Here is a 60,941-nt window from a genome sequence, read left to right on the forward strand (position 1 = left end):
AAATTGTCATAAATTACATCAAACAGACTGCGCGAGTTGAGATAGAAACCGAAACCGAAACCAAAACCAAAAATGAAACCCCAGCCCAATCCAAATCTGAAACCCCAATCCCAAGTCCCAGGACCGAAACTCCACGCATTGTGTGGGTATGATCGTAACAGAGATATGCGCTCTGCTGTTTTGTAATGCGATAAAACCCGAAAAAGTCAGCATTTAAACCAAAAATAGGTTTTTTTCGCCACTCCGACTGATGGAACACCCCAAAGACAGATCCAACACATCGGGCACATCCCAGAGCGCTAACCAGATACGCATCATCGTTTGGCTAAATGCTTACCCAGTTTGGGCTTATCCTTACCCCGCTCTAAGTCCCCCTCTCCCCAACACTTCGCTGCACAAAGAAACGTAGATCGATATGTTAAAAATCGCGATTAAATGCGTCGAGCCGGGACATTGTGAAAAAAGTTTGATTGACACGGCCCTTGTGTTGCAATTGGATTGTAGAAGAAACACGCAGAGTGACGAAGGTACTGGTGGGAGTTCTCAAATGGCTATTGTAAGGAGAACGATCCTTAAGGATGATGGCAGGATACGACGGAATGTTACTGGGGTTAATAAACTCCAATCGTAGGCCAAAAGATTCCGATCTCATTGGGGTTCTTTTGTTTAAAGAAAATATTTAAACATATAGTTAAAATTTTGAAATTTTTACTTTAATATTCTTGAAATATTACTATATTAAACAAGCTTAAATGGAAATATACTGCACCCATGTGCTAATGTATAGGCGTGCCGTATCGAAACAACCCAATGTTTGCCTGGACCATTGAATTGGTTTTTATAACCAAATCTAAGCATAGCCCGAAATGGAATAATCGCATCATAAACGCTTCATAAACATGTGCAGATATTTGAATTGTAATGCAAATGACACAAGGCACAGCTCGCAGCGCGGAGAATCAAAATCAAAATCAAGTCGAGAAACAAAAGCGGACTTGGCAGGCAACAGGCATAAAAGTCGTGATACTAACAAATTTCATTAATGTACAACAGCGGCAACAAGTTGCAGGCAGGCAAACTCGCTCGATGATCCGATCCTCATCCGAATTGGAAGCCCCATCTTCATCCGCATCCACATCCACATCCACATCCACAAGCACATCCATATACCCGAACTGCGAAATCTGCAGGCGATTCCATTCATAAAACGAAGCGCACTCAGCTCCGCAGACAGACAACAAACACTAAGCGCATTGCATGATTTTGCATAATTTTATGCAAATTTACGCTGCAAGACGATCGGCGGTGCGCAGGCGCAGATTCGAGGCAGTTTCTTCGTTTTTATTTTTCAGTTTTTTCAACATTTTGAGCGGGCGTTGGGGCGTGGCAATCGCCATGTCTACGACAACATGATATATGCCACATGATGTGGCCCACGATGCGGCGAACAGTAGCAATTGCTTTTGTTGTACAAGGACACGATTATGGAACGTCCAGGATACAAATTCAGTGGGCTTTTATATTCTCGAAAAAGCTACGATCTTCACACAATTTATGCAAAGTGCAAAACGTGGCAGCCAAACGTAGATTTCTGCATTTTTCTTTTGTCTTCAGTGTTTTGTTTTCTTTATAAATAATTTTTTGGCCAAAAAGCATGGAAAAAATCACTGACCGTTTCAAGGCAAGTCGAATCTTAGAGTTGACAATGAAATTCAATTTATGGCTTCAAAAATATATTTTTAAGCATAACCACTAACGGAAGTGTACTTTTGGTGGGGTAACAGAAGGTTTTAAGTTCTCGGTAAAAGAAGCCCCCACAACCCCCACACAAAAGTTAAGCCAAGAGCACAGTGGAGCTACAATAGGAATAATTAATGAAACACTTTATGAAAGTAAAAAAATAGCAAAAATCATTTCGAATAGTGGTTTAGTTTCTTGAAGACACAGCAAATCAATATGGCAGGTGGTGCGGGAACAAAAAAAAGGAATGAATTTGTTCCACAATGGAAAGAGGAACATTTTCTTAAAATTTTGGATGTCGAACCACTGTACATAATGGAGGATCCCTCATTGTCTGTTCCTGCGAATTGGGCCTGCAGCGCTGCCTTCGGTGGCTCAGTGGTGCCATGGTGGTGCAGTGGTGCTGTGGTGCAGTGGTTGTGTGGAGGCCGCCCGTCATCCAACGTCAAGCTGGAGCGATGGACGGACGAGGACGAGGATGAGTACGAGGACGAAGACGGAGGACGAGCTGCCTTCTGGCTCTAATCAGATTCAGATGTCGTCGAAAAATGCGCGACGCGCTGGCCATTTTAGCCAGCATCGCGTAACACGGTAGTTGGGCCAACTTAGGGCTCCTCGGCTGCCCTCAGTTGCTGTTTCAGTTTCTGATTCTGATTCCAGTGGCATGCAGCTGAACCTCAAGCTGAAGCTGAAGCTGAAGCTGAAACTGAAGCTGAAGCTGCAGCTGAAGAAGAATGACGAAGTCATAGCCGAGATGCGTCAATTTTAGATTCAACAAAAATGATTGCAATGCATGTTGGGCCCGGATTCCGTACTGGATGGATTCAGGATTGAGGAGACGCGCCGAGACGAGACGAGCAACCAGTTTGGTGGCACAGACCGGCCGTCTGTCAGGGGCAACTTGTGAAATGCCAATTTATTCGTTAGCAAATATTGCATCTGATAGAACGGAGCCCGAATGAAGGCTGGCTGTGGGTCTTACTGGGTCTTTTCGGGCCTGAACCCGAACTCCAGGCCTCTGATTTCGATTTCGAGTGGCAGTGCAACATATGCAGACATGACTGCCAGGATCTCGGGACTCTCGGGTCTTCTTGGCTACTGAATCATGTGTAAAAATCTTAAGTGCAAACAATTGTACGCGTTTATCGTGTCTCTGGGGCGACGACCACCATTGAAGCTCCATTCGAATCGGAGGGAGACCCATCGGAAAACACAGGAGTCGAACAGAAAGGGCAGTGGAGATGGAACGGAACGGAAGGGAGCTGGGAGCTGGGAGCTGGGGCCCAGGAAGAGATTCCGTTTAATTAAGCTGGCTGATTCTTTAGGCGTTTTTTTGCTCGCTCTTTGTTCAAGTAAAAATTGGTTTAAGCATTTTTTGGAAAGCCCTTAAGGTGGTACATCGATCCGATCGATCGGCTCAGTTTTGCCAAAAATATCCATCAAATTGATCAATGCTCATAAATCAAATGCGGATGCGATGCCATGGAGAGCATTATAAAAGTTTGACTCGCTTTTACTGGAAATTGGCCGCAAGAGGGCCTGGCTGTCTGAAATTAGTTTTGCCCTTGCCTTTTTCGTTTGCCTGATGCGTCCGTTATGACGACGCACGCTGACCCAATAATTACGACCCCCTCCTCAATCCACACCTAACCATCCGTCCATCCAACGATCCATTTCGGCATCCATCCATCCATCCTCCCGAGAAATTGAGAGTGAAACTCAAGCGCAGACATTCTATCCGATACATTTATGTTGGTATTTACGGAAAGCCCGCGGCGAGCTGAATATTTTTGCTTATCAGTTAGAAACAGCCTCAGGTTTTTCCATGTTACCAAATACTCTACACACACCTGGGGGGGATTTGCATTTAAGCGAGAAGTTTAACATACTAACATATATCAAAAATGCAATAAAACAATTCTATAAATCAGTTCAAACGTTATAGGAAAATATCTATAAAAAAGAATAAAATATAAAATATTTAATTAATAGAAAAAATACAAATATGTACTTGTTAATAAACGCATTCTGATAGAATATTTATTATTTATCAAATACCGCCTATTCCCTTTTTAAGAGTATCAAACATGTCACTTTGAAACTGTGGGTCCCATCTAATACTTCTCTCTTAACTAATGCACCAAATGCCTGGCTAAAATATAATTTTGTGATTGCTGGCTATATAGCACGCGTCACACACGCAGATAAAATTAAAAAGCCGCTTAAAGTGGTTGCGTTATATGGCAAGATTTGGGAGAAGATCGCACCGCGGGCGAATGTCACACCACGCGATAAGCAGGGGGCTTCGGATTCGGATTGTCTAGACGTCTTCTAGAGGCTGGGATTAGAGATTGGTATTAGGAAATTGGGTGTTTTGGATTTTTCGATTTCTGATTTCGGTTTCAGCCTGGCCGGGCTAATCAATTTTAAATGTGTTTTTGCGTGTCAATCGCTTGTTTGCGTGTGCGACTTTTATTGATATGCTTTTTGGTCTTTTGATTGTTGCCAAGGCATTTTGGTTAATAATTATTGCCTGACTTGACTTGGCTTGCCTTGAAGTCACTCCTCCAGCTCCTCGCCGATAGTTTCTCGGTTTCTCGATTGTTTTTCTGAGTGAAATTCATTTGATTTATTGCACAAATTATGGAGACATCTAGCTGGCTGGCTGGCTGGCTGGATGTCGTTTCGGCCAGGTCTATTGGCCATTATGCAAGACAACAACCTGAAGCCGTGGCAAGCGACAACTATAACTATGTATAACCACAATGATAGGAGCTGGCTTGGCTTTACACTTGTCTCTGTCTCTTTGGCGCATTTTTACAAATTTGGCACGCCTGCCCATAAAAATTGGTTCGAATAAAAAAGTGTGAAGCTGCAAATGGCGTCGCCTTGGTTAGACGAGTTCTTGACTCCATTTGGCATACCAACGATTAGCATAGTTTGCTGTCCAGCCAGTCATATACATATATACCTCTATACAGCTACATTGTATCTTACGATAGATATATCAACTGCGATTCGGGGCGGCCAAGGGGGCGTGGCACAGCCGCACGCGTTGCAACGGAAGTCCAGCTCATTTGGCCAGCGCAAGAAATCGAGAAAGCGGCGCGAGCGGAAGGGATTTCTTTTTTAAACGCATCCTGGACACACGTTCGAGGACAACTTCATTGATATATGGTTTGTTTTTCCTCCTTTTTTTTAGACCCATCCAAACTTCCTGTGTGCAGCCTTTTGTTTGCCAGCAAACGGCCACCGAAAAAGTGTAATAAATATTCTCGAATTTTATTCCGGCGCATGGGGTTTCGTTTTATGAACTTGTCTAACCATTTTCGTGTACGCCCAGCTACCAGCCATTAAAAATATATAAGAAGTATTTTCAATAATTAAAAACGAGTTGCTTTTTATCGATTTGTAACCCCCCAACAAATGATAAATAAGTCCAATAAAACCCAACAAGGAACTACGAAAAGCTGTTAAATATTATGAATCAGGTCTGATTCGTTGAGTGCCCCACGCAGCGCCACCCAAGAAAAACAAAGAACAAAGTCTGTAAAATTCCATTGATTGGTTAATTTCTTTCATAGATTTTCTCGATTTTTATGGGCCCACAAAATGTCTTTTGTGGAATATGCTCCTTCAATGGCGGGGCGAATATGTTGACAATAAACAATGGATTGCCAGTGAAGTGGATGACTGTTGAAAGTTTGATGAAGTGAGATCGTATCGCTGGATATTGGAATAGTAATGCTCATAAGACGAGGGGGGTGTGCCATTAAACACCCATTTGTAGGCAATCGTTAAGTCATAAGGGGATAATTTGGAGGAGCCTGAAATTGTTCTTTGAATATGAGATTTGATGATGATTGGCTTAGAAACTTCCGCTTGCTGTAAGATTTTTGGCTATGAAAGTTGAATAACATTTTTAATAAGTCACAAAACTATTTATTGTGATTAGCCCTATCAATCTATCTTAATCTAAAATAAAAATTAACCGTAAAAGTACTTCTTCAGGCTTAAAGTGTTGGAACCCTTTTGAGTTTTGTTTAACCCGCTACGTGACCAAATTTCCGGGTCCCGGTCACGCGCATCCTTAACACTTGTTCCCGATAAAGTCGCAACAGGAAGAGCGATTTCCACACCTTTCGGATCGCTTCCAGGGAAAACGGAAGTCATCTCCCAATTGCCTTGTAGTGTGGCCACAACAGATAATCCTCGGCTAATAAAGATCTTCGGATTTTTAACACCACACGTAGTCCTTGGAAAATTTTCTGGCTAATTGAGTTATGAGGCAAAACAAGCCAGCACCCAAAAGATCGATTACGATCGACGCCCAAAAACAATGTTGCTTACAATTTTTCTAGGTAAACTCGGACTGTTTTGCACGTGTGTAACAGGTAAATTCAGGTGAAATCTGTCTGGAAAGTGGGGAGAGAGTGAAAGTGTGCCCAGCTGGAAGATCTTTATCCTGGAGATTCTGTTGTTATCCTTGAAACGGGAGAAGGCTGACACAGGTGGCGCCTAACGGTGCTTCGAGTCATAACATCCCTTCTTTATTTGTGTGAGTGTGTGGGAAGGTGAAACCGTTCTTAAAACCTTCACAATCAGCAGATATCAACTATAGATATAACTATATAAACTGTACACATATTTCATTTCACTTTAACACCTTTTTGTATCTGCTTTGTATATTCAGTTCTTGATTCTAACGCCCATCAACAGACTCTAATCATCTGCATATTTATTGGCCAAAGTGGGAATCACAACCCTGTCGGAGCAACTTTACAGCATGTAATTGAAAAATTGCGGCTTTTCCAACTGCATTTCATTTTCCAACTGACAGACAAAAAATCTCAGCTGCAGCCAACGAAGTTTGCTATTTTTTCTTCCTTCCTTCTTTTTGTAAGGTAAGGGGTAAAGAAACTAAGGGGTGAGAAACTATTCCTCGCTCGTGAGGGCGACTCAATTATGAGGAATGGTTTTTGGTTTTGGGCTCCTAAGCCCGAGCACTGCCGCAAACATTCACATCAATTATGCATACGCCAACGCACACAAAGGACTCGGACTCGGACTCGGGCAGCTCCCGAAATCCTTGCTGCCCCCAGGATTTGTAACTTGCCTCAGTTCAGTACGGTTCAGTTCAGTTTACCGCATGGCAAATTCGACGAATTTCCTGCGGTTTTCAAGCATTTCACTTGCCCTGAAAACGGAGGGCAAGCCGCCTCTTCAACCGCAAACAGCATTGGTCGAATCCAATTTATTGTAAATGTGCAAAAGGATTTGTTGCGGGTCGAGTAGCCCGAGAATGCGAACCCAAAATGCAGCTGTACTCGAGCCGAAATATGGGGGAACAGTTGAACAGTTGCACAGTTGCACAGTTGTCTTCTCGTTAACATGGCACATCCGCATGTCAAAAATGTCGCACAAAATCAATCGGCCTGCTATTCTGGGGTCCACTGGGGGTCCAAAAGGGAGGGTCAAGCGTACCAGGAACTCTGGTGGAAAAAATACAGAAAAAAAATCAAAATCAACAAAAAGCAAAAGGCAAACCCAAGACAACTGAAAAGCAAATTAGCAATTCCGATGCGACCATTTATATTGTTCATTCTCATTGTTGTTGACGATCGTCTGATCGCGTTTTTATTTTTATTTCATTTTCTATTTCCCTTAAATGTGTGTATCAGTGTGTAAGGTAACAAAAAGCTCGCTCGGTTTTTTTAAAATTATTCCGCCGTGTAGTTGGAAACGATCGGTTTGGAAGCAAGCGGATTTCGCTGTTATCAAGTCGCCAACGAAAATGCAAATTAGACGCACAAAAGTCAACCGAATGGCGAAATGTTAGGGGCGGCAAATGTCTAATGTCTGACTAAAGCCAACTAAAACGACATTTTCACTTACCTCGCACATTTGTCAGGCGAAGAACGACGAGGAAGTTAAAGAGCCATTTATGCTCCAAATGTCAGCAATCAATAATACTCGGAAATATTTCAGTCATGCAAGCTTGTACCCCCGAAAAAGCAACAAAAATGTTTGCGTGTTTTGCATTTCTTATATATGGGGCTTGTCATTAGGAGAAAAATGGTTATATTTATTTTAATTTGGGTGAGTTTGTTTATCGGTTAATGTTTGGAGAGGGCCATAATGTAGTTTATCCACAGATATATTAGCTGCCAATTTAATACAGTCTTAAACCAATATTTAGCTTACATATGGCAAGCAGTAAATCAAGAATAATTTTAGCTTATCCCTAAGTATACTCGTAAGTCCTCTGTATTTGATTTATTTATAAATGTAATTACCGCAATCCATTTTAATTTCCATTTGTTTAAGTCACCATAAATCACGATAAATAAAAGCATTTATAAGAATGGAATTTTGAATTAAGCGGTTATCAATTCAGTTTTTAACATTTCAAAAAAAAATTTTAGTTTTCCTTAATTTGATTTAAATTACTAATGCGGTGATTTTAGGCCACTCCATATTTATTTATAACATTTATTTTCACTGATTTACCCATAACAATTTTATGATCCTGTTGGCGCCACAGCCGCACATAAATAACTCATAAAAAAATGCCCACAACAATTGTGTCCACCGAGAGTTTTTTACGATCCGCAACCGTTAGGAACCCGAAGATCACTTTCCCTTCGACCAGCGGTAATAAATTAATCAAAACTCGAAGTGGACGTACTTTTTCCTGGGAAAATTGCAGCTCACACCTACACAGTGATATCAGTAATATCTGGAGGAATATCGAGGATCCGCAGTAAATGATTTGTTTGACAACAAGCCAACAAACTCAGTGGGATACCTTTACCGGTGAGTTCGCAGAATCCGTATCGTATCTGAGCAAATGATCGAGAAATTGCTGGACAAGATCTCAGTCGCCAGTTGTCGCCTGTGTGGCCATCATTAACCTTTGACCTGACTAAATGGCCAGAGGACCACAGCAAATGTCAAACGTCATGGCCACTTATCGAATGTGGACTGTTGCCCCTGTGATCTTATTAGGCATTTTCGGGATAGGTTTTCAAGGGGTTCGGACACAATTATCACCCCCGCATAAAGCGAAACGTCATCGTTGACAGCCACGTCATTGTTTTTCAGTCCGAAGAACAAAGTCCTTCGAATTATTTGTTAATGAATAGCCAAAATGATACAAAAGATTCTTGGTAACTCGACCAAAAAGGGGGTTAATTCAAATGACAACCGTTCGATAGTACGAGATATGATATGCCTTGAAAACCTAATTAAATGACACGTTCCAGTGAAATTCGATTCAGGCGTGGCTACATCGAAACGTTTTAACTGATGGCAAGCGATTTAACTTCTGCGGTGATAAATTGTTTGGGAAATCCAAAGTCATTTTAATTTCAAGGAATTAATGCAATTTTTTTGAAGTTACCACCAATTTTGGTAATTGTGCCACCAAATAGACCAAAAATGTAATTATACTACTACTAACCACTACCAACTACTACCATGAAGATTTTTAGGGAATTGCGCCAGAAACTTTTAGAGATATGCCACTTTAAAATCCGATTAAGATAAGCTGAGTTATGGAGTTTAGAACTTCAGATTTGGGTCATTTTTTAATTTCTTTGATTTCTACAACATCATACATCAGAAAAATTACAAAAAAATGGAAAAAAAAATAAATTTCTAAATTTGAATGCAGTTTTTTAGAGAATTGCGCCAGAAACTTTTAGAGATATGCCACTTTAAATTCCGATTAAGATAAGCTGAGTTATGGAGTTTAGAACTTCAGATTTGGGTCATTTTTTAATTTCTTTGATTTCTACAACATCATACATCAGAAAAATTACAAAAAAAATGGAAAAAAAATAAATTTCTAAATTTGAATGCAGTTTTTTAGAGAATCGCGCCAGAAACATTTAGAGGTATGCCACTTCAAAATCCGATTAAGATAAGTTGAGTTATGGAGTTTAGAACTTCAGATTTGGGTCATTTTTTAATTTCTTTGATTTCTACAACATCATACATCAGAAAAATTACAAAAAAATGGAAAAAAAATAAATTTCTAAATTTGAATGCAGTTTTTTAGAGAATCGCGCCAGAAACATTTAGAGGTATGCCACTTCAAAATCCGATTAAGATAAGTTGAGTTATGGAGTTTAGAACTTCAGATTTGGGTCATTTTTTAATTTCTTTGATTTCTACAACATCATACATCAGAAAAATTACAAAAAAATGGAAAAAACCTAAATTTATAAATTTGAATGCAGTTTTTTAGAGAATCGCGCCAGAAACATTTAGAGGTATGCCACTTCAAAATCCGATTAAGATAAGTTGAGTTATGGAGTTTAGAACTTCAGATTTGGGTAATTTTTTAATTTCTTTGATTTCTACAACATCATACATCAGAAAAATTACAAAAAAATGGAAAAAAAAATTTTTTCTAAATTTGAATGCAGTTTTTTAGAGAATCGCGCCAGAAACATTTAGAGGTATGCCACTTAAAAATCCGATTAAGATAAGTTGAGTTATGGAGTTTAGAACTTCAGATTTGGGTCATTTTTTAATTTCTTTGATTTCTGTTGTAGAAATACATCAGAAAAATTACAAAAAAATGGAAAAAAAAATTTTTTCTAAATTTGAATGCAGTTTTTTAGAGAATCGCGCCAGAAACATTTAGAGGTATGCCACTTCAAAATCCGATTAAGATAAGTTGAGTTATGGAGTTTAGAACTTCAGATTTGGGTAATTTTTTAATTTCTTTGATTTCTACAACATCATACATCAGAAAAATTACAAAAAAATGGAAAAAAAAATAAATTTCTAAATTTGAATGCAGTTTTTTAGAGAATCGCGCCAGAAACATTTAGAGGTATGCCACTTAAAAATCCGATTAAGATAAGTTGAGTTATGGAGTTTAGAACTTCAGATTTGGGTCATTTTTTAATTTCTTTGATTTCTGTTGTAGAAATACATCAGAAAAATTACAAAAAAATGGAAAAAAAAATTTTTTCTAAATTTGAATGCAGTTTTTTAGAGAATCGCGCCAGAAACATTTAGAGGTATGCCACTTCAAAATCCGATTAAGATAAGTTGAGTTATGGAGTTTAGAACTTCAGATTTGGGTCATTTTATAATTTCTTTGATTTCTACAACATCATACATCAGAAAAATTACAAAAAAATGGAAAAAAAAATTTTTTCTAAATTTGAATGCAGTTTTTTAGAGAATCGCGCCAGAAACATTTAGAGGTATGCCACTTCAAAATCCGATTAAGATAAGTTGAGTTATGGAGTTTAGAACTTCAGATTTGGGTCATTTTTTAATTTCTTTGATTTCTGTTGTAGAAATACATCAGAAAAATTACAAAAAAATGGAAAAAAAAATTTTTTCTAAATTTGAATGCAGTTTTTTAGAGAATCGCGCCAGAAACATTTAGAGGTATGCCACTTCAAAATCCGATTAAGATAAGTTGAGTTATGGAGTTTAGAACTTCAGATTTGGGTCATTTTATAATTTCTTTGATTTCTACAACATCATACATCAGAAAAATTACAAAAAAATGGAAAAAAAAATTTTTTCTAAATTTGAATGCAGTTTTTTAGAGAATCGCGCCAGAAACATTTAGAGGTATGCCACTTCAAAATCCGATTAAGATAAGTTGAGTTATGGAGTTTAGAACTTCAGATTTGGGTCATTTTTTAATTTCTTTGATTTCTGTTGTAGAAATACATCAGAAAAATTACAAAAAAATGGAAAAAAAAATTTTTTCTAAATTTGAATGCAGTTTTTTAGAGAATCGCGCCAGAAACATTTAGAGGTATGCCACTTCAAAATCCGATTAAGATAAGTTGAGTTATGGAGTTTAGAACTTCAGATTTGGGTCATTTTATAATTTCTTTGATTTCTACAACATCATACATCAGAAAAATTACAAAAAAATGGAAAAAAAAATTTTTTCTAAATTTGAATGCAGTTTTTTAGAGAATCGCGCCAGAAACATTTAGAGGTATGCCACTTCAAAATCCGATTAAGATAAGTTGAGTTATGGAGTTTAGAACTTCAGATTTGGGTCATTTTTTAATTTCTTTGATTTCTGTTGTAGAAATACATCAGAAAAATTACAAAAAAATGGAAAAAAAAATTTTTTCTAAATTTGAATGCAGTTTTTTAGAGAATCGCGCCAGAAACATTTAGAGGTATGCCACTTCAAAATCCGATTAAGATAAGTTGAGTTATGGAGTTTAGAACTTCAGATTTGGGTCATTTTTTAATTTCTTTGATTTCTGTTGTAGAAATACATCAGAAAAATTACAAAAAAATGGAAAAAAAAATAAATTTCTAAATTTGAATGCAGTTTTTTAGAGAATCGCGCCAGAAACATTTAGAGGTATGCCACTTAAAAATCCGATTAAGATAAGTTGAGTTATGGAGTTTAGAACTTCAGATTTGGGTCATTTTTTAATTTCTTTGATTTCTGTTGTAGAAATACATCAGAAAAATTACAAAAAAATGGAAAAAAAAATTTTTTCTAAATTTGAATGCAGTTTTTTAGAGAATCGCGCCAGAAACATTTAGAGGTATGCCACTTCAAAATCCGATTAAGATAAGTTGAGTTATGGAGTTTAGAACTTCAGATTTGGGTCATTTTATAATTTCTTTGATTTCTACAACATCATACATCAGAAAAATTACAAAAAAATGGAAAAAAAAATTTTTTCTAAATTTGAATGCAGTTTTTTAGAGAATCGCGCCAGAAACATTTAGAGGTATGCCACTTCAAAATCCGATTAAGATAAGTTGAGTTATGGAGTTTAGAACTTCAGATTTGGGTCATTTTTTAATTTCTTTGATTTCTGTTGTAGAAATACATCAGAAAAATTACAAAAAAATGGAAAAAAAAATTTTTTCTAAATTTGAATGCAGTTTTTTAGAGAATCGCGCCAGAAACATTTAGAGGTATGCCACTTCAAAATCCGATTAAGATAAGTTGAGTTATGGAGTTTAGAACTTCAGATTTGGGTCATTTTATAATTTCTTTGATTTCTACAACATCATACATCAGAAAAATTACAAAAAAATGGAAAAAAAAATTTTTTCTAAATTTGAATGCAGTTTTTTAGAGAATCGCGCCAGAAACATTTAGAGGTATGCCACTTAAAAATCCGATTAAGATAAGTTGAGTTATGGAGTTTAGAACTTCAGATTTGGGTCATTTTTTAATTTCTTTGATTTCTGTTGTAGAAATACATCAGAAAAATTACAAAAAAATGGAAAAAAAAATTTTTTCTAAATTTGAATGCAGTTTTTTAGAGAATCGCGCCAGAAACATTTAGAGGTATGCCACTTCAAAATCCGATTAAGATAAGTTGAGTTATGGAGTTTAGAACTTCAGATTTGGGTCATTTTATAATTTCTTTGATTTCTACAACATCATACATCAGAAAAATTACAAAAAAATGGAAAAAAAAATTTTTTCTAAATTTGAATGCAGTTTTTTAGAGAATCGCGCCAGAAACATTTAGAGGTATGCCACTTCAAAATCCGATTAAGATAAGTTGAGTTATGGAGTTTAGAACTTCAGATTTGGGTCATTTTTTAATTTCTTTGATTTCTACAACATCATACATCAGAAAAATTACAAAAAAATGGAAAAAAAAATTTTTTCTAAATTTGAATGCAGTTTTTTAGAGAATCGCGCCAGAAACATTTAGAGGTATGCCACTTCAAAATCCGATTAAGATAAGTTGAGTTATGGAGTTTAGAACTTCAGATTTGGGTCATTTTATAATTTCTTTGATTTCTACAACATCATACATCAGAAAAATTACAAAAAAATGGAAAAAAAAATTTTTTCTAAATTTGAATGCAGTTTTTTAGAGAATCGCGCCAGAAACATTTAGAGGTATGCCACTTCAAAATCCGATTAAGATAAGTTGAGTTATGGAGTTTAGAACTTCAGATTTGGGTCATTTTTTAATTTCTTTGATTTCTACAACATCATACATCAGAAAAATTACAAAAAAATGGAAAAAAAAATTTTTTCTAAATTTGAATGCAGTTTTTTAGAGAATCGCGCCAGAAACATTTAGAGGTATGCCACTTCAAAATCCGATTAAGATAAGTTGAGTTATGGAGTTTAGAACTTCAGATTTGGGTCATTTTATAATTTCTTTGATTTCTACAACATCATACATCAGAAAAATTACAAAAAAATGGAAAAAAAAATTTTTTCTAAATTTGAATGCAGTTTTTTAGAGAATCGCGCCAGAAACATTTAGAGGTATGCCACTTCAAAATCCGATTAAGATAAGTTGAGTTATGGAGTTTAGAACTTCAGATTTGGGTCATTTTTTAATTTCTTTGATTTCTGTTGTAGAAATACATCAGAAAAATTACAAAAAAATGGAAAAAAAAATTTTTTCTAAATTTGAATGCAGTTTTTTAGAGAATCGCGCCAGAAACATTTAGAGGTATGCCACTTCAAAATCCGATTAAGATAAGTTGAGTTATTGAGTTTAGAACTTCAGATTTGGGTCATTTTATAATTTCTTTGATTTCTACAACATCATACATCAGAAAAATTACAAAAAAATGGAAAAAAAAATTTTTTCTAAATTTGAATGCAGTTTTTTAGAGAATCGCGCCAGAAACATTTAGAGGTATGCCACTTCAAAATCCGATTAAGAGAAGTTGAGTTATGGAGTTTAGAACTTCAGATTTGGGTCATTTTTTAATTTCTTTGATTTCTGTTGTAGAAATACATCAGAAAAATTACAAAAAAATGGAAAAAAAAATTTTTTCTAAATTTGAATGCAGTTTTTTAGAGAATCGCGCCAGAAACATTTAGAGGTATGCCACTTCAAAATCCGATTAAGATAAGTTGAGTTATGGAGTTTAGAACTTCAGATTTGGGTCATTTTTTAATTTCTTTGATTTCTGTTGTAGAAATACATCAGAAAAATTACAAAAAAATGGAAAAAAAAATAAATTTCTAAATTTGAATGCAGTTTTTTAGAGAATCGCGCCAGAAACATTTAGAGGTATGCCACTTAAAAATCCGATTAAGATAAGTTGAGTTATGGAGTTTAGAACTTCAGATTTGGGTCATTTTTTAATTTCTTTGATTTCTGTTGTAGAAATACATCAGAAAAATTACAAAAAAATGGAAAAAAAAATTTTTTCTAAATTTGAATGCAGTTTTTTAGAGAATCGCGCCAGAAACATTTAGAGGTATGCCACTTCAAAATCCGATTAAGATAAGTTGAGTTATGGAGTTTAGAACTTCAGATTTGGGTCATTTTATAATTTCTTTGATTTCTACAACATCATACATCAGAAAAATTACAAAAAAATGGAAAAAAAAATTTTTTCTAAATTTGAATGCAGTTTTTTAGAGAATCGCGCCAGAAACATTTAGAGGTATGCCACTTCAAAATCCGATTAAGATAAGTTGAGTTATGGAGTTTAGAACTTCAGATTTGGGTCATTTTTTAATTTCTTTGATTTCTGTTGTAGAAATACATCAGAAAAATTACAAAAAAATGGAAAAAAAAATTTTTTCTAAATTTGAATGCAGTTTTTTAGAGAATCGCGCCAGAAACATTTAGAGGTATGCCACTTCAAAATCCGATTAAGATAAGTTGAGTTATGGAGTTTAGAACTTCAGATTTGGGTCATTTTATAATTTCTTTGATTTCTACAACATCATACATCAGAAAAATTACAAAAAAATGGAAAAAAAAATTTTTTCTAAATTTGAATGCAGTTTTTTAGAGAATCGCGCCAGAAACATTTAGAGGTATGCCACTTAAAAATCCGATTAAGATAAGTTGAGTTATGGAGTTTAGAACTTCAGATTTGGGTCATTTTTTAATTTCTTTGATTTCTGTTGTAGAAATACATCAGAAAAATTACAAAAAAATGGAAAAAAAAATTTTTTCTAAATTTGAATGCAGTTTTTTAGAGAATCGCGCCAGAAACATTTAGAGGTATGCCACTTCAAAATCCGATTAAGATAAGTTGAGTTATGGAGTTTAGAACTTCAGATTTGGGTCATTTTATAATTTCTTTGATTTCTACAACATCATACATCAGAAAAATTACAAAAAAATGGAAAAAAAAATTTTTTCTAAATTTGAATGCAGTTTTTTAGAGAATCGCGCCAGAAACATTTAGAGGTATGCCACTTCAAAATCCGATTAAGATAAGTTGAGTTATGGAGTTTAGAACTTCAGATTTGGGTCATTTTTTAATTTCTTTGATTTCTGTTGTAGAAATACATCAGAAAAATTACAAAAAAATGGAAAAAAAAATTTTTTCTAAATTTGAATGCAGTTTTTTAGAGAATCGCGCCAGAAACATTTAGAGGTATGCCACTTCAAAATCCGATTAAGATAAGTTGAGTTATGGAGTTTAGAACTTCAGATTTGGGTCATTTTATAATTTCTTTGATTTCTACAACATCATACATCAGAAAAATTACAAAAAAATGGAAAAAAAAATTTTTTCTAAATTTGAATGCAGTTTTTTAGAGAATCGCGCCAGAAACATTTAGAGGTATGCCACTTCAAAATCCGATTAAGATAAGTTGAGTTATGGAGTTTAGAACTTCAGATTTGGGTCATTTTATAATTTCTTTGATTTCTACAACATCATACATCAGAAAAATTACAAAAAAATGGAAAAAAAAATTTTTTCTAAATTTGAATGCAGTTTTTTAGAGAATCGCGCCAGAAACATTTAGAGGTATGCCACTTCAAAATCCGATTAAGATAAGTTGAGTTATGGAGTTTAGAACTTCAGATTTGGGTCATTTTTTAATTTCTTTGATTTCTGTTGTAGAAATACATCAGAAAAATTACAAAAAAATGGAAAAAAAAATTTTTTCTAAATTTGAATGCAGTTTTTTAGAGAATCGCGCCAGAAACATTTAGAGGTATGCCACTTCAAAATCCGATTAAGATAAGTTGAGTTATGGAGTTTAGAACTTCAGATTTGGGTCATTTTTTAATTTCTTTGATTTCTGTTGTAGAAATACATCAGAAAAATTACAAAAAAATGGAAAAAAAATTTTTTCTAAATTTGAATGCAGTTTTTTAGAGAATCGCGCCAGAAACATTTAGAGGTATGCCACTTCAAAATCCGATTAAGATAAGTTGAGTTATGGAGTTTAGAACTTCAGATTTGGGTCATTTTATAATTTCTTTGATTTCTGTTGTAGAAATACATCAGAAAAATTACAAAAAAATGGAAAAAAAAATTTGTTCTAAATTTGAATGCAGTTTTTTAGAGAATCGCGCCAGAAACATTTAGAGGTATGCCACATCAAAATCCGATTAAGATAAGTTGAGTTATGGAGTTTAGAACTTCAGATTTGGGTCATTTTTTAATTTCTTTGATTTCTGTTGTAGAAATACATCAGAAAAATTACAAAAAAATGGAAAAAAAAAATTTTTCTAAATTTGAATGCAGTTTTTTAGAGAATCGCGCCAGAAACATTTAGAGGTATGCCACTTCAAAATCCGATTAAGATAAGTTGAGTTATGGAGTTTAGAACTTCAGATTTGGGTCATTTTTTAATTTCTACAACATCATACATCAGAAAAATTACAAAAAAATGGAAAAAAAATAAATTTCTAAATTTGAATGCAGTTTTTTAGAGAATCGCGCCAGAAACATTTAGAGGTATGCCACTTCAAAATCCGATTAAGATAAGTTGAGTTATGGAGTTTACAACTTCAGATTTGGGTCATTTTTTAAGTTCTTTGATTTCTGTTGTAGAAATACATCAGAAAAATTACAAAAAAATGGAAAAAAAAAATTTTTCTAAATTTGAATGCAGTTTTTTAGAGAATCGCGCCAGAAACATTTAGAGGTATGCCACATCAAAATCCGATTAAGATAAGTTGAGTTATGGAGTTTAGAACTTCAGATTTGGGTCATTTTTTAATTTCTTTGATTTCTGTTGTAGAAATACATCAGAAAAATTACAAAAAAATGGAAAAAAAAATTTTTTCTAAATTTGAATGCAGTTTTTTAGAGAATCGCGCCAGAAACATTTAGAGGTATGCCACTTCAAAATCCGATTAAGATAAGTTGAGTTATGGAGTTTAGAACTTCAGATTTGGGTCATTTTTTAAGTTCTTTGATTTCTACAACATCATACATCAGAAAAATTACAAAAAAATGGAAAAAAAATAAATTTCTAAATTTGAATGCAGTTTATTAGAGAATCGCGCCAGAAACATCTAGAGGAAGTTCTAGTTTACTCTACGAGTAACGGGTATAAATAATATATGTAAAACTGAAAACGTTAAAAACTGCTTGAATTCAAAGTTGGTGATTACTGCTTGCCAAAATGTAGAACAGATGTAGAATGTACATTTTACTGTAAGAAATAATAATCACATGTAACTGTGCGTAATGTAGAATGTTATATACATCAATAGCATTATTTTGCTTATTATATCAAATGTGTTAACCAATTTAACTTTAAAAGTAATATACTAAGAATTGAGAGGTTAAAAAATAAATTGCTTAAGCCCTTTTTACATTTTTTGACATATTTATTGTTATGCGAACACTGCACTTTTCATAAAAGTCTAATGAACATGACTAAAATGATATTTCGAAAACGCTTTCATACACCGCAAATTTTCAGGAACTGTGGTAGTAGGGCAAGTGGCAAACTGGTATAAGAAAATATATCAAAAAAACCTACATCTGAAAAGATGCAAGATTCATTTGGTGCAAGATGCATCTGAAAAAATAAATCAAGGATACCAAGGTTTTTTTTTTGGCCCTTGGTCAAGCCTTGCCAAACCCAGCTTAAAGCTAATAGGAGCTTTATTATTATTTGAGAAAGTTGCTTTCCTTAGTTTCGTCTTACTGGGGAGATATAAAAATAGATTCCTCATACTGAAAGATAGTTAGTAGTGAATAATATATGGGGAAGTGTAGTGACCGTATGTAAGCTAAGCGGAAGTTTGATGGAAAACTTTCATGAAATATTCAAATCTATATGTCCCGATAGATATTCATTCCAGAAACGTAGAAATTATATCGAGTGTTAGTACGAACAAGCCGCATTGCCAAAAACCCATCCCCTCACAGCAACAGTTTAACAATGCCGACTTTAAATTTCCATGGCAACTGAGGAAATTCCGCCGTCGTTGTTTATTTTGGATACAAATTCTAACCCATGTCAGATAGCACTACAAGAAATACAAATATTTAATACAAGGAAATAAAAACATACGACAAAGAACGCCTGTAAATATGTGTCACCTAAAAAAATCACTTTTTTACACATAACTTTGGCAAGCGGAAGACCTTTACCCAAATAATAATCCAATTTTCTAAATACCTCGAAAACGTAAGAAAGCAAAAGTGAACAATGCCGACGATCCCGAAGAGGGAATACAAGCCCAGTAATGGGGGCAAAAGCTCTGGAATGGATTTCCTCAGTTCCGGCATCAAGGGAACCGAGGTCACCGAGATGCAGCTCAAATGGCACGAGAATCCTTGTCCAGCGCCACCATGCAAACAGGCATTTTGGTGGGCCAGCCATCCCAAGCCGATCAAAATCAAAGGTTGCCCCAAGTGAGTACCAAACAGAAGCCACCCAAAGCATTTCCCAAGCTTACCCTGTAATTGGAGTTAAGCAAGTGCGGTGTATTGAATACCTAGTGCTTTAGACATAAGCCAATATTAATATTAAGTAACTTTCCTATGTTAGTGTATATGTTTTCAATTAATTCTTTATATATGCATTTCATCTAGATGTAGTGGATATTATTCCTTTTCTAAAGGGTATCTTATAGTTGCAAAACCAGCGCTTTTTTAGCAGCTTGGGGGGGGTTCTTCTACACATTTGTATGTCTGCACACTGGGGTCAATGGAATCCAGGACCAAAAACGAAAGTCATAAATTGCGTAAATAAATTATTAAACGCTGGCCGTGTTCGGGTGATGGTCAATACAATGGCCCAGCCGAAGGACACGCAAACTCGGTATGATTTCGAATAGAAACATTCGTGTCCTGAAAGGAAGCAGTGGATGGAGTACACAGGACATGAACGGCGATTTGAGGGGAAATTATGAGGGGAGTGCAAGTCGTTGAGTGCTTAAAACTGGAAGTTGACGCACTATCATAAAATTATACAAGTATATCAGACTACAGATAATGACGGGGGCTGGACTTGGGTCGGATTAAGGTCAAACAGGGAATAAGGATGATCCCGAAATATGATAAAAACACAATAAACTGTTGTGTATCTATATCGAGTTGTAGTCAAGCTCCCATTCTCTCAAGCCGAAAACATTCCAATATAATAGCACCGAAATTGTGTATGCTCAAATTAGGATAGAAATACAGTGTTTTTAGGTGTTTCTTGTAAGGTTCGAAGGTCGGCCAACGAATTTAATCATATAAGTATGATTGAGTGAAGTAAACCAACCTTTCTTAACCACAGGCTTAGCCAAAAGCTCTTGGACTTCTGACACATTCCTTCCAATTCTAGTAACAATAATCTTTCATCTATTCACTGGCCTTTCTCCATTGCCAGTGAAAAGAGTGCCGCCTTCGAGTGCCAAGAAATCCACTTAATTAAGCTGGTTCCCTGTTGAATTCCGCTTATCAGGCAGTCCAAGCAGTTGACCTTGGCCATTGACATTAGCCAGGAGGTGTTCCGAGTAATAGAACCACCCACCTCCAATTTCAATGTCAGGCAGGGAAATGCGTGAAGTCATCTCCAACAATGTGACAGGAAATGTGGACACCATCGAATGAAATTCAAGGTCCTTCGCCGGGGCAAGACCTTTAATTGGAGACTACTCACCCAGCGAAACTACTTGGGTGGAAAAAAGCTCTTATGCAAACTAGAATTCTTGGGAACGTGGATTTGGCCATGGCAATGCCACCGACTGTTAACAGTTCGCATTATTATTGCAACACCTGCCCATCAGGTGCCTCAAACTGCGGCGCTAGCCTCCAGATACACTCAGAAAAAATCTGAAAAAAGTTAGGTATTCATTCAGACGTTTTTTCATTATAAATGTCTTTTGAAGTAAACGCATAATTGCTGCTTCGTAAAAGTTATTACAAAACAAAGTGGTGCCCAATCAGAATATACTCGTATATATATTCCTAAGAAGAAATTCGATATATTTCTTTGTCTGCACGACGACTGCTGACCACGGGCCGAATCCAACCGGGTCCGAGCACGAGTCCTGCGAGTCCTGCGAGTCCTGCGAGTCCTTTGGTCATTTGGCGTTTGCCATTCGAGCCGTGCGGTACGTGTTCCGCGGTGAAATAAAGCAATCAACGAAAGCAACACCTGAGCGGCCAGCGCGGCACGAATGGAAAAGGGAAACTATAAGAAAAATATTGATTAACTTTTTCGGTGCGGCGGGTGAGAGAACCGTGTGGTGGCTATTTATAATGAACGAGGTGACCGGCGGCCGGGAGCAGGGATAACCGAGAAGGAAGCGGAGACCATGCCAGAGACGGAGCAGCAGCAGCACCCAGCACACTCACATCCAGAACTTGAGCCAGATCCACAGCCAGCAGCAGAACTGGAGCACCTCACCGACAATAGACCGAATCGCGTGCAGAACTTCTCCTTCGCCAGCAGCTATCCCTACGCACCAGGACGCCTCTCGTCCAGCTCCAACTCGAACACCAACTACAACTCCTACTACAGCGCCGGCGACTACAACGTCCAGCGATATCAGAGTCCCTACAATTTCCAGCACGTGGTGACCAACGCATTCTCGGTGCTGCGCCACCAGCCGTCCGAGGAGCCGGAGTTCGATTCCTATCCAACGCGCCCCCAACAGGCCATCGTGCGTCCGATCCGGCGAGAGGCGGGTATAGCGGATAACCAGGATCACAATGTAGCAGAGCCAGCTGGGTATCCCACACAGAAATCGCACTTCTCGCGCAGCAACCAGGAGGTGCGCAGCTTCGCCGATGAGCTGAGCCAGAAGCTGCGCTTCCTGGCGCCGGAGGAGCAGAACTACGGCGGCCGCCAGAGCGCCAATTCCGGCGCCTGGATGGATCCAGCGATGGCACAGCGACCACGATTCGAGACCACGGTGCCGCAGGGCATCTTCCTGCCGCCTCCCCATGAAGTCCAGATGATACCGGCCACCATGCTGAGGAGGCATGTCTACGCCTACTCCTCATACCCCATGATTCTGCAAGGATATTTCGCCAAGGAACCCGGCAGCGAGAGCAAGGAGCAGAAGGTGACCGCCACCCGGCTGAATGGAGTGCGTGCCACGGCGGCAGTGGCGGCGGCCACTGCTGCGGCCTCCAAGTCCTCCCGTAACGATTCGCAGTCCCTCGCCGGTGGACTCCACATCACCAAGGCCCAGTTCCAGCAACAACTGCAACAGCGTCGCTCCACCACCAACCACAACAACAACAACAGCAACAGCAACATCAGCAGCGACAAGAGGTAATAAAAAGACCAACCCCCCAAAATGGTATGGGTACCACTGGAGTTGGAAGTGAAAAAAGGTGGCAAGTAAAAAAGGTCCCACAACTGACCAAGGCAAAGTGGGCCAAAATATATTACCATAAATTGAAATGAGTAATACGTACCTATTCCGCCATTCTGCAATGGAACCAGAACTAAGCTCCCCACTTCAGGTCGTACTGCCTTTATCGATTGACACCCAAACGATTCAATTACAAATGGGTTTTGGGGCTTTAAGAGCCGAATTCAATCCTTTAAAGATTCGACAGTCCTAGGGATTCCTTAAATGTTCTAGATTCTATTGAAATACCTCTTTTTTCATAAACTTTACTAACACTTACGACCTACAAATTGTCAGTAGGCTCTTCTTCAGCCAGGTTTGGTACATGTGTGGTGCGCCCACTTCCACAATGAACTCCTCCACAATTCAATTAGAAATGCTTTTCCAATAACATTTGGACTTTGTAAATTCCCTGAACGGTTTGATTAATTTATTTGGCGCATTCTCGACAGGGGAAACCCGTTTGCCTTGCATAAAATAACATGCGAGCAAACGGACAAACGGACAAAGGACCCTCGAATGTGTCGTGCCAGCGGAGAGTATTCCATATTCCCAGCTCAGGGCTTAAATAATTTAAATCAAGATTTCGTAGACAACAACAATGGGTACAAAGGAGCGATAAAAAACAGTGCCACAAATGGAGGGATATTACGTTCAATTACCACACCAGAGAAGAAGGACACCTATGGCACAAACAAAAACAAAAACAGGTCCTGCCGGCCGTTTTGCCCAAATGGGATGTTGTTCTCCCAAATGGGCCATCCTTTTTTGGATTGCTGAATATGAAATATCACTCAACGTTTAAATAAAGCTATAAGGCAGACAACTAAGCGTCACCGAAATAAACTGCAATGTGGCTATACCAAAGGGTGTACGAATGGAACAATTTAGATCAAATCCCCAGTAGTACCCATAAGGAAATCGCACCAAGGGTTCCGCGTTCCATTTGCCAATGGCTGCGGTCTGCAGACCCAGACCCAGAGAAATGTTGTCAGACATTCGCCAGCAACTTCAATGTGACTTCCTGTTGTGGGCCAAAAGTAGCTGCGAATTTGCATAGGTCACGAGTTCAGGTGCCAAGTTCTCCTAGTGCAATGTCTCACAGTGTTATATACTCCCCCTCGCAAACTCCATGTGTATGTGCATGTGCGGCAAGAAATGTTTGTTTCCCCGTTTACTTGTAGTAAACACATATAAAGTAGCAAGTCATAAATTACTCAGCAACCACGGACTGGACTCGTCCAGCTTTAAGGCTTTAAGCTCGAATCGCCGCCCTCACATCTGACCCAAAAGTGTACTGAACTTTGGCCAAATTGATTCGAATCGGAGATGACCTGACAAACGACCTGCGAAGGCGTTGAGAAATGCACAAATTTGATGTTTATCGCCTTGATAGTGCAACAGATTTGGGTCTTGGCTAATAAACCGAAGTGCACTGAAACTATTAGTAATCATAACTTGATATGATTCAAATTTTAATAGAAACCAAGTGAATACTTTTAAAATATATTAATTATATAGAAATAGATGTTTTGCAAGGTATGGTATGGTATGGTAAAAACTTAAGACATGTAACAGACATCATAACTTGAAAGGTGCCATTTTCAAACTTTAAGAGAAACCAATTGAATACTTTTAAAATATATTAAGTATATAGGAATAGATATTTTGCATTGTATGGTATGGGGCGGTAAAAACCCAAGACATGTAGTATACTTATGTATTTGGAAATTTGTAAAAGTCTGCAGCTTTTTTTCTGCATGAGCAGTTTGCTGAACTGGGTCGAGGCTTACTAATTGGTGGCTCCCACCTGGGCAACTCCTTGCCTGCCATTTGCTCCTCTTGCAGACCCATCGTCCCGCCGCCGGAGCCCTACAAGAACGTCATGTACGACCGTCGCGTCATAAAGGGCAGCAACTTTGGCAACGCCTCTCTGGTGGTAAGTACCATCAGTGGAGCCCAGTTCTCTGGCAGCCCTGACCCGCGACTAATCCACTTTATTTTCCGCTCCAGACGGATGTGGATCCCTTCGACAAGGGCGCCGAATTGAGGCGCCGCAATATGTTGCGCAAACGGACGATGCAGTGTCGCAATCAGAGAAATGTCCTGGGCACTCCGCCGCCGGTCAGGGGCCGCAAGCACGAGACCATTCAGACGGAGAAGTATCTGGAGAAGCTGATGCAGCGTCCGCCGGAGTTCTCCATCGACACGCAGACGGACCTGTTCCTCGAGAAGCCGCCGACGCCTCCATTCATACCGGCCAAAGTGGGCGTGGATGTGGGCACCGAGATCGGCGAGGGCGAACTCTTCCACTTCGATGCCGAGGCGCAGCCCATCATCGATGTCCTGGTGGACGCCTGCATCGAGCAGAGCATGCTGGAGGTGGCCCACGAGATGGAACTGGCCAGCCTGCGGCGCAAACAGGAAGAGTACGTATCACCAAGATTTTCAAGATGCAGATTACAATAGTGGTGTATTGTTATCCACAGATTCCTGGCCCAGAGGGAGGCGGAACTGGCCGAGCTGCGCCGTTTGGAGGCGGAGGAGTTGCGCTTGCAGGCGGAGAAGGAGCGTCGCCTGCGCCAGGATGCGATTGCCAAGGAGCTGGATGCTGAGATGCAGAAGAGCGTGACGGCGGCCAAGTTGCTCCAGGGACACATTGCCAGTCTGGTGCCGGAGGTGCTGGAGAACATTGAGCCGGCCAGCGATGCCGTCAAGAAGGAGCAGCTGATGAAGAGCGTCTGTCCGTGGTTGTCCGCCGAGGTGGCCGAGGAAGTGGGTCATATTGTGGACTCGCGCGAGATCCTCACCGCCATCATTCAGGAGATTATCAAGCAGCGTGCTGAGATCTATGCCGGCTACAAGGAACCTGAATCGGAACCATCCGGACCGGATGCGGGTGTTTGTGAGGAGGAGGGCTGCGCCATCGATGAGATGGAGGCGTGTCCCTGCGAATCGGAAACGGAAATAGAGCAGTGCCCCGAGCCGCCGCCACCGCCTCCTCATCTCTAAGTGATTGCGTTCGCGTTCATATTCGAGTTCATATTTCGAGTGGGATTCTGATGCCACCACAAACACAGACACACACTCACGTGTAACACTAACACACACCTGCTATTAAATCGTGGTTGGCTGCAACTTTGTTGTTGTGTCTGGCGAAGAGCTCAATTCGCCGCAGATTCGAAACTGGGCGCCAAACACAACTGCACAGCGGCGGCGGCGAAATGGAAGCGAATGGCAAATTGTAAACTGGATAATTGTTAAAGGTTCTTGTGTTACCGAAAATTCAACCAATAAAGCTCAACAAAATAAGCCCAACCATGCATTGCTCTTAATCTTTGAAATGGCTAAACATACCTAAATGGTTGAAATGATCGGTCATTTAAAATGTATGAAAATTCTTCAAGCCAATTAGAGTTTTCAGTGTTACCGTCCTGCAGGTGCTTTTATTTTTACGGTCTGTCTCTACGGTCACACTGTACGTGACGTCACATTGTTTTTTCTAGGGCTGTCGTGATATTAACAAAATATCGTATCGATATTTTTTTATCAAAAAAAATTATGATAATTTTTAAAATAACAAAAAAATATCGATATATTTGATTTTTTTTTTTTTCAAATAAAATTGGTTTTTTCCCCACAATAAAAATATAAAAGTTTCTTATTAAACTGGATATTCAAAATCTAATACAGATAATAATACAGATTGTGTTTATATATTTTAATGCTACTTATTTCCAATACTTCGAGTTAAGTGATTGATATTTTGATGTATTATCAACAACCCTAATTTAGAGTCACAAAATATTTCAAGTAATCTCTCTTACCGGTCGAGCAGTGAGTGTAGTGTATGTGTTCTTAAGTGTGATTACTTGAAAGTTCACATTCGCATCTCTCTTGAACAAATAACCAGGCAAATAACACAAATTGATTACCCTACACTGAAAGGGATATATATTTTTATGTTTATTCTTATACAAAGTGCTACTAAATTAATCTATTAAATATAATCTATTAATATAATCTATTATTAAATAAATCTATTAAATAATAATCTATTATTTTGTCATAATTATGTTAGTGAGTGAAATAGTGAGATCTTTAAAGTGAGTAGTAAAAATTGTCTTAAATAAAGCATGAAGAATGTTTAACTTACTGTTGGAACCATAGTTATTGCCGCTTTTAATACAAAGTGCTACTAAATTAATCTCGAGCTGTAAGTAATTAAATAATAATCTATTATTTTGTCATAATTATATTAGTGAGTGAAACAGTGAGGTCTTTAAAGTGAGTAGTAAAAATTGTCTTAAATAAAGCATGAAGAATGTTGAACTTACTGTTGGAACCATAGTTATTGCCGCTTTTAATATTTGTTTAGGGAACATATTTTCTTGTAGCCAAATAATTCCCAACTAGTTCTAGCGAAGACTGTAAGGCATATTTCAAGTAATCTCTCTTACCGGTCGAGCAGTGAGTGTAGTGTAGGTGTAGTTTGTATGTATGTATGTAGGTATGTATGTATGTATGTATGTATGTATGTATGTATGTATGTATGTATGTATGAATGTATGTATGTATGTATGTATGTATGTATGTATGTATGTATGTATGTATGTATGTATGTATGTATGTATGCATGCATGTATATATGTATGTATGTATGTATGTATGTATGTATGTATGTATGTATGTATGTATGTATGTATGTATGCATGTATGTATGTATGCATGTATGTATGTACGTAGTGTATGTGTTACTTGCACAAAGTAGTAAAAATTGTCTTAATTAAAGCATGAAGAATGTTCAACTTACTGTCGGAACACATAGTTATTGCCGCTTTTAATATTTGTTTAGGAAACATATTTTCTTGTAGCCAAATAATTCCCAACTAGAAAAAATAACTAAAAAAAATATCGATATTTTTTTTTTCAAATAAAATTTGTTTTTTTCCCCACAATAAAAATATAATAGTTTCTTATTAACTTTATGTTTCTTATTTGACTGGATATTCAATATCTAATACAGATAATAATACAGATTGTGCTTATATAAATCAATGCTATTTAATTCCAAGTATTATTATATTATTTTTTCGAGTTAAGTGATTTTAAGAAGACTCGTTGTGTTATATGTTTGTCAGTCATTCGGCTTCGTGCGTTACAGACTACACATTTTATAGCGGACGCCAACCGTTTTGAAGGCACTGAGCTACCCGGAGTGATCAGGTACTTTATGATAATTTTAAGACGATCACTTTTACCCGGTATCGCTTTGGAAATCAGAGTGACCAAGGGGAAAATATCAAAAAAATATCGCAATATCGATATTTGAGCAAAACAATATCACGATATAAATATAACATTTTCAGAACAAATATCGATATATTGATATATTATCAACAACCCTAGTTTTTTCCGTATTAAGTTAATGAATCACCACTAAACAAATTTCCTTGTTTTCACTACTAAATCGGCAGCCCAGGGTGAAGTGAAGATGTTTTCCAGCGGCCCCAACTACAACAAACTGAAGACCAATCTTCGATTGGCACTCAATCGCCTGAAATTGCTGGAGAAGAAGAAGGCGGAGCTGACGCAAAAGTCCAGGAAGGAAATAGCCGACTATTTGGCCACGGGAAAAACGGAGAGGGCGCGGATTCGCGTGGAGCACATCATAAGGTGAGTGCGGGAACATATTATCCATAGGGATCCCTCCCATATATCGTCTACATGCATTCATAGGGAGGACTACTTGGTGGAGGCAATGGAAATGGTGGAGATGTACTGTGACCTGTTGCTCGCCAGATTCGGCCTCATCACCCAGATGAAGGAACTGGACACAGGGATCGCCGAGCCGGTGGCCAGCTTGGTTTGGGTGTGTCCCCGCCTCCAGAGCGATATAGCCGAGCTGAAGATCATATCGGACATATTTGTGACCAAATATGGGCCACAGTTCGCCGAGCAATCGAGAACCGCCACTGGGGAGCACTATGTGTCGGAGAAACTCATGCATAAGCTCACGTTGCAGGCGCCGCCAAAGCTTCTGGTGGAGAACTACCTCATTGCCATTGCCAAGAACTATAACATCGAGTACGAACCGGATCCGCAGGTCATGCAGGAGGATCAGCCCCCGCAGCCGCATCTGATTGACCTGTCCGATCGGAACAACTTGAGCGGTGGTGGTGGTGGTGCCGGTGGCGGTGGTGGCGCTGCACCGCCCCAAATGGGCTTCATTGGATATCCGGCTATGCCAGCACTGCCCGATATGCCGATGCCACCGAGCGCAAAGCCCTTCAACTACCCACCCTTCGGTGGCGGCGGTGGCGGAGGCGGAGGAGCTCCTGCTGGGGCATACGCCGTGCCCCATCCCGTGCAGCCACCGCCGCCGTTCGCCTACAATATTCCGCCCAATCAGCCGGCACCGCCTGCAGTCCTGCCTGCAAAATGTGCCGAGGAGAAGGATCTGAACACCAACTTTATCAATGTAAATATACTTATCTAACGCCTTATTGTAGCACAGGGATATTTATAGTTTGTGCAGTTGCAATCACACTAGTTATAAATTAGTTTGCCCTCTTTCCCAGACTAACTATCCGGTGATAAGCTAGTTATTGCGCAATATTATTCAGGATTTACTAACATTATTATTTATTGGCCCAATTAAGTAATACATGCGATTGCAACTGCAGTAAAGGCATATATCCTTTTTGGAGAATAGTTAATAGTTGAGCTTTGGCATGTTTTGCATGACTCCTGGGCTGTTGCAGCGTGAAGCGGACAATACGGATGGCTCGGGCAGCCCGGATGAGAATATTCTGGTAGGTTATCTCTGTGTAGAATGCTGTTTAACCAAAAACTAACTCGCTTCTCGTTCTGCAACATCACTAAACAAATGAAATACGCTTCCATGGGCTCTCCTCCTCCACTCTTGTTTGTTTCTGTGCGAAAACCCACTGTGCGTGTAAGTTCAGTCATCCAAGTGATTCATAGCTTGTTGTCCACTGTTATCTTTTCGCTTGACTCAATGTTCCCTATTGATTTGTTATGCCAGTGTTTCTATTTTTTATTTGCCTTATTTTCTCTTTAATTTTGCCTAACAGCGCCCCAAACCCGAAAATGATCCGCCGCCGCGTTACACCTCCATTAATCCCGTAAATCTCCAGGTCAGGACATTGGATTTTATCAAATCAAGCACCTACTTTATTGATCATTTTATGGAATCAAACCTAAATTTTCTGAAAATTTCTACATATCGAAATTTACTTATGATTTAACAGAATTATTTTATGAAACCCAGATTAACCCAAATTTCTTACAATTTAATTTTGATTTACATAATTTTAAATTGGCTTTTAAAAATCAGAAAAGAAGGTTTCTTGTTTGTGTTAAATATCTTAGATACTCATTCATTTTCTTTATGCCCTTCGCAGAACGCCAACAAACCCAAACCTCAACCCCGATCCAAGCTGCCACCGGGTAATCCCACGCTGCCAAGTGCTCCTCCGGCGTTGGACTTCCCCTCGCTGCCCAACGTCCCGAATGATCTGCCGGATGTTCCCGGTGGAGGTGCCGAGAAGAAGGACGACGAGGAAGAGATCGATTTTGATGACCTTTCACGGCGCTTTGAGAACCTGAAGAAGCGAAAGTAAAGCAGCTGATCACCTTTTCAATTCTACAGTATATTTGTTATAATCTCTGACCTGTTCTATATAAATAATCACATATGTGTAAGGAACTATTGATCATTTTATATTTTGTATTAAGTAGTTGGTCAATTGAACCTGTCAACCTTGAAACTGGAAAATTGTTTACCTATTGCTTCGCATTACCGCAATGTTGATGATTCATCTAAATACAGCTTTAAGATTCAAATAACAGATTAAATTGTGTGTTAACATCTTTATGTTTCACATAAATATCAACAAGATTACAAAGAAAAACAAAAGATTATATTTCCTAGAAGAGTTCCTCGCTCTCCACAACTTCCTTCAGTTCGAGCAGCTCCAGCAGTCCCTTGCCCTTCGTTTCGTTCCTCACCAGCTCATCGATGACGCGATATTGGCCAGGATCTATGAGCAAGGTTAAGTGCAAGGTGGCCTCGTCCCATTCCTCGTGCTCCACTGTGTTGGCCAACTTAACCACCGATTCCTTGAGCTTGCCACCGCCCTCTTTTCCAGCGAAGCTAACCCGCAGCTTCATGCGTGACCTCTCGATGGGCATATGGTCCTTGAGAATCTTGATGGCCTCCAGTGTGTTCTGCTTGGTGTTCCTGTTCATCTTGACGGAGAAGTGGGCATCCTTCAGGGATTTCTCGATGATGGAGGCGGGATATGGACGACGCGTCTCTGGATTTACACACAAAGCAGCCACGGAGTTAACTATACTATTTAGCTGGGTGTCCAGACAACTTTGGCGCTCCTTTTCCGACACCTGCAGTTCTCCTTTGCTCAGGATCTCCTTGCAGATCTCAGTTTCATCTGTTTTATTGAACGCCTTTTGCAACTCGTCCTTTTTGGCCGCCTGTCCCTTGGAGACATTGGTGAACACGGTATGGGTTTGCAGGACCTCATCAATGTCCTTTTCGCTATAGGTAAAACGCATTTCACAATGTGCACGTGTTGCATTTAGCGACTGTTACCTGTTGCTCCTCCAGGAAAGGACTTTATTTTTATAGCAGGCGATCTCGAAACGCTTGCCTCCTTTTTTTAGCCTCACAATGGCGACATTTGTGAGGCGTATTTGATTTGTGGGCGTAAATATTTTGGACATTGTTATTAAAATAAAAGCTTCGAAATTAGAGATGGGAAACTATTCCAAGACAGTTTCGATCGAGCCAAACGATAAATTGTCAAAAACGAAAGAATTTATACTCCGTAATTGTGAAATTATTCAAATTTTCTTTATTTTGCAAGGTGATTAAATTTTTTGCTGGCTTAAAATCGGTTTTAATTTTTCAGCGATCATAGTTCAAACGCATAATTCATTACCAGCTTAACATCTTTTTGAAAAATTCAATAAATATTTGGCGAACACTAAATATTTATACAACTGCTTAGAACATATTATTATTATTATATTTATTATTACTTGATATATTTCAATTTATATTTGGATGGCTTTATTATAAATATATATTTTATTTTTCGTTGCCACCCACATTTTCCCAAGCTATCGTTTTATCCGCCTATCGCTCTTTTGCCACCACAATAACGATGTTGTTTTTCCCTCGCCTCTTTTATTCTTCTTCTTTCTCACCCAATTCGCCAGAGCGCGCAGCAAACAACAAAACACACAGTGCTTAAAACCGCGATATCAACGGTCGTTAAAAATTGTTATCAATCGCCTTTCGCTAACTAACGTCAAAATGTGGAGCAAATTACAGAAATACACCGAATCAGCGCGTTCAGTGCGAAAAACTAAAGATTTTAAGGCAACTCCAGTGGCCCGACCGTTTAGTGGTCCCTTTAAACTGGCTACATGCCAAACAGAGGGACCTCTAAACATTAGACGAAGAGGACGGCACAAGGCAGACATCGATAAATCAGCGGCCCAAAGCAACGCTGCAAAGTGTTTGTAAACAGCTGACGAACCCGCCAGGTGGCGCTCGCGTTCGGGCATTGCCAGATGGGAAAAATCACCAAATGCTGCCTTTAATGGTGAACGCCATTTTTATTGCAAGAAAGAAAGCCACGGGTTTCAAGCAAAAACGCTAATATTTAACGTGTAATCATTGTAAAAAGACAGCGCGGCTATGATTTAATCAAACAGCAAGTGTACCGAGCTGAGGGCACAGCGATTGGCTCCAGAAACTTGCCATTTTTGGAAGATTAACGGAGGTGTGTGGGATTGGGAATGCCAACAAAAAAAATGAGGCTCAATAAATGCCCTGTAATTGTATAATAAATTTGTCTAAAAAAAGTGAAATATATTGCAAAATTACCAAAGAATTAGTTTATCCAAAATATCAACCGAATATTGTGCAAGTTTCTGCCCGGAAAATGCTACATATCACAATTTTCAACTGCGATTTTGTGTGTGTGTTCTTGAGGGCTGTGCAAAAGTCTTAAAAATGCGACGCCTGCAAAAGGGGCAGAAATTTGTATATTCGTGTGTTTGAAATGGCACAAAAACGTGATGAAACTTGTTTTTCTGTCCACTTACTTGATTTTAATACATCACATAGATGCTTAACCTTGGTTTTATTAGAATAAATGTTGAGGAATTTAGTACTGAGACGCAAAAATATAACCTTTAAATGTTTAAAGTATCTTAATTATGCTACACACGGTGCAAAGTTTAATAACTTTACTTTTGACTTTTCTCAAGCATAAGTGCACTGTTATTTACATATAATTAAAATGCACCTATAGCAGTAACTATATTTTCAGTAACTAAAAATGGACTTGGAAGAAATGACATTTAAATTAAATAAATGTCAAGTCCCATTTAATTATGCAAAACAATAGTATTTTGAAAGGCCCCAAAATGCACATATACAATTCAATCTGAAATTAATCTATTACCCTTTCCAGCTGCCTTAAAATGGAGCAGTATATTGTGCCGCTGGAGGAGCCCGTCTACTCCGATCTGCAGGTAGTGCAAGTGCCCCAAGATGAGGTGGGGGTGAGTAGTATCAGAAGCCCACGGTGAGCACCTAGCTAATTTCCCGCTACTTTCAGTCCCTGGTCCTGCAGGATGACCAGCAGTTGGTCTTCAACGACCAGCAGCAAGTGGTCTACCAAACGGCGGCTCCAGCGCAGTATCAACAGCCGCAGCAGTCGGCGGCACCCACATACCACATAATCGGCGGCGATGATCTTGCCCATCAGCAGCAACAGCACCAGCAACAGCAGCAGCAACAACAACAGCAGCAACAACAGCCGCAGCAACAGCACCAGCAGCAGCAACAACAAGTTGTAATGCATCATCAGCAGCATCAAGTGCAGCAAGTGCAGCAGGTGCAGCAAGTGCAGCAAGTTCACTATCAGCAGCAGCAGCAGGAGCCCCAGCAGCAACAGCAACAACTGCACATGGAGCAACAGCAGCAGCAACAATATGTGCAGCATCAACAGCAGCAACCCGCCATCCAGCATACGCAGCAGATTTACTACACTTCCGAGCAAGTCCTGCAACCAAATGCCATCGTACAACATATGCAGCAGCAGAAGAAGCAGCAGCAAGTGCTGCAGCAACAACAGCAGCAACAGTATCAGCAACACGCACCCGCCTACCAAGTGCAAGCGTCGCCCCAAGGGCAAACTCAATTACTTCAGAGTCCCCCGCAGCAGCATCAGCAAGCGCAGCAGCCACAAACATTGCAGCTGCAGACGTCGCCCCCCCAACAGCAACCGCAACAGCACCAGCAGATTGTCTACCGCATGACCACCACCCAGCAGCAACAAAGACCATTAGGGGTAAGTTAGGTTTCACATAGCCTTTTCTTTACCTGTCACTTGTAAACATATTGTCACAATTTCTACACATTTAGATGCTCAACAATACACACGTGATTGTCCAGCAGCAACCGGTGTTGATCCAGGGGCCGCAGCATCAGGAGCTGATTATGCGCCAGGCCATACATCCGTACAACAATCGAGTAGTTTATGCCACTTCGCCGCAACAGCAGCAGCAGCAACAGCACGTCATCCAGCAGCACGTACAGCAGCAGCATCAGCAAGTCCAGCAGCAACAGCAGATGCAACTGCAGCCCACGACTCAAACAGCCCATTTGGTGCAGGCTCGTGTGGTGCCACAGCAGACCCAAAACGTTGTCTACCAGCAGTTGCAGGTGCAAAAGGTGCAGCCACAGCAGCAGCAGCAGCCTCCACAGCAGCAGCAGCAGCAGCCCCAGTTGGTGGCTCAGCAGCAGCCGCAGCTAGTGGCCACCACTGCTGCAGGAGGCACTCAACTGGTACGAGCCTCGTTCAGGAAATCCGCACGAGGGGGAGCTGTTCTGGCCAGACCGGGCACACTAATCACCACCAGACCAACACTCACGCCCGCAACGATTGTACGACAAGTACGGCCCCGGGGAGGAGCAGTGGGCTCTGTGCCCGGCGGACTGGTTAGGAATATGCGCCCTGCGGGCGTACGACCCACTCGAGCTCAGTTGGTGGTGCAGACTAGCGGCGCCGGCGAGGGTCAGGCCATGCTAGTGACCCAAGGCCAAATGAAGCACATTACCATCAGCACGAATCTCGGCCAGCCGCAACAACAGCAGCAGCAGCAGACCCAACAACAGCAGATGCAGCAGCAGCCGCGCCACATCTACCGCACGCACATGGTCACCGATGGAAATCCCCAGCAGCAGCAGGCGCCACAACAGCAACCGCAGCAGCACCAGCAAATGCTGATGATGCGTCATGCTCCGATTCGTTACAGAGCTCCGGTGACCTCAGCAGTCGCGGCGCCAGTTCAGGCGCCTGCTCCAACGCCCGCAGGCGGAGGTGTCCAAACTAGTACTATAGGCATGGATTTGGAAGAGCGCATTCAGGCGGCAGTGCTCAAAAAGGAGCAACAGAAGCCCCAGGCTCCGGCTCAGCCGGTGGCCCCCAATCAACTACAGCCCATGCAGATTGGAGCGGGAACCACACTGACCACTTACTATCCTGCAGCAGCTGCCTCGCAAGAAGAGGAGCAGCAACAACAGCAACAACAGCAGCAGCAGCAGCAACAGCAAGTGGTCCAGAGTCAGCCCCAAGGAATACGACCACCCAGTGGAGCAAGCATGACTTTGGCGGAGTACAAGAAGAGGCAAACTCTGTCGGCCTCACCAGCTCCAGTTCCGCCTCCAAATCCAGGACTGGCGCCCATGAGAGCCACGGCACCTGGAACGATGGTTCGCCCAACTGCCAAAATAACACCCACGCAACCTGCTGGCGCCTTGCCGCCCGGCACCAGGATCATGCAGCCACAGAGGCCAGTGCCAGCCGCAGTAGCTGCACCACTTCCAGCTCCAGCGGCGGTGACACAAGGATCATCCGTGATGAAGACTTCGCACAATAACTACGAGATTCACTCGCAGCATGTGCTGAATAACCGAGCCGGTCAGGAAATAGCCGAGCGCGACAAGAATAGTGCCAAGATGCTGGTGATCCTGGCCAGCGGAGAGCAACGTCTGATCACCTTTACGCTTCCACGTGAGTCCTGCACTGTGCAGGATCTTCTCGAGCAGGTCGGTGTGCCCTTTGACCACAACACCACCATCCAGTGTGTCGAGCATCGCGGTGCCAATGTGGACTTTGTGGTCACCGTCGGCTTCACGGTCCACGAGTCTGCCAGCGAACTGATTTCACGGGCGGAGGAGAGTCTGCAAATGAACCGTTCGCAGGAGAATCAGTCTGCCGTCGCTGGAGCAGCGTCCAATCCTAATCCTGCCACAACGAGTGCCTCGCCTGCTTATGCCCAAGCGAATGCCGCTGCCGAGCAGGCGAAACGCGAAGCAGCCAGTTCGGCAAGTGGTAACTCAACGGTTGGTGCAGTTTCCTCCGCTGGCAGCGCTCCCTCGGAGGGCAGGAAACTGATCGACGGTTTTCTGGCCGTCTGCCAGCTGTGTGGATTCACTGGCGTCGATCATGCCCGCTGCGAGCGGTGCAAACGCGTCTTCCCGGAGCCACCGAAACGCAAATCCTACATGCCCAAGAATAGTGCGGCCTCCTCGCCAGCTTCGTCGTCCTCCAGCGAGCCCGTGTCTGCTGTCCCAACGGCAGCGGATAAGAAACGCGAGTTGGCGGCAGCTAGATTCAACAACAAGTTGGCTGGCGTGACCTACGCAGTCGGAGTTGGAGCTCGCGGTCGCGGATCCCTGGCCATGAGAGGCGGCAGAGCGCGGGGAGGCAGACGGGTGCCCGAAGTGGATCCCGTGGTGCTGCTGAGCAGCGAGGATGAGGCCGACGAGGGTGAGGGCACCTCGGACTCGAGCAATGTAAGTTATTTACATATACCTCCATGTCTTGCAATTGTCAATATTTCGTTATATTCGGCAGCAACCTACCAGCAATTCCAAGCTGAACTCCAATGGCAATCTGCATGAACTTTCCGCCGCCTTTCCTTGCGAGCCAAATCTGCCAGAGATCGATGAGGTGGCCTTGTACAAAGGTAAGACCTAAGTATGCCATTCAAATATCATAAACTATACCTGACGTGTATACATCGAACAAGAACTTTTGTTTATCCTTTGGATTTTAACTATGAAGACTCATTTACTCAGATTCATTTTAGTGAATCATGTTATGAGATACAATTTTTGACTTATGAATGAATTACTCAGATTCATTTTAATTTATGAGATACAATTTTTGACTTATGAATGACGGGTACCAAGTATCTTCTAAACAACATTTCTCGGATAACTACAAAGATACGAAGTATCTCAAATATACGAAAACGTCTTGGACATCGATATACATTTGGCATGTTTATCAGATAAAAATAGTGATAGAGTTTGTCCGTATATACATTACATTTACGTAGAAAATATATTAAAGTGGCCGACATTAAAGTAAATACAAAGATTTACCATAAATTCGAATTTAGAATTGATCTATTTCAAGTAAACTTTTTATTTTCGACTAGGTCTAGCCGTTTTGTAGCTAGCAGCAGCACTGATGCATTGCAATGTTGTGTGTGCAGTTATTTGGTGTTGGCAACGCCATTGGTCCGTGTGTGTAGGCGTTAGTCCGCCAGGGGGCGCTCCAGCCAGCCAGCGCACGCCATTTTTACGGTCTGCGAAGAAGAAGCAGAGACGCAAAGCGAATGCGTGAAAACACATCGTTTTCCTCATTCTTTTGCAATTTTCCCACATTTGCAGGGTTTTTAGTACTTCTTATTTAATTACTTAACGACACAAAGTAGACGAAGCATTCTACCACAATGAACGATGAAGGTAAATGTGTGGGCGTAATCGAAAACTCGCGAGTGAATAAAAATGTGACTGATGGATGGCCACGAGGAAAATGCTACAATTAACTACCACGGACTTTTTCCTACCATTGCAGATTTCTCCCGAGGCGATGTTAGGGATTTGTCGGATATCCCCGAACCGGAACAGTTTTCCGCATCCTTGAAGTGCAGCTGCGTGCGTCTGGTGCCCTACAGATTCGAGATTACCGAGCCGGTAAGGCCTCACCCCCATTAGCCTTTCCCTTGCCCTTGAAATGTGTATAATAGAATTAAATACAATATAATTGCTCAATCCCAATCCCACAGGTATGCTTCACAACGAAGGGCGTTCGCATCGCTGGCATGCTGAAGGACAAGGACGAGAAGTTCGAGCTGAACATCCACAAGCAGGAGGTGATCAAGGTGATAGCCCACTTCGGCAACGTTGAGCCCGCCCAGCCACTGGTCACGCTATATCTTCTCAAGACGTGCGCGGAGTACGTAAAAAACCAACTCAAGCTGCCCGACGATCAGCATCACGAACGTGAGTAATAAGCACTCTCTGTGTACTACATATTTTCATTCATCGTTTTGCTCAGCAATACGGCAACTAAGCTAAACTAATCAATGGTAATTAATTCTTTCAATTGTAGAAACCGGTTTCAAGACGCACAGCTATCACACTCGCCGCCTGATCCTGTTGTTCGACAGCATATCCGTGACCGCTCGTGGTAATATCAAGTCCATGTTCAGCTGTGTGGACGAGATATCCTCGACAGATGCCGCCGAGATTCTCGAGAGGATCGCGGACTCCGATCGCAAGACGCAAGACAAGAGCTCGCAGCCACCGCCGCGACAACTGAGAGCAGACGAGCAGGTTAGTCTGCTGATGTATCCGCCGAAGGGAACGGGAGGCCTGTGCATCCGCATGGAGGACTACGTGTGCCTCACCAAGGAATCCTACCTCAACGACATCATCATTGACTTCTATCTGCTCTGGCTGAGGAACACACTGATTCCGGAGTCTCAACGCGACAGGACACATATCTTTAGCACATTCTTTTACAAGAGACTCACAACGCTAACGCGCCCAGCGGACATGAAGCAGACGGCAGCACAGAAGCGTCATGCCAGGGTGCAGAAATGGACCAAGGGAGTGGACATCTTCGAAAAGGATTTTATTATAGTGCCCATCAACGAGCAGTCGCATTGGTTCCTCGCCATCATTTGCTACCCCAACTTAAAAGGACCCGTGACGTTCGATACGAATCAGCCAGTGGAGCCGCAGCAGCTGAAGCGTCCCAGAGGCAAGAAGGTGTCCCTGCAGATTGGCAACACCACCATAACCCCGCTGACGAAAAGGGGAGAGGGAGGACAACTTCCAGCGGCTCTGACAGCGGAGAACGTGTGCCGGATAGCAGACGATGAGAGCGAAAGGGATGAGGCGGAGGGCGATGAGAGCGACATGGCCTCGGATGACAGTGAAAACTCCAACTCGGCCAAGGAACCAACGGCCACGCCCACTTCCACGACTACCACCACCCCCACTGTAACTAGTTCGCAGCCCACATCCACCGGACCAGCGAGGAATATTGCATCCGATGATGTGCCAGCCGTAAAACAACCTCTAATCCTAATCTTTGATTCCCTGGCGGGCGCTTCGCGTAGCCGCGTCGTGGCCACATTGCGAGACTATCTCACATGCGAGTACCGGGTGAAGAAGCCGGATGCGCAGGCGCACATCTTCAACAAGGACAACATGCCGGGCCACTGCGTCAAGGTGCCGCAGCAGAACAACTTCACCGATTGCGGCCTGTATCTGCTGCAGTATGTGGAGCAATTCTTTGGCGAGCCAATCAGAGACTACAGACTGCCCATCAAGCAGCTGACCAACTGGTTCGACTTTCTCACGGTGACGAAAAAGCGCGAGGACATTGCCAATCTCATCCAGCAGCTAATGGACGACGGCAATCAGCAGCAACGACTTATTCTGCCAGTGATCGAGTTCCCCACGCTGAATGGCCAGTTGGTCGAGTACCCGGAGGACACGGAGAGTGCCGAGTTTGAGGAGGAGGAGGGCCATGACGACGAGGATCCAGCCAGTGAAATGGTAAGTTTCTCTCAAAGATATTCTAGCTGCTGTATCACGGTCACTAACTTTAATCTTTCATTCAGCATGATGAAAACAATGCCGGCACCGACATGGAAGTGGACCCTGTAAACGAGGAGCCAGCGCTGGCAGGGAAACCCGCCGCGATAGCCCCTGCGCCCACGACTACGGCAGCACCCACGGGTAAAAGATTCGTGCTGAAGCGGCGCCTGCACAATGGATCCGTCTCAAGTCCGAGCAATGGAAACGGGGAGGCTAACAGTAACGGCAGTACACTGATACCACAACTGGTGAGCACGGCGGGCGCTACGACAGCCGTTTCGCCCGGAGTCGCTCATCTGACGCCGCGCGGCTCCAGCGGAGGTCTAAAGATCCGCAAGATAGAGCCGTAGCACCAACCAATACTCGCCATGCGAGCTCGCGATCCGGATGCGCATATGACCCACCTGCCTGCGCTGCTCCAGCTGCCACAGCTGCGGCACCATCTGTAAATACGCCATCACATTAATAATTCTATGTATCTAAACATTTGCCTCTAAAACTACACTAAACTAAAACTATAAATAAAGACTAAAGTACTATGTATGAAATACAAGAAACTGGTGAAACTTTCTAAGCATATATTGATGGCGAAAAACAAGGACTTTAATTTGAAAGTCATTTGGGCTGTTTCATTAACTTCTGAAAATCAATTCTATGTTCATTCAAATTCGCTTGACTTAATCCCTGAATTAATTTACAATTTTAATGACCTCGGAATTTAAAACAGCCAAATTCCATTTTAAATAGATTACAAACAGGGAAAACAAAATTGAGGGTTTTAAATTCTTTCACTTATGCCTTACTGCCTGCTTCTAGGGGAGTTTTTTCAGCACCACTTTATTTTACAACAAATTTCGTGGTCGCCCTTGCCCAAACCAGTTTCGCATGTCTCGCCATGTAGGCTAGAATCGCCATGTAGATTGCACCTACATGGTGGGACTCCCCGAGGCGCGTCTATGAACAGAATGCAAATTTAACAGAAATATGCGTAAGCTGGCTTGCGGACTTTTACAAATATTGCATGCGCGCTCAACTTGGATTGCAACTTTGAATGGTTTTGCATAATTTTGGTTAATCTTTAATTGATAGCTCCCCAACCCGCGACTTATGCCATGTAGTTACTTTAGAACCTACATGGCGACCTACATGGAGACGGGCACGCACACACCCGCACTCGTGCGTGTGAAGCAACAACACACACAATCACGCTGCCATGTAGTTAGCAGGCGAAAAAGTTAGGTTAGACTCACAGCTGCTCGCGCGAAGGAAGGGATGAGAAGGCAGAAAAAAGAGAGGATAGTATGGGTGGAGAGGCGAATGGCAAGCGAAAAGCGAATGGGAGAGGGAAATCGACGTACCGATAGAAACGCGGAATGTTGTAAGTATTACAACTAATTATTCATTTATTATTAGGTGTGTTATAAAATACTTTTCATATGAGCAGTATTGTGTTTGTGTGGAGTATATTATGTGGCGAGTATATTTACAATTGGTGTGATTTTCGATCAAATTTCAATAAATATATTTTGTATAGACTATAAAAGTTTGAATAATGGTATGTGTAAAACATAAATACACAATTAAAAAAATAAATGCAGATATTTAATGTGAGTTAAAGAATTTTGAAGCATAACAGGTTGGTTTAATTAATATCTGATATACCTTCTAAGAACTATCGCTCAGGACATCTTTTCCTCCGAGTGACTCATCTCTAGTGAACCATCGATGCCAGGCGTGTTGACGAATTTAAGGCCACCACTAGTTATCGAAAACCTCGATAATTTCTTCGCCGCGTTTGCTGCTCGCTGAAGAAAATAAAATTAACCAGGAGCGCAAAAACGCGAATCGCATATTGTCTGCGCAGCTAGCCAGACTTACGGGATCGAAACGGGTTAGCATGCTGTTAAATCAATCGATCGCAGCGGATCGTTTATTGCGCGCTGCTGTTGTTGTGAATTAATTAATAATATTTTATGGCAGATGGAGCCCCTCTTCGTGTGACTGTGTGTGTGTGTGCCCTGGCATCTGAGTGTGTGGGTGCGTGTGTGTGAAAAAGAAATTGAGGGGGGAAAGCAGAGAGAAAGGAAGATGCGCTGGGAAATGGGCGTCTCTAAAGTTAAATGACACTTTCGCACGTAACTGAAAAATATATATACGTGTATTAATAAAAATAAATACACACTGGCCAGCAGGCAAAAAACGGAGGCGGAGAAAAGCCGTCGGTCGTCAGCCGCCGCGCGCATGCTCCACAAAATTGGTAGTTTAATAAACTAATAAACGGCTCTGCTCGCAAACTAAATCTGAACACCATAACCTTTCATCGCGTGTGATTATTGGTGAAAAGCGGAAAAAATCCAACTGCCCAAGAGCCGTGTAAATTGCACATTATAATTGCAAAATAATCGAGTGCAGTGTAGTCAAAATAGTAGTGCCCATTTGCGGGAGCGAGATGGCAGGCAAACGTGAAAAAGTGAGCGGTTCGGCTATTGGCTCAATCCACTAGTGCCGTCCCGCTCTGGCTCACGGTTGTGCCGTTTGTCGGCTGTCTGTTTTGATTTTCTCTTCGTGAAAATAAGCGCGCGAAAGGGGTGCTCGTGTACTTTCTTTTGACCTACCGTCCCCCCCACTCGACCCACCCCCATCCCCTCCCCTGCGCTGCCCAGCCCCTTGCGTGCATCGGAATGTGTGATAAGTGATAAAGCCAGATGTTTGTGTATATATCGCCGCCAAATGTCCCAACGCTCACACACACACATGTTGCACACATTTTGTATTTTTTTTTTATTTCTTCGCTCGCTCTTTTTGCCGCCTTTTGACTTTCGGTCGTGTAATTTGAGCCTAATTCGTTAACGCCTGACCACATTCGTTATATATACTATATGTGCAGCCCGACTTCCACGCAGAGAGCTACCAAAGAGGCCCAGGAATAGTTTTTAGTCACATCTCTAAAATCCCGCAGAGGAGCAACGTTTCCAATAAGCAAGCATACATAAATGGTTTCTACTTTCATTGGTCTATTAGGTGAGCTATAGTTCTATCAAAAGCGTTTCTATATGACAAAATCAACATAAATTAAACTAGCATCGATTTTCCACTGATAAGAAGACTTCTTAAGTTTTACTTAATAGAAAACTCACAAAAAAAAAAACTCACAAAAAAGTCACAAAATGCTAAAAATTGTTATTCATTTAAAGAAAATAATTTAGAAGCCATCTACAATTAATCGCAATGTTTTTCCTTCGCAGACATTCAATCATGGTGGGAGATACCGTGTATTTCGCATTTCTGTTCATTGTTTAGTTCCGCCTTTGATCTGCCCGACATCGACATTGAGGTGAGTATCTGCTACACACATTCTGAATTGAATCAATCTTATGAAACGCAATCTTATGAACGCACAGGACCTCGAATCGGCGCTGCTCTCCGATGGTACCAGCGATGAGGATCAGGTCGCCTTAGTGCCCGAGTTAATTGTGCGCCTGCTCAAGGGCTGCGATGCGCTACAGTCGGTAGCCAAGGAAATCACACACAGCAACTATCAGATGTTCTTGCGTCGCTTCCTGCGCCAACAGTGTCGCCTGCACCAGACCGAGAACCACTTTGACACGGACATTGACTTCCAGTCGCTGCCCGTGCGCAAGCGTCTGCACATCCTGCACGATCTGTGCCACTTTCGCCTGGACTCCGCCGATGTGCAGGTCATCCTCAGCAATCTAGAGGCGGACAGTCTGCGCGTGGAGCCCCTGGGCTACGACGCCAAGAACTCCGGCTACTGGTACTTCTACGGCACGCGTCTCTATCGGGAGGACAAGGCCACCGGTGGAGCGGCCGCCTCCAGTTCGGGTTCGGGATCAGGGTGTGCCGGAGACTCATCTGGCGGAGCATCCAATAGCAAGGGCATCGGCAGCAACGGCACAGTTTGGCAAGTCATCTGCTTCACCGAAGAGGACTGGCAAAACTTGGCCGCCAAGTTTAAGACATCGACGAACGCCAAGGAGCGCGAACTCTTTCACATACTCGATGACAACTTTCTGCCCAAGCTGCCGCAGCTTTTCCGCGAGCGTGAGCGTTTGAGGCGTAGGAAGTGAGTGAAATACCCTGAATCTAACTAGAATCCAATTCAAATGTTTCCAAAAGATACTCAGCATATTTTATAGAGCAATTATACTAATGAAAAAATATTTTACTTACCCAGACTTTTGCAAGTGCGCAACTCCAGTCGCATTCGCAATATCGCGGAGTTGAAGGCGCGCCAGGAGGAGGAGCGCCAGCGTCGTGAGCGGGAGGATCTCTACCAGGAGCGGCAAAACGCGCACTGGTTGGCACCGCCGCAGCAACAGCAGCAGCAACAACAGCAGCAGCAACAACAACAACAGCAGCAGCAGCAGCAATCGCAGCAGCGCACACGCAGACGGTTAGCACGCCAATGTTCCTAAGAAGGCTGGCGTACGAGACGGCCACATCCATCCTACTCACAGAACAGGAAGCAGAAACAAAACAGATACATTGAACTCACTTGCATAACAAAAGCATCTTTGATTTATGTTTTCAATTGATCTTTTGAGTTGCCGTACTTTTATAATTTGTTAAGCGAAGCGAAGTGTATTCGCTTACAATTTGTGTTGCTGCAGTTGAGAAACCAAATCGCCATCATCAACATCGACGATAAATCCAGGATTAGCATCGACGAAACGAGGATCAGCACTTAATTTGAGTTTTGCCCATCATTTAATTTTGTATATGGAAGAATTGGTTGGATTTCGTTTTCAAAAACAATCTGTAAGCATGCTTTTTAATCTATTTCTATTCGATATATGCATTATCTTATGGTTTAAGTTTATTTTAAAGAGAACTTCTCAGTTTCATCCCATTCACGAGACACAGACATAGACAGAATCGTATCAAGTAACCTCTCATATCGTAAAAAAGCTGATTCAATCTTAAAATTAATTCATCAAAATTAATGTGTATCGTTGGCTTCTAATTAAAACAACTCAATCAATAATATAATATATATGAAAAGCATTAAATACATCATCATATCCTTAAATCCATTATTATTTAAAATTAATCGTTAATATTCCAAAAACATATTATTAATAACCTAATTGTTTTTTTCCTAACTGCTTGCATTTTAGATCCCAGTCTACGTCGACAGCTAGTGGTATTTCAACCTACGCAAGCTCCCTGAGACGAACAACCACAACTAATTCGAGCGAATTTCTGTGCCACAGGGAAACCTTCTGCCTCTCGCCAGAAAACGACGAAGACGAAGACGACGACGACGAGGCCCTCGACGCGGAGCAGCAGTCAAATCAGCCAGAAGAGCAGCGGCAACAAGAGGAGCAGCAGCCAGAAGAGGAGCAGCGGCAAGAAGCAGAGGAATTATTAGCAGGCTCAGCAACTGGTGACGATTTTCGCTCTCCAGAAGCGCCGAAATCGCAAACGCCGGCGGAATTGAAGAGCAAGAGTAGTCACCACCACCATCATCATCATCACAAGAAGAAAAAGTCGGGCAAGAAGCAGAAGAAGCGACATCATCGTGACAAAGAACGTGAACGGGATCGCGAGCATCATCATCATCATCGGCGGCGACACAAGCATGCTTCAGAGGCAGACGAGGGCGAGGACGACAACAATAACCACAACAGCAACAGCAATAGCAACAGCAACACCAATAGCAACACCAGCAGCAACAACAGTGTCCAGCCAAAGCGAAGGCGTAGTGGTCAACAGCAACATCATCAGCAGGCAGAGACTGCCGAGCCCAGCACTTCTCTAAGTCCCGAGGACAAGGAGAACTTTTGTAGGCAGCTGCAACTTCTGGACACCAATTCGGCGGCCATTGCGGTGGCCACAAGTATTGCCGATCTGAGTCTGCCCTCGCCGGTGGCACATGAGAGCGAAACCGAGCAGGACGAGCAGGTTAATCGGCCGGCAGTAGTGCAAGCACAGCCACCAGCAGTAACTTCTTCAATGGCGCCAGCGGCAAATGTAAAGTTGCCTGGCAGGCAGACGAACAATTCGCTCAGTTCGCTGACTGGAAACATCTTCATACCGGGAGGAAGTGCGCAGCAACAGCAGCAGCAGTCGCAGCAGCAGCAATCCCAGGAGCCGTCGAGCAGCAGTAGCAGCAGCCACAGTGGCACCACCACGACAGCCAGCACTGCGCGTTCCAAGAAGCAGAAGGCCGTGCTCAACAGCACCGGGAGCAGCAGCACCAGCAAAGTGGCTGACAAGGCGGACCGCAACTTGAGCAAGACGGAGACGGGCAAGTCCAAGAAGTCGGCCACGGGCTCATCGGCGTCGTCGTCCTCCAGCAAGGCGGAGCGCATCAGCGGCGCCTACTCGGACAAGAGTGGCGATGAGTAAGTGAGGGTGGACAGTTTCGATCCCCAGACACAACACAATCGTACTATCCGTTTGCTCTTGGCATATTCTTTAATCATTCCTTATGCTTCTGCTTGCTGTTGGAGGAGTGGGCATCATGTCATAGATTTACATCTTGCTTAAGCTAAAATTTAATCTCAAAGAATGTAAAGCCTTAATCAAGGTGCAACTTCATATTTCAATCATGATGCTCAACTCTGGTATTGTTGTTGATTTTGATTATTGAGTTTGGGCCCTATGCTGCGGTCTTGGTTCCTTTTCTGTAACAACTAATCCTTCCTTGATTGTACATTTTCATCATCCGTTCTTAAGTTTCGTTCCTAACTATACGGCATTGCATGTTGTCGGCTCATTACATCCACTCACCCATCAAATTGTATATAATATGATCAATTGATTAACATATTTATCATTGTTATTGTAAACTTTTGTACCCACCCGCAAAAAACAAACGAAAAAAAACATTTCGACTGTTGATCATCAAAAACCCGAAACCCCGATAAAATGTAGCCATGTAAATAGTAGCAACCGTAGCACCACCAACAACAACAGCAGCCTTAACAACAACAACCATAAGCACGCGTCGCACCACAGTCAAAACAACAACAACAACAACAGCCATCCAACGACGACATCGGCTACAACAACAGCAACAACGACAACGTCGCAGGGATATCATTATAATTCGAATCATAATCATAATCAAAATAATCAGAACCACCAAAACTCCCACTCCCACTCACACCACACCCACCACCATCATCATCACCATACCACTAATAATTACAGTAACAAACATAAAACCAAATCGCACCACTCCCTTGCCCACAACAACAACAACAATAATCACACAACAAACGCAACAAGCACATCACAACTCCACCCCGTAACCACAAACAACAATTCAACGTACAACTCCTCCAATCATGCGAATATTCTTAGCTTCACCGAAACGGAGGAGGTCCTGCAAATCGGGATGCACAAGGTGCTCGTCTACGTGAAGAACCATCGCGATGCCTGGCCATTTGTGGATCCCGTGGAGGAGGATATAGCACCGCGCTACTACTCCATCATCAGGAGGTGGGTACTTTCTTGCCAAAAATCTACTTCAAAAATGTAATCTCGAAATCCGCTTTCCAGACCCATGGATCTGCTGAAAATGGAGGACAAACTGGACAGTGGGGAATATCACAAATTCAGTGAATTCCGCAACGACTTTCGCTTGATTGTCAACAACTGCAGATTGTACAATGGGCACAACAATGGTACTATTCCACTTGAAAATACAAATTAAATACAAATCTAATATACTTCCATTCTTCCGCAGAATACACAGAGATGGTCAACAATCTGCAGGATGCTTTCGAGAAGGCCACCAAAAAGTATTTTGATAATCTCTCCGACGACGAGGATGATGATCCCAATCTGAGCTATCCCGCCGCTGACTCCAAGATGAACGTCTTTCGCGAGAAGTATTTCAGCAAGAAGGCGAAGGAGGAAACGGAGAAGGATGCGCCTGGTCGGCCGGAGAGCAGCGCCGAGGAGGATCTCAGCGAGATCGAAGCGGCGGAGGCACCACAAAAAGCCCAAAAGCGCAAGCGAAAGGAGAAGGACAAAAGACGTAAAAAGAAGACCAAGAGTAAGGCGGATGTGGAAACGGATGATGAAGATATGGAGACCGAAAGAGAGCCAACCCCACCACCTCCACCTCCTCCGCCAGCAAGCAAGAAGAGCAAAACAAGCAAGTTAGGAAAGGAAAAGGAGAAGGATAAGGAAAAGGAGAAGGATAAGGAAAAAGACAAAGAAAAGGAGAAGGAAAAGGAAACTTCTTCATTCAAGCGAGGACGAAAAGCTAAAAGCGATAAAGCCGCGTCCAAATCCAGCAAAAAGACCAAAAAGGGGGCCAAAAAGGCTTCAGCCGATTCGGATCTTGAGTCGGATGCCAGCGACAGTCGCGAGAGCGAGGATTACAGCGATGATGACCACATCTCGTTGGCCAAAACTAAATCCCTTGTGAAACCCACAGCTCGCACGATAGCGGCCCAAAAGAAGAAATCTGTACCCGCTGAATCCAAAGTAAAGATGCCTACTCCAGTCAAGCGGCAAGTGAAAGGCAAGGGCAAAGGTGGGCGCAAGGCCAAGGATGACTCCCTGGACAGCGACCAGTCGGATGTGGATGTTAAGAAGCAGCTGCCACCAACGGCAGCTGCCGCTTTAGCTGAATCCGCCGCCGAGCTGGAAGAAGATGCGGATGATCCGCCCCCGGATGAGGACGAAGATGAGGATAGCTCGCGGTCGCGAAGCATGTCACCCTTCAAGGTTGATCTCCACAAGAAATACTCAAAAAGTGCCCTTAACGATGATCTCTCCGAGCTGCTGACCACCGTGAAAAAGGTTCCCACCGCGGAAACCACAAAACTTAGTGCCCGGCACCAGGATGAAGCGGATGAGGAGCGATCTTTCCGAGAGTCTGACGGGGACTTTAAATCCTTAAGCAACAGTAGGGCCAACTCAGAGGAGCGTCCGCCGGTGGTAAAGAAAGGCAAGAAGGGGGAAAGCTCGAAAAAGGAGAAAGAAAAGAAAGGCAAGGACAAAGACCGAGATAGGGACAAGGAAAAAGACAAAGATAAGGACAAATCCCGCAGCGCAAAGCATAAGAAGAGTAAAGAAGAATCCCCACTCTCAGCGGCCGCCGCTGCAGCCGCAGCAGAGCAGGCCGAACTGGAGATGCTGTTGCCTTTCATGGACAAGTACGATGTGATCAAGTATCGACGTAGTCGAGCCGCCCTGAGCGGTTCCAGTGCATCCAACTCGTTGGCTCCCTCTGAGGACTCCAAGTCAGCAAGCACGAAAGGCACTAGGGAGACCAAAAAAGCAGCTGCGAAGCGAGAAAAGTCACCTGATGCTGTGGAGCACAAGCGCGGGCGGAAGAGCAAAGACCAAAAACGATCAAAGGAGTCCGATAAAGCGGAAAAAACTGATAAAGCTTCAAAGACCGACATCGAGAAACACCCCGAAAAGTCGAAGAAAAAAGAGGAGCCACAAAAAGTAGGGGAAAAGCCTCCAAGAGAAAAATCCCCGGTACCGGCATCAGCTTTGGAAACTATCAAGCAACCTCCTGCGCCAACTCCAGTACCCACACCAGCGTCCGGCAAGATGAAGGAAGCACCAGCTAAAAAGGAACCCAAGAAAAGACCCGACAAACAAATGCCGCCGCCTCCGAAACCTGCCGATAAACCAAATGAGAAGGGATCGGGTAAGAAGGCGTCCAGCAAAAAGGCAGCCCAAAAAGCGGGACAACCGCAGACCAACAACAACACGAATCTAGAAGCTTTGGATGTGGAAACAGAACAGACCCTTAAGGACATAAATCGCTGGCTGGAACACACTCCCCGCTTCACAGAGTTCAGTTCGGCCAGCAATTCACCATCCCGATACAATCTTCTGGATGATTTCGACTCGGGCATCGGTAGTAAACTGGATGCGGCCGATTTTCGACGACCAGTGGCATTGGCAGCTCCAAAAGCGGAATTGGTACCCACTAAACTGGCCGAGGCACTCAACGAACTGGTGAGCGAGCCAAAAGAGGCTGTTAGCAAATCGGAATCGGACTCGGTGGCACCAACTCCGAGCAGTGTGAGTAGCAGCTGTGGTACTCCTCCGCATTCAATGCACTCAGGGAATTCCATTGGAAGCACATCCGCCACTGCGGCTTCCAGTTCAAATTGCTCCAATAACTCAATGCCCACGCCATTACCAGCGGCGGTTACTCCCACTCCCACGCCCACGCCCGCTCCTCCGCCACTTCTTCCGATTCCCAAGCCCAAAGAGCCAAGCACCACCCAACTGATCCTCAATCCACCACCGCCGCCTCAAGTTAAACAGCAGCTGGCGAAGGAGGCCAAGCGCAAGTCCCTGAAAGAAAAGCAGGCGGCTCAAGCTGCCCAAGCCCAGCAGGTGAAAGCCAAGGCGAATGTTATGCGAACCATCGATAGGCTGCAACCAGGCAAAGCGAAGGGTAATCTTTTGCAGAATGTGGTTGCCGTAAAATCGACGGATGAGGGCGGAGATTCGCACGCAGGTGTAAATCCAGTTACCACCAAGGTTAAGGAGTTGAAGAACGCCCTTATCACGGAAACATGCGAGGGAGCACCGAAACTGAGTTTGGGCACGGTTCTAAAGACACAGGACTTTACGTTGGGCAAATCGCTTGAGGAAATGTCTGGAAAAAAGGACGCCAATGAAGACGACAGTCCAAATGAGGAAATCAAACCGGAGAATGATTCCACACCTACAACACCGAACACAGAGGCACCGAAGCCATTTGAAGCCCTTCTGGAACTCAGTAAAATAGCTAAGTCCACAGAGCCATCGAAAGCGGAGGCTAGTCAGAAGGAGAAGCCCAATCTCAGTGCCTGGCTTAAAGCCTTTGGTGGCCCAAAGGTCAGCAAGAAGTCCGAGGAGGAGGAAAAGCAGCAGACGCCTGTCCACGATCTTCAGGGTGACTCCAAGGTTGCTCCGCCAGCTCACTCGCCAGCTGGGGATAACTTCTCCCTACCAACAGTAATGCGCCAGAGGAAACCAAGCACTGGCAGCACGAATTCAGAGAGAAGTTCCTTCAGCCAGGACCCAGATTCCCCTAGAATTGCCATCGATGAGCGTTATGGATCTTATGCCGCTGGTTCATATACCTCCCCGATCGGTGCCTCACCCATTGGCGCATCCCCAATTATGGTTTCTCCTAAGCCCAATGACGATATGGGTAAACCAGCGTCACCTTATCCTCTAAATGGTGCTATCAAAGTGGGCTTCTACCAGGACACCACGACCAAAAGCAGTCCGGACAAGAGCTGCAGTCCCAGAGAGATGAACTCTCCGTATCCCCAGTACTCCCAGCATATTTACTCCTCCGCCTCGTCACCCAATGTATCCACTCCGGATATGAGTGGAACGTCCCCTTACGGAGGAGGAAACAGCTACAATCCTTCGGGCTCTGAGGCTTCCAAGACTCCGGCGTATTCTTCCACATCCCCGCTTCCGATTTATGACCAATACAAGCAGCCGCGCTCCCAGGAATCGGACTACAACTCTTCCATGAGTCCGAGCACACCGAACCCGCATTCGCCGTATCAACAGCCCCAAAGTTCTCCGTACACCACCCCGCAGCAGTCGCAATCGACACACCCGTCGCCATATCATGGCCAGTCGCCGTACCATCAGCAGCAGCACTCACCATATCATCCACCCGCGGCGCAGCAGCAGCAGCAATCCTCACAGCCTTCACATAGTCCGGCAGCCCATCAGCAGGCCCTCAGTCCTATGCACAGTGTGGAATCGCCGGCGTCCTCGGCAGCAACGCAACCGCCCACACCGTTGGCGCAGTCGCCGGCGGAGCAGCAGCACTCGCCGTATCAGCAGCCCGTGTTATCACCTTATCAGCAGCCGCAACAACAGGTGCAGCCGCCGGTGGTACCGCCAGTTCAACCAGCCACAGGTGCTCAGGCAACAGCGGGTAAGAACTGATTTGTTCAGCTGTTGAAACCATTTTCTAATACATTTCCTTATTCCAGCTCTGGGCAACAATGGCTATGCGCCCCCTCATGATAGCTACCAGCAGCTTCAGCAACAACAGCGATCCTTGTATAACCCAGCCACTTTGATTAATCCTCTGCCAAGCGCGGCATCTTCAACAGCTTCCATAACCAAGCCTAACAATGACTGGAGTATCAATCGCAGCCTGTTGCCGCCCAGTATTACGAATACTGTAAATCAGGCAGCACAGCAACAGCAGCAGCAGCAGCAAGCTGGACAGCTACAACAGCAGCCACAAATGCAAGCTGCACAGCAGCAGCTGCAGTCAACACCTCAGCAGCAGCAGCAGCAGCAGCAACTACAAGCAACACCTCAGCAACAGCAGTTGCAAGGATCCCAGCAACAGCAACAACAGCAGCAGCAACAGTTGCAGGTAACTCAGCAACAGGGACTGGGCCATCCGCAGCAACACAAACCGAAATATCCAACCTATGCGCAATATCAGTCTACTAATGCCGCAGCCAATGCTGCAGCCGCAGCAGATGCCGTGGATAATTTGCAGCAACAGCAGCAGCAGCAGCAGAAAATTGTGCCTCCAACTTATGGCAGTGATATGGCCACATTTATGCAGCATCAAATGCAACAGCCGCCCAAAACGGATACCTTAATAAATCCACTAAAACGACCAGGAGAGGAAATTGGTATGGATTACAGTGGAAATGCGGCCAATAAAATGCAGAAAAGAGAAGAGACTCCTGCGCAGCAGCAGCAACAACAGCAGCAAACGACCCAAAACCAGACGCCATCCCTGCTTAACAAGCAACAGCAGATGTTCAATAGTTTCCTGGGCTCCATGGCATTCGGCAAACCTATTGGCAACATAGCGCCTGATAAAGCATTTGAGATGTATAACCGAGCGGCGGCCATGGGATTCCCCAAGGACTTTGCAAAGGACAACAGTTGTCAGCTGCAGCAGCAGCAGCAACAGCAGCAGCAGTCGCCCCAGGTAGCAACAAACAAGCAGCAGACGAATCAACAAACGCAGCAACAACCGCAGCCGCAGTCGCAGCAATCGCAGCCACATCTTACTCAGCTTCAGACGGCGCTCAGTCAGAACTACCAGCAACAGCAACAACAGCAGCAGCAAACGCAGGCGCAAAAATTGCCGCAGCAGCAGCAACAGCAACAGCCGCAACAACTTAACTACCAGCAACAGCAGACACAACTCAACCATAATTATACCGCACAGCAACAGGCAACTGCAGTGCCGGACAAACCTCCCGCAGCTCAGTCGACAGTTGCTGCTGCGGTAAGCGAAACGAGCAGCAACATGATGAACCTACCCTCTACCGCGCACCAGCATCATCTCAGCCAGACGCATCACCTGGCCGCCTACAACAAGCCAACGCCGCCGCCTCCCCAAACCTACAGCAATCCCCTGATGCAATCGATGTTGGGCTATGCCGGCAACTATTTCGACAAGACCATGCCGCCGGCAGCCCATATGTACAGCGCTTCGAGCTCGGCGGCTTCGGCTTATGGGAATCCGGCGCAGCAACTGCCGGGTAATTATGTTCCCGGCAACAATAATCCCGCTCACCAGCAACAGCAGCAGCCACAACAACAGCAGCAAGCTCCTGCTGTTGCGCCAACAGAAGTCAAAGCTCCAGCGAAAAGGGGGCGAAAGAAAAAGGCAGCTACAATTGCAGCCGAAGCTGCGGCTGCAGTTGCAAAGCAGCAGCAGCAACAACAGCAGCAGCAACAGCAGCAACAGCAGCAGCAGCAGCAACAACAGGCGCAACAGCAGCAACAGGTGGCTGCCCAGCAGCAGCATCAGCAGCAGCAAGTCTCAGCCCAGCAGCAGCAACATCAACAGGTGGCCGCCCAACAGCAGCAGCACCAAGCCATGCCGCAGTACAATATGCCTCAATCAGTGGCTTCCGCGGCCGCTGCCACCAATAATCAGCTGCAGGCGCATGCGCAGGCGCTGCACCAAGGCTTCCAATTGTATGCGGGTCTAAAATCCGGAGGCGTATCCTCGCCCGTCGGCGGTTCAGCAGCTACGCCGGTAAACAGTGGTTCCAGCAGCAATCAAACGGCGGCGGATGCGGCAGCCATTTCCCTGAAAACATCCACAGGTGGAATGGTGCCCGGCAGTGCCTTCAATTTTGCGCCAACCCCAGGAACTCTGGGCTTGTACGGAGACCAGGCCGCTGCAGCTAGCAGCTATTTGGATCAATTTAGAGATGCTCCCAATCCCTACTACATGCCTCCGGCGCCGGCACACAGCGGCACAGCTGCGAATCCGTCTGGAAATGCGGCGGACAAGGGTCAGAATCCACTGAACACGGCAGCCGGATCGTATCCCTTCCTGGCGGCGGCGCATCCATCCTCGCGGGCAGCGGCTGCTGCAGCTGCATATCCGTTTGCGGATCCCAACTCGCAGTTGTACCAGCAGTACCTAAGGCGCGATGACTTCCACACGCGGATGATCTTCAACCAGAGTCTGCTGGGCGGACCGGCAGCGGCGGCGGCAGCAGCCGGATATGGGCAGCCGCCGCCGCCTCCATCCGCCTATCAACGCGCTGCACTGGGCATGCCCAAGCCGTATGACATCAACCGGCAGTCATGGTTTTAGCAGTACGCCAGTGCCGCCAACGTGGACCTCCAAGGAGACGACCTGACGGGGGCGGCAACTGGAACAGCATCGGGACCAGCAGCAGCTTCATCTTCGACAGCAGCTACACAGCGATGAGATCGACAGAGTGGGCAGGCTTAGAAAGGTTTCAAATCCACACGCTAATTGGTTCCAAAAAGGTTAACAAACCCAGAGTTCTCGTTTCATTTTTGAGCTTATGTAGAGAAATTTCAGTAGGTGTTTTATTTTTTGAAACTCGCTTTTTATATTGTATATTTTTTATATTTATGCTGAGAAAAGCATACAAATCGTTTAATAAGAGAAAAGTACTATTTGACAAAATGTTTGTCATTCTGAAAATCTATTTAGTTTCGAGAACGAAAAGAGAAACATCTCGTAGTCCTGCAAGAAGCAAAGTTTGCTTGTGTTTGATGTGTAAAAGTAAGTGAACTTTTTGAGGTGTCTTTGTTTTGTACTGATATTTGATATTCATTCGCGAGACTCGAATTCCACTGCCCCCATCCTCCGACTCATTTTTGTATTCTATGACCATTTTCATTTGTGCAATGTTTCCTTTTGACTGCAGTTGCGCCCTGGACTTTGGCCACGCCTAAATAGCAAGTTTGTTGGTCTTTAGTTTGTAAACTTTCAGTAGTCTGTAGGTTTTAAGCCTTTTGTTAATGACAATTAATTTTAATAGCTTTAGCTAATTAGGCCTCTAATCTAATTTAATTGAACTTAATTTGTTTTAAATGCTTAACAAAGGAAACTAAGCAGAAAAGCGAAAGAGAAATAATGCAAAAAATTCAAAGAATTACTCTAAAGCTCCCCCTGACTATAATTAGATTTTAGTTTTTTCCCGAACCTAACTCGTAACTATAGAACTCGTGTAAATTAACTACGATTATTAGTTTTATTACTATTGATTATGTACTACGACTATTATAACTATTATCGATTCGTGCTGCGGGCGATTTGTTGAAATATTTATTAATCCAACCAAACAAAGAGATTCGCAACACACAACTAAAGCTAGATACGATATCTAAGTGGAGAACACACTTTTAGTTTGTAGAACGCCAAGCAGATGTATAAATTTTTGTTAAATATGCTAAGTAAAAGTACGGTCTAAGCAGTAAGCGTCCCCTCAATTCAAATAAATCAATTGTAAACCCATACAGCTCACATATGTGCAACATTCCGCCGCAGACCTAATCCCCTTCCAACTTCCCAACTTTCATTAAGAAAATCCATTTGGTGTACATACAAGAGGGAAAGCAGACATGTAAAAACACTTCTCGTTTTTACGCATCTCAAATTGTAGCTTTAAAGTTTAAACCATGTAAAAATCGATATAGATTTGACGAAAAGCAAAACAATTGAAATTTATGAAATATGAATGAAAAAGTGTCTTAGTCGCTATTGAAGGCGAACGGAGCTGATGAATCGAGAAAAAAAGGAATAAACGGAGCGAGCGCCCATAATATTATTAATGGATAAATATATATTAAATAGTGAAAACAATAAACACGAGAAACCGTATTTAATTAAGTTGTTAAAGCTTTCGTTTTGCAAACGTAAATTTTAATTCACTTCTCTACGATAACATAGTTGATAGAACACAAATGGAAGAGACGCGATGTGAAATTGCGCAGAGACGGTACCTAGAGCATAAAAGAGCAGCAACAAACATATTTAAAGAACCACAAGCTAAATATTATATTAATAATGAATATATATAAATAAATATATATATATATACACAAACATATATATTATATGCAGTAAGTGCAGCCAGTGCACATTATACATAAATCTGTATGTATAGGCAACAGCAGCAGCAAGAGTAAATTACAATAAAGAATTCTATTGCATATTGTACGAAAAAACAGAAGAAAACACAAAAATCAAAAGAACCCATGTTTCGAATCAAGGCGATAATTTCGCCGAGCAATTATTATGCAATTTGAGCCTCTCGACACGGCACGCGTTCATTTGCATACAATTGCACTCCGGATTGCGACTACTGCTGCCCTTCACCAGCTGTTCCCAGTTTCCAATTCCCAGCGAGCCAGCGATTGCAGACAGCTGTGCCAGCTTGGTTGCCGATCGAGCGGCTATATGCAATATGGTATATGCTATATGCTACATGGCCTATAGCCTACAGCTCCATCGATCATCTGCGCGGCTCTTCTAGAACGGCACGAAGTCGGGAAGCGTGTTGCTAATGCACTGTGCCATTTGCCGGCCCCTCCGGACTACAATGAGAACTTTCGAATGGAATTGCTGAGAGCAAGTGATCAGATTTAATTATCAGCGGCAAAGCGATTACAGCATTATCTTCAAGTGCTGTGGAGTGGAGCGCGGTGACATGTGGCGGGGTTATGCCTGGAATCTTGACTTCTCGAGAGGGCACATTCCCCGGGGTGAGAGGTCAAAAGTGCGGCGATGACGTCTTGCAAGGCAGGCTAAGTAAAAACACCCAATTACCCCGCGCAAAAGCGGCTAATTGAATATATATTGTATACAAAAATGATGACCAAAAACACGCTGCGTGACTAATGCTACCTGATCCAATGCCCTCTTCTTGGACGCCTGGGCTTATCCGGCAATTAGTGGACTTACTTGGTTTTCAACACCCATTAAACGTCGTAATCTATATCATAGATTGACTTTGAGTCACGTTTCTATATATAAATGCTATAACGTTCTTGTGATTAATGATCTGCAGCACTTGTTGGCTTGCCGGCGGTGGTAGGCGAAATTTTCATCCGGTTAGAACCAGTTGTTTTGATTATTACTTATAATAATTATTGTGCATGTTAATTGGTTTATTCACCAGCAATCGAAGCAGTTTGAAAACGTATGAAAATTAAAATAAGCGAGTCAAACCGGCGCTCAAACATTTCAATTTATAATGAAATGCGAGCGTGCATAATAAATTCGAGAATATTTAAATTGCAATTTGTTAATTAAACGCCGGCAATTGCGTAACGATTGTTATAAATTTGTGCGCGAAATTCTTTCGATGTTATTGACACGCAATCACTTTGGCTCTGCCTTTGCCGATTAGCCTGAGAATTTCGGATATTCTGCGGAATATTGACGGATATTCTAATTGGCCGAAAATAGGCGTGGCAATCTGTACAATACGTACATGGGCCGTCATTGTGTTTAGTCACGCAGCGATTTTCACCTGCCGGCAAGTGGAGGCATTCTAAAATAGCCTCCGGATCGAGATTTATGTGTTGCAGTATTGCATAATTTACGAGCTCGGCGCTGAAGCTGAAAAGTAAACAATTAATACATAATAATCATGTTGGAGGAGGGCAAGGAAAAAATACAACATTATTAATACAATATTGTGCGTCGTCGTTACGTTGCTGACCAAAAAGGTCATTCAATTCGCATTTATGCAGTCGAACTGGTAATTGTTGCTATGGAAGTTAAGGCACTATTTTCCATTCTATAAGTTAGCTATGTAGTTCTCAGTTCTCGCCACAATTTTGCACTGGGATTGAATTGGGTGTTTAATTGGGTATATCAGCTGCTCGAAGGCGGTTGAGATATATCAAGTTAGCAGTTTACAGGAGTAGAAGATTTTTTGGGATATATTTACGTGAGCAATCTACAATCAAAATATTTCTGTTAAGAGAACTTAAAGAGATTTTCATTCGTAAGGTTTTTTATATCACAATCCCTTATTAATTCCTTAGTCCCCGGAACAATGAAGTTACCAACTGATGAGTAACTAATAATATTACAAATTATTATACTTAGTTAATGCAGCGAACAAGAATGAAATTTTATATTATTGCCTAGCTAATTACAAGCCATTTCGAAATTTTTAAGAAAGGCTTAATGGACCTAGCCCCATCACGTCCGATTGTGTAATATTAGTTTCTATTATTTTTCTTTTCCCGCGCACAACGTTTGGAAAATACAGCCAATCAAAATACAATTAAATAACATTTCACGATCGCCTCTTTAGGGCATTTTATAATCACCGTCACAAAAGGTTCTTGACTATGTGTAATTATTACATTACACTTGTAATGGGTACGTTAAAATTGACTTTTATTGATTTCGTGTGCAGTAGGCGGCGGTGTAAATCAAGGAAAATGTGCAAATAACATGCAATCAGTTTGGCGAGTCGTCGCTTAGTCAGCCACAGCCACAGTATTCAGTAAATAGTGTTCAGCATTTGATTATCCCACATAAGGCACCTTTTACTTTCTAAATTTAAAATACAAGCCTTGCTTCGTTGTCCAGCAAGAAGCTCCTTAGTCGGTTAATTAGTGCAATCCAATCGGGGACTTCCGTCTGTGAATCAACTGGGAGAAAGATATCCGCCAAAAATAATGCGTACAAATCAAATTAAATCGAACTTAAAAATAGCGTTCCCTTGGCTGCCGTTCGTTGAACCTGTGCTTCTGGATTTTTTCTCTTTTTTTCGGAGCTGCCGGCCTTAGTTGTCAATATGTTTGTGGTTTGCCATTAAGACAATGCTTTATAGAGGGTGCGGTTTGAACTTGGCCTTTGTATGGGCGATTAGACAAATGGCTTGCGTATTTGCCTATGCAATGTAGTCGAGAGCTAGTTGCTAATGTAATGCAGATCTTGCCCTGTCATTCTAGATATTAGATAATCGCTGATCGGATCACAACATTGTTTGGCCACACTTTGTTGATTAATGGGTCATTAGCAGAGGATTATGTCGTCGTTGTTCCGGAGCTCACGTAGTCACTGGAATTTGTATTGCCGTTTACAAGATTATGCCAACGGCACACATTAAGTCATATTTAAGCGTTTCCGACATAATCAAAAGACTTAAGCGGCGAACGCGACTTCCTGCACAGGTGGAAACCAAAACCAACGCCAAAATCAAAACCAACCTGCCCAGCATTCAAGTTCAATGGAATTTTCGTGCACGCGCCGTGCAAAGTGAAGCGAGAAAATTAAATTTAAATTTAGAATGCAATGGCAGCTGATTAAATATTGCATTACATAAAATGCAAAGCAAACGAATGAGCTCACCCCACCGTCGACTCATGACACTTGAAGCTAATTAGTCGCCACTTTTCACCCTCGTTTAAGCATTGAAAGTATCTTAGTATCTTGGGTGCAAAAACATCATCGCAGCTGGTCTAATGAAATTGTTACTAGTTGTTTTTCCAGGCAGCTGCTCGATTGAATCCGTAATTTATGTTAATATACAGGAGCCCACTAACTACTAACACCTCCGATTCCGATACAAAAAGGCCTTAGAAAGTGCATAACCTTCAATTGGCTTAAATTTTCGTATTGTTCGCCTAGACAACTTGGACCAAGAATTTTGTGCCCGACTTCAAACGGTAGCTAAACAAAACTGGGCGTTAAGTGGAACATATTTGGCGAATTATGGTAAACCGATTTTTGGGTAAAACCGGTTCAGTGGCGTGAAACCCATCCAAATCAAAATCTGTCAAATCGTTCGATTAGCGCTAGTAAATAGAACGTTTCCTAGGAAATAACTCGGCTAAGAATTATGCAAATCCCCCAGAAAACCCAGATCAAAAGATGATATCTCTTCCTTGCCAGAACGACCGCAGCATTTCCGATTTGGAAATTAGCACAAAAAAAGAGACAGAACCAAAACAGAATACTGTTCTCGAGCAAAAAACCCCATGTAAGTGGGAAAAATAGCCACTTTTTCGAAAGTATCAACTGACATTGATGGCCATGACTCAGATTGCCGTAGTATAGACAGCAGCAGCAACATTCGGTCTTGACGCAAGTGCGTTGGGGAAGACCAAGTCGAGTCACCTAACTGGATTTTGTGGCACAAACAGAGCCATCAATTAGCATGTTACTTCTTTTCGCTTTAATTGCTGCACCTGGCATCGGCGGGAATTCACCTCTTTAAACAGAATTTTGTGTGATTTACATTTACAAGGCGAATCAGGCGAATCAGGCGAATCAGGCGAATCAGGCGAATCAAAACCAGAGACAGGCACTTGTGAAATGAAAAGGCTTCCGATTTCGGTTTTTGTTCGAGCCCCAACTGTCATCAACAGGTGTCTATTGATTTTTGAGCCGACCCAACCCCTTTGCTAAGCGGGTCAAGAGTGTTTGGCAGGCGAAAAAAAACAACATTTTCAAGTGGCCAAAAGGGCTTGTCACTGGCACCGTTTAATCGGCACCATTAAATTCCTATACGAGTATATTCCTGGGTAAACGATTGCAAAATCTTCCGAGCTCCTTTGGCTTTAATTTTAACTTTCTTTGTGTAGTATAGGTGATAAGGTGCAACAAACTGGTTCAGTTCCGAATCTTTACGACAATGGGATAATAATGAAAATATACATACCTGAGAAAAGCTACTTTTTACCGATTATTTTTGGGGGCTCGTTCCGCTGCACATGGTGATTAAGTTGGTGTTTATTTTTGCTCCACTGCGTGAACACGCCTTGGAAATGTTTTGGAACACATTCACTGTTAAGTAAGGCAAAGTCGTTAAAATCAACTGCGATATGCTAAATATAAAGTTGTGATTGGCAGCAGGGAGCACGAGCTGCAATCCTGGCCAGAATTCGTGACTTCCCTTTACCATTCGAAAGGCATTCTCGAACTGTCCGGCAACAGAATTTATCATCAGTTTGAGGCGCTAAATCACTTATTTAATTTAATGAGTAGTTTAGCATTCCAGACTCATCAAGATAATTTTATAAAGCGCACTCAATCTGCCATAATAATTTGTAAAAATTCCCATTCACCTGAATAGTTTCATTTCCCGCGAATTCTACAATCAGTATCAATTATCCAAGCAATTTGCTTGGTGGCACACTCATCGCCATATCCTTTCCAACAAAATCCCCCAACTGAAATGGCTTTATGCTGCAGTGACTCTGGGATTTTTTGAACATGTTTTTGGTTTGCCGCACGTGACGCAAAACAAACTGAAAAACAAACTGAAAGAAACTAAAAAAAAAACAAACAAAAAATGGCATAAAACAAACCAAAACAAACAAAATACGAAAATACGAAATGCGAACGAGGCGCGCGGCTATTTAGCATATTCATTTGAATTTTACTGATAAATGCGGGCAATAAA

General features: G+C 42.6%; 5 protein-coding genes across 17 annotated transcripts; 4 read left to right on the plus strand and 1 right to left on the minus strand.

Moving 5' to 3' along the window:
* Window positions 1–18,879: 18,879 nt before the first annotated feature.
* Window positions 18,880–25,578, plus strand: LOC6544846 (radial spoke head protein 3 homolog B). Of its 2 annotated transcripts, XM_001971500.3 has the most exons (5): window positions 18,880–18,987; window positions 19,096–19,317; window positions 24,108–24,198; window positions 24,273–24,688; window positions 24,749–25,570. In XM_001971500.3, exons 2-5 carry the CDS (start codon window positions 19,112–19,114, stop codon window positions 25,269–25,271), a joined length of 1,236 nt encoding a protein of 411 aa, XP_001971536.1. In that variant the 5' UTR covers window positions 18,880–18,987; window positions 19,096–19,111; the 3' UTR covers window positions 25,272–25,570. The 2 variants fall into 2 exon arrangements, with proteins under 2 accessions (XP_001971536.1, XP_026833512.1); XM_026977711.1 differs by lacking the exons at window positions 18,880–18,987; window positions 19,096–19,317 and adding an exon at window positions 20,983–22,177 and having other exon boundaries at window positions 24,749–25,578.
* Window positions 25,579–27,596: 2,018 nt separating this feature from the next.
* On the plus strand, window positions 27,597–30,133 carry LOC6544847 (IST1 homolog). Of its 6 annotated transcripts, XM_001971501.3 has the most exons (5): window positions 27,597–27,935; window positions 27,999–28,740; window positions 29,024–29,074; window positions 29,357–29,419; window positions 29,687–30,133. In XM_001971501.3, exons 1-5 carry the CDS (start codon window positions 27,754–27,756, stop codon window positions 29,903–29,905), a joined length of 1,257 nt encoding a protein of 418 aa, XP_001971537.1. In that variant the 5' UTR covers window positions 27,597–27,753; the 3' UTR covers window positions 29,906–30,133. The 6 variants fall into 6 exon arrangements, with proteins under 6 accessions (XP_001971537.1, XP_015013727.1, XP_026833110.1 ...); XM_015158241.2 differs by lacking the exon at window positions 29,357–29,419; XM_026977309.1 differs by lacking the exon at window positions 29,357–29,419 and having other exon boundaries at window positions 29,723–30,133.
* Window positions 30,134–30,140: 7 nt separating this feature from the next.
* On the minus strand, window positions 30,141–31,184 carry LOC6544848 (ribosome maturation protein SBDS). Its single transcript, XM_001971502.3, has 2 exons — window positions 30,895–31,184; window positions 30,141–30,840 (listed from the first exon to the last, which is right to left on the minus strand). Exons 1-2 carry the CDS (start codon window positions 31,023–31,025, stop codon window positions 30,213–30,215), a joined length of 759 nt encoding a protein of 252 aa, XP_001971538.1. The 5' UTR covers window positions 31,026–31,184; the 3' UTR covers window positions 30,141–30,212.
* Window positions 31,185–31,446: 262 nt separating this feature from the next.
* On the plus strand, window positions 31,447–39,845 carry LOC6544849 (sentrin-specific protease 6). 3 transcript variants are annotated; one of them, XM_001971503.3, is made up of 9 exons: window positions 31,447–32,092; window positions 32,789–32,879; window positions 32,936–33,670; window positions 33,745–36,180; window positions 36,242–36,353; window positions 37,253–37,371; window positions 37,464–37,680; window positions 37,790–39,246; window positions 39,312–39,845. In XM_001971503.3, the coding sequence occupies exons 2-9, from the start codon at window positions 32,799–32,801 to the stop codon at window positions 39,636–39,638; spliced, it is 5,484 nt and encodes a 1,827-aa protein (XP_001971539.1). In that variant the 5' UTR covers window positions 31,447–32,092; window positions 32,789–32,798; the 3' UTR covers window positions 39,639–39,845. The 3 variants fall into 3 exon arrangements, with proteins under 3 accessions (XP_001971539.1, XP_026832494.1, XP_015013730.1); XM_026976693.1 differs by lacking the exon at window positions 31,447–32,092 and adding an exon at window positions 32,098–32,144; XM_015158244.2 differs by lacking the exons at window positions 31,447–32,092; window positions 32,789–32,879; window positions 32,936–33,670; window positions 33,745–36,180; window positions 36,242–36,353 and adding an exon at window positions 36,824–37,140.
* A 1,081-nt stretch (window positions 39,846–40,926) lies between these two features.
* LOC6544947 (protein split ends) lies at window positions 40,927–55,359 on the plus strand. Of its 5 annotated transcripts, XM_001971505.3 has the most exons (10): window positions 40,927–41,179; window positions 42,176–42,309; window positions 42,534–42,622; window positions 42,690–43,372; window positions 43,484–43,702; window positions 44,427–45,656; window positions 46,189–46,758; window positions 46,819–46,943; window positions 47,006–51,190; window positions 51,249–55,359. In XM_001971505.3, the coding sequence occupies exons 2-10, from the start codon at window positions 42,282–42,284 to the stop codon at window positions 53,846–53,848; spliced, it is 9,729 nt and encodes a 3,242-aa protein (XP_001971541.3). In that variant the 5' UTR covers window positions 40,927–41,179; window positions 42,176–42,281; the 3' UTR covers window positions 53,849–55,359. The 5 variants fall into 5 exon arrangements, 1 of the variants encoding a protein (XP_001971541.3); XR_003407740.1 differs by lacking the exons at window positions 46,189–46,758; window positions 46,819–46,943; window positions 47,006–51,190; window positions 51,249–55,359 and having other exon boundaries at window positions 40,951–41,179; window positions 43,484–44,067; window positions 44,427–44,452; window positions 44,523–44,580; XR_003407739.1 differs by lacking the exons at window positions 46,189–46,758; window positions 46,819–46,943; window positions 47,006–51,190; window positions 51,249–55,359 and having other exon boundaries at window positions 40,951–41,179; window positions 43,484–44,067; window positions 44,427–44,497.
* Window positions 55,360–60,941: the final 5,582 nt, after the last annotated feature.

Source organism: Drosophila erecta, unplaced genomic scaffold (assembly GCF_003286155.1).
Source record: "Drosophila erecta strain 14021-0224.00,06,07 unplaced genomic scaffold, DereRS2 tig00000021-arrow-pilon, whole genome shotgun sequence".
Lineage (NCBI taxonomy): Eukaryota > Metazoa > Arthropoda > Insecta > Diptera > Drosophilidae > Drosophila > Drosophila erecta.

Coding starts and splice junctions, on each gene's coding strand:
- LOC6544846 (XM_026977711.1), top strand. CDS start 21,213: ATGCCAGAGACGGAGCAGCAGCAGCACCCAGCACACTCACATCCAGAA. Junction 22,178..24,107: donor AACATCAGCAGCGACAAGAG/GTAATAAAAAGA, acceptor CTCCTCTTGCAG/ACCCATCGTCCCGCCGCCGG. Junction 24,689..24,748: donor CTGCGGCGCAAACAGGAAGA/GTACGTATCACC, acceptor TGTTATCCACAG/ATTCCTGGCCCAGAGGGAGG.
- LOC6544847 (XM_001971501.3), top strand. CDS start 27,754: ATGTTTTCCAGCGGCCCCAACTACAACAAACTGAAGACCAATCTTCGA. Junction 27,936..27,998: donor CGCGTGGAGCACATCATAAG/GTGAGTGCGGGA, acceptor ATGCATTCATAG/GGAGGACTACTTGGTGGAGG. Junction 29,420..29,686: donor TTAATCCCGTAAATCTCCAG/GTCAGGACATTG, acceptor TGCCCTTCGCAG/AACGCCAACAAACCCAAACC.
- LOC6544848 (XM_001971502.3), bottom strand. CDS start 31,025: ATGTCCAAAATATTTACGCCCACAAATCAAATACGCCTCACAAATGTC. Junction 30,841..30,894: donor CTTTCCTGGAGGAGCAACAG/GTAACAGTCGCT, acceptor TTTTACCTATAG/CGAAAAGGACATTGATGAGG.
- LOC6544849 (XM_001971503.3), top strand. CDS start 32,799: ATGGAGCAGTATATTGTGCCGCTGGAGGAGCCCGTCTACTCCGATCTG. Junction 33,671..33,744: donor AGCAACAAAGACCATTAGGG/GTAAGTTAGGTT, acceptor CTACACATTTAG/ATGCTCAACAATACACACGT. Junction 36,181..36,241: donor GCACCTCGGACTCGAGCAAT/GTAAGTTATTTA, acceptor TATATTCGGCAG/CAACCTACCAGCAATTCCAA.
- LOC6544947 (XM_001971505.3), top strand. CDS start 42,282: ATGGTTTCTACTTTCATTGGTCTATTAG. Junction 43,373..43,483: donor GAGCGTTTGAGGCGTAGGAA/GTGAGTGAAATA, acceptor TTACTTACCCAG/ACTTTTGCAAGTGCGCAACT. Junction 51,191..51,248: donor AGGTGCTCAGGCAACAGCGG/GTAAGAACTGAT, acceptor TCCTTATTCCAG/CTCTGGGCAACAATGGCTAT.